This window comes from Lissotriton vulgaris, chromosome 1_1, assembly GCF_964263255.1.
Source record: "Lissotriton vulgaris chromosome 1_1, aLisVul1.2, whole genome shotgun sequence".
NCBI lineage: Eukaryota > Metazoa > Chordata > Amphibia > Caudata > Salamandridae > Lissotriton > Lissotriton vulgaris.
The window spans coordinates 1,038,650,166-1,038,722,254 of record NC_141685.1 but is presented as its reverse complement, the minus strand read 5'-3'; positions in this window follow the sequence as shown (position 1 = coordinate 1,038,722,254).

Genomic DNA, 72,089 nt, shown 5'->3' with positions numbered 1-72,089 from the left:
GCATGTGACATACTTAAACCCCCCCCTTGTCAATTGAGTGCGACAGAGGAGAGTCTTAAATGGAATTGGTTGCCTGGTGTCTTGTCAAGTAAATCTAAGATCAATTCCAAATCGTACTCTCATCTTTAGCACTGACTTAAAAATAATATCCTGGAATGTGGCCGGTATAAAGATTAGTCCAGAAAAATCACAATACCTGCACACACTAGAAGCTAATATGATTTGTCTCCCAGAGACCTGGTGTGATGTGAAATTTTTTGGGGGCAAGGATTACTATTCACTAGATGGTAGAGCCACTCCCTCTAGGAGAGGCCATGCTAAGGGTGGAGTGGCTTGCTTGTTATCTAACAAGATACAATGGAATTTTGCACATTATCTGGATCCTAGTAATCTCTTCCATGAAATAACACTGTGCAATGTCGTTAATGACAACCCATGTAAACTAATTATAGTGATAAATGTTTATATTCCTCCAGAAACTTGATATAATGTAGGCCTAAAGAAAGTGTTCTCCTATATAAACCTTCTCCCCATATAATTTTACTAGGGGATTTTAATTGTAAAATCTCTAATTGTAGTTTGGAGCTCTTTAGAAATGCGTTTAAGGAAGAATCTCTACAGATACCCAAGCCATCTTTCCGGGCAATATAAAAACTAATAGGAGAGGGAAATTATTTCTGGAAGAATTGTCAGAAGTAGATGGTATTATAGTTAATGGAAGAATGACCTCTGATACCCCAGCAAATTTTACTCATAAGTCCAATACTAGTGAATCCATCCTTGATTATGTGGTAGTGGGAAGTTCTTCTTTTTTCATCTTGAAAGACCTGTCGGTCTCCAATACCATATTTAGTGATCACAAGGTACTTACTATTACAGTAAATTTGAATCCACCGTTAACGGACCCGTGGTCATTAAACAGTGAATCGGTAAGCTTTGGAGATAAATCTGGAAGATGCTATTGGAATTTCAGGGCCATTAAGGGGTTGGCAAGTATCTTAGAGGCTACTGTGGAGAATTTGATTTATTGGAAGGGCTCTGAACTTATACGTTTTGCTGATTTTATGACTAGAGTAACTTCCATTGCAAAAAAATCATATCCCATAAGTAACATTAAAGCAACTCCCAGTTGTCTTCGGCATCTTAATATCGAAATAAATAAATTAGTAAGGGAACAATACTTGATCTATACTCCTGAAAGATACCACAGAATAGTTTTATTAAGAAGAAGGAGGAGCAGGGTGAAGGCCAAATTAAAACGGGAGAGTGAAGATTCCTTATGGGTTAAATTACGGGAAGCAGTTAGTAAGGGTTTAGCTAGGACATTTTGGTCACTTATTGGGGAAGGCTGTGGGAAAATATCTAGACCATTACCAATTCCAATCGAAGAACAAACCTGGGTTGGGTATATTGTGAATTTATATGCTAGCAATGGACTGGTGCTTGAATATGGTCGAACATATGTGGATAGCTCCAAATATGGTTGTTTTAAAGAACAGTGGTCCTAAGGATTTACAATATGACAAGAAAATAATAATATAGACTACAATCAGTGCTATATTTTTGAAAAAACGCCCAGCCGGACGTAAATTTATTAATGAGATAATGTAGAATCGTGTTGGCCCAAGGAGGGGCCAAGGTTAGTGGCAAGATAGGGTACAGTCCTGTACCTATCCCAGAAAGTTTAGAAGAGATAAACCAGGAGGAGGGAGATAGAACAAAGAAGAAGTTTTTCAGGCAAGCGAAAAAGTTTTAGAGCCAGAAGGTGACTTGTAGTTACAGTAAATGCAGTTACAACAAATTCACCCTGCAGTGTCAACAATTTCAAATATACATATTAAATCATATGCTACACTGCATATTGCGTCGACGTTTCGATCCCTAAGGGCTCTTAATACACTGGGATCATCATCAGGACAATTTTACAGTTAGTGCCTGCAGTAAATTAAGAAAGCCTGGCGCTACTGATAGCAGTCGCCTTGAGTTGGGGTAATTTCTTCTCACCGGAGGAAAGGTATTTCCATCCGGTTTGCCACAACAATTGCTGGACCACCATCTCAAAAGGACATTGAATTGGCTATTAAGGGCTTGTGTTCCTCTGGAGCAATGGGCCCGGATGAGCTTCCCAATTCAGTTATAAAACAGTGAGATGTGGAGCAAAATTCTCTTCCCAGTTTTTAACTTATGTTTTTCCTGTAAATTGGTTCTCCCCTCCTGGAGAGGGAGCATATTGGTTCCCCTTCCTAAGAAGGGAAAACGGGATGCTCCAAGCAATTACCGTCAAGTTGTCCTTTTGGATGCCATAGGTAAGGTTTTTGCAAAATGTCTGCTTGAGCTGATTAATGATTGGGTGGTTAAGGAGGAAATCTTGCCCCTTGAGCAAACGGGTTTTAGGCAAAGGCACGGCACCTTGGACAATTTGACGGCATTGCAGATCATAAGTGAAAAATATATCAAGGTCCGAGGAGGAAGAGTCTATGGAGCCTTCATAGACTTCTCCACAGCTTTTGACAAAGTAGATCGGTCTTTGCTGTGGAGGAAGCTATCGGATCTGGGTATGCCGTCTACCCTCTTGGAGTTAGTTCAGGCTCTCTACTCTAATACCTGGTGTAGAATCTTGCTAGGTGGAGAAAGAGGACTGTCCCAAGTAATCCCTTCTGCTAATGGCCTAAAACAAGGCTGTTTATTGGCCCCTTTATTATTTTCCCTTTATATATCCGATCTTCCTCATGTCTTGTCCACAAGTGAAGGAATTGCACCTACCCTGGGGTGTTCATCAATTGTTTGTCTGTTATATGCTCGGAAAAATTATTGTTGGTAATCTAAGTGAAAAGGCTCACATAGCAAATAACACCCGGAAAGCAATTGTTCAAGGAAAAAGCTTATTCTCCCTTTACAACTCTACAGGTAAAAGACACTTTGCTATTTTGTTAGAACTTTACCGCGCTAAAATCCCAGCATCGTTACTATATGGTATTGAACTATTGGATATAAGTAATTGGGGTTTTTTAAATACTACGGAAGGCAAAATTCTTAGGCATCTCAGGCATCTAATCACAGTTAATACATCATGCTCTACAGCTGCCCTTATTTTGGAATTTGGCCTGCGTAGTAGCTGGGTCCAGGGCCTAGCAGGGATAGTGCGTTGGGTCTTGAACCTTGCAAGGGGAGAAGCTGGCACATTAAGACACCTTATTCAATAAGAACAGTTAGGAACTTTCAAAGAGCATTCTTTAATTGTGAAAAATTTCAGAACTGCTGTTGATCTTTTACAACTTGATGAATCAGTTTTATTTACCTTGTCTGCATATCAACTGAAATCCACCTTGAAGCTGGCATCTTGGGTATTAAGCTTTAAGATGGATAGGGAAGTCCGTACTGTGAAGAAAGATGTCTCCATGATTATTGATACCTACCTAATAAAGAAAGCGCAACCTTATGTTACCTGGAATCTCCCCCATGGTGTACGCAGATTTCTATTTCTATTAAGGCAGGATATACTTCCTTTGAATATATTATTGTTCAGATGGTACGGCTCCTCAGCTAGGTGTAATCTCTGTAATGTTTCCACTCAGGATATCAACCATGTGCTCTTTGTATGCCCAGCTTTAATTTCTTATAGGCGTAAATGGCTGAGACCAATTTATCTTCAATTAGGTATTCTCACAGCCCCTGCCCTATTAGATTCCATCTATAATCCCCTTAATGAAATGTTCTGTTATAACATTTTTAACTTCTTTAAAAGATTTTTAAAAATATACTAGAGGGTTTTAAATGTTTATTCTCTTTTGTAATTTTTATATGTGATTGTATTGAAAATGTATTTGTTTCCGTTGCCTCTTTATGTGGATCTCATTTGAGTTCCAAATCATAAATAAATAAACTTGAAACTTAAACTTGACTGGGGAATTCCTCCGTAGTTAAATTTGATGAAGAAGACGAGGAAGGCAAAGAATAATTGTCTCTGTCCATGTAATAACCCACAGTTCCTAGGCGATACAAACGTGGTCGGTCAGCATTAAAAGATGATTGGCGTGCACGTGTAGGAATGTCCACAGTAAGCTCCATTGACGGGGAGTCATAGTTTTGAGGTGTAGCCGCCCATGATGAGAGCAAAACAGGCAGCACATCAATTGAGGTCTCCACTTCACTCTCCTGGTGGACGGTAATCATAGGAAGAGAAACCTCTCTCCGTGGTACTGATCTGGGCATACTATTCAGTATTGGCCAAATGGTGCAACTTGACATGTTAAATGGAAATGTAATGATTCTCCTTGCATCCAGGCAGTGGAGGCAAAATCACAGTTAGAGTGCCCTTTATTCCAAGAACAGGGACTGGCGCACGGTAAGTGGGACCAAATTCTTTATTGTTCTCTATCTTCTCCTGGACCAGATCTGCAACTTTACGAAGCCACCTAGTGACTGGGATCAGCACCGCTGTGACTTCGGACAAGTGCAACTCAGCTCTAGCAAGAGTGTCTTGAGTATTTTGTAGATCCTGTAACAATGCACAATGGTTATGTATGTCAAATGTTTCTGCAACCACCACAACGTCTAGACCATCAAGGTCTGGCACAAACATCTTGATGCCAAACAGCATTTCGTATGGGGTCCGCCCACCCAGAGATCTTCTTGGGAGATTATTTAGTGCATGTTAAACCTCACATAAATGAGTCAGCCAACCCCAGCCAGTACCTAAGACTGTAGCTGTCAAAGATTGCTTTAAGTCATGGTTCATTCGCTCCACTATTGAAATGTCCGCAGGCCTGTATGGAGACGAAAATTGCAATAGCACCCCCAGCGACCTCATCGCATCCTTGTAAGCCTTAGAGGGGTTGCCTGGAGGCGCTAAAACACTGCGGCTCCCTCGGTGGAGCGGGTTGCTGACTCACCGGTCTTTTTGTTGTCCTGTCGGGCGGGAGCCCTTTGCTGACTTGCTCAATCGCGCCGGGACCTGGTTGCTTTTCCCCCCCACCGCCGCTATTTACAATAAGCGGCCGCAGAGAGGGGGGACTACAAGCCCCACAATTCCTGCTGGTTCCTCCACGCCCACCCACGACGACTTCCGCGCCTGGAGGCGCTAAAACACAGCGGCTCCCTCGGTGGAGCGGGTTGCTGATTTACCGGTCTTTTTGTTGTCCTGTCGGCGGGAGCCCTTTGCTGACTTGCTCAATCGTGCCGGGACCTGGTTGCTTGTTCCCCCCCACCGCCGCTATTTACAACAAGCGGCCGCAGAGAGGGGGGACTACAAGCCCCACAATTCCTGCTGGTTCCTCCACGCCCACCCACGACGACTTCCGCGCCTGGAGGCGCTAAAACACTGCGGCTCCCTCCGCGTCGCGGGACGCGCGCGGGCGGCGCCGGGAGAAGCCCGGGACAAAGGCGGGGCCGTCTGCGGCCGTCAGAGGCCGGATGACGTTGGGCTGGGCCCCCCCTGTTTCAAGTGAGATTTGGACTTTTACGTTTCTTTGTTTGTTAACCAGGAGTTAGTTGTAGTTTCCTCACTTGACTTGTGATATTTGTTGAAGACCCACTGCTCGTAACGATCTTGTTTGTGCCTAAACTGTTAAAATGAACTTACGCTCTGGCAAAGATAGACTGGTACAGGTTTCCACTTCGAATGGAGTATTCACAGGCACTATCGACCATTTCTTCAAACGGACTACCTGTATTCTCGAGAAAGAGATAGCTGTCGCTGAAAAGCGTCTCTCCATTGACCTGGTTACTGGAAAACGGTCATCACTTGGGAAAATTGGACAGGTTGAATCCCCAGTTCCCCCAGTCACATTATCACATTTAGACCTTAGCGAAAACAATGTTATCACCATAGACACGGCGCTTGTAGATCAAGATCTAGAGTTAGAATGGTCTGCTAGACTCTCAGACACATTGTCAAGTAGCTCCCTTTACAACAATTTAGTGAATATTGATATTGAGGATAATGACACATCTGAACCTATACCTAGTCCGGGTTCTGTGGTGACCCTAGACCCCCATAAAACAGGTCCTAGCAAAAGGAAAAGGAAGGAGAAAACCCAGAAGGGGGGAATTGCGAAGGCGTCAGAAGGTAACTGTAACACAGCTTACACTGAAAATAAATCAGGACCCCGGCTACCTCACTATCAAGCATGACTAATCCTCTCCCGACAAATTATGCTGAGGATGGTCTTTTGGGCAAGATAGAATTTATGGTTAAATCTTTATTGTTACCAGTTCTTGAAAGGACTAGGCTGTGAAATGATAAAATGGATCAGATGGAGGCGTTATTGAGAGTAAATACGGAGATTGTGAAAAATCTAGCTAATTTCCCCACACTTACTAGTGTTGCAACTCTTGGCAGCCAAAGTCAACCCACAAACAATAACACAGGAGGGTTGGGGCATCTAGGCAAAGTTATTTCAACTTCAACATTATTGCCGCAACGAGTAGTGCAGCCTAAACAGGGGTTAAACATAAACAAGTCTAATCTAGTAAAAGAAAACCCCCCGAAGGAAGGCGCACCGACAAAGCCACAGCAAGCAGAAAGCAGGCCAGTTAAATCTATCCACCAAAAAGACCAAGACCACCATAGCAGGAAAAATGTCTATCGTAAGCGACCTTATGTCAATCTGCCACCAGAGTCCGCACCATATACCATCATTATGACAGGGGTGGTTCCTTTAGAGGAGGGGAAAGTAGAATCACACCGGGAGCTAAATAACAAAGTTAACTTCTGGCTAAATAAGAACAGACCACTCCCACCAATGTCCAAAACAGAGATCCTCAATGTAAGAAGAGTAGATTGGGTGGGGCATGGTCAACAAGATCTAGAAGGGGACTGCATCATCGTTAGTTTTAGGGACCCCTGGGTGGTAGACCTCATCCGCAGAAAACCAAGGTTTGGTAAAGTGGGGGATGTCCAAACGCTAACAATACATTACTTTTTTCCCCAACTAGGATTTATAAGGAACCCCCCCCCTTCATACACCATCAACACCATCACATCATAAAAATGATCCCAGAAGGAGACATCCCCGTGACCTGCCTATTTATCCCTTGTTCTACCCCCAACTCTCGAATAGGTATGCACCTCTCCGTGGTCTGGAAGGGGTAGATTGACTCTCCTGTAAACCTAAAATTATCCATAGAAAGTCAACTTCAGATAGTAGTTTGGAGGTTTTGAAATCTGGCAACATCCAAAGGGAATTTAACGGTACCCAAAAATTAAATTGCCAAGATACTGTAACTGAGGTAGGGCACAATACTTTAGGGCTCGAAAATGGGCTGCTGTCGGGTGAAAGAAGATGGGGGCAAATAGAGCCCCCTATAATTGTCCCCACCCACCAAGAAAACACTTTAAAGTTAGCCTCATGGAATACTGCTGGGCTCAAGGGGAAACTTGATGGTGCTGAATGGGGGGCTTTCATTGATCAGCATGACATTGTTCTTTTCCAAGAAAGTTGGGCTCTCGAGGCTATCTTCCGTATTGGATATCTTAACTACCACAAACCGGCAATTAAGGGAAAAAAGGGAAGACCATCAGGTGGGCTGGTTATATGGGTTAAACAATCCCTAGGTTACAGGATACAAGAACTGGTAGTCCATAATCATGACATCTTGGGACTCAAACTCCAGAGGGACAATCATCAGCCTTTGTTTTTAATTGACATATATGCCAGAGGCCTACCTGGAGGGAGTAGCCCAGAAATCATGGATGATTTAGACTGTTTAATGGAGCGTATTGGGAGGGATCAGTGTATTGTGGTTGCAGGAGACCTAAACAGTACTTTTGAACCCATACCTAGAGAGGGAGAAGACAGTTATGGGGAAATTGATCAATTATGGAATGTTCCAAACCTCACCATAAAACCTATCAAGAAGGTCACTGTGGCAGCTCTACAGTGGTTGGGTATGTGTCTGGAGTGGGGCTTAAGAGCTATAAATGGTCAAGCTAAGTCAGACAGGCTTGGACAAGCTACCTTTGATAATGTTTCAACCACAAGTAGAATTGATTATTTCCTAATCAAGTTGGAGTTTTGGTCAATGGTAGAGGACATGGAAATCATACAGAGGCCAGAGAGTGATCACAATCCCCTGGTGCTGACTTTGAAAGTGGAAGAGGGATCAGTTAATTCTAAAGTTACAAACTGTATCACAGCTGGCGCCTTTTTAACCAATGACTGTAGAAGGGTTCGTTGGTGTGGAATTTTGGATGACCCATCCACTCTGGATGAAATCTCCAAAGAAGTGTCAAGCTCGGTAAGACAGGCAAAAAGAGTAATAGGAGACACGGGCTCGGTTGAGCAGATCAGCTCTATACATCAGAGCCTGTTTGACAACATAAAATCCTTCTTTACAAAGCCGGGGAATCCAGTGAAAAGGGGTGGAGATCTTCCAGGTACCAAATGGTATGATAAAACTTGCAGCAAGGTTCATAGCTCTTTGATTAGTGCCATTAAAACCAGGAACACAACATTGATTAAAGCAGAGAGGTTGAACTACAAGAGGGTCCAAACTTTAACGAAACATCAATGGGATGATCGACGCTGGCAGGACCTTTATGAAGCCAGTTTGTCCTCAAACCAAATCAAATTTTGGCAGGTCGTGAAATGGGGAGGACCAAGGGACTCGCAAACACCTGCAAACCATGTCCTAGTTGAAGATTGGGTGGAGCACTATTCATCCCAGTTCTGTGGGCTGGACAGGGCACCGAATGAAGAGGAGTTAGTGGCACTCTCAATACCCAACCTCATAAGCATGCCCGTAGTGTTTCAAAACAGCGATGTAGAGAAGGCACTATCCTTGGTTCAAAGGGGTAAAGCTCCTGAGATGGACTGTATTCCAGTTGACCTTTTCAAACATGATCAACGTAATTGGGTTCCATACATAACGATCCTAGCAAATGCTATAGCTAATGGAGCAGTGATACCTGAGTCTTGGAAAGGGTCTGAAATACTACCCATATATAAAAAAGGGGATAAGTCAGTACCAGGGAATTATCGCCCGATCAGCCTCATAGATGCCATACAAAAAGTAATAGCAAGAATGGTCCTAGCTAGAATACAGGTCTGGATGAATGAGGAAAATATCCTTTCCCCGATGCAAGCTGGTTTTAGGACAAGCAGGAGCACAATCGACCAAGTATTCAGATTTGTTTTGATTTACTGGAAGATTGTGTATCTAGGGGAGGGGCACTATTTATGCAGCATTCGTGAACCTCAAATCTGCGTTCGACCTCGTTTCAAGAGAGAAGTTGTGGGTCGCCCTGAGAAATATGGGTATGCCACCAGAACTTTTAGAGCTCACTATTAGACTACATGAAAATAACTTTGCTAGGGTAAGATGGGGTAGGCAGGGACAGGTGACAGAACGATTTCCTGTGACTCGTGGGGTGAGGCAGGGCTGTGTCCTGGCGCCAGCCCTGTTCCTTTTGTTTATAAACCAAGTTGTACAGTTTTTAGGAGAAACCCCAACAGATGCACCTTCTTTGGGTGGGAGAAAGTTTCCCCTTCTAATATTTGTGGATGATACGTTGATATTGGCAAAAACCCAAGCGGGGTTTCAGACCGCAATCAATAAATTTGTGGATTTTTGTAATATCAATGATCTAGAGATCAATGTCTCCAAAACTAAATACATGGTTTTAACAAAAAATAACCCTAAACAGACTGACGTTAGTTTGAATGGTGCCAAACTAGAACAAGTTGAAGTCATGACATACCTAGGGGTGGTCATAGATTATCGAATAAGATGGAAGGCTCAGATCGAGGCTCTGTGTTTAAAATTTGCTAGACTATCGGGGTGTCTAATAAAGGAGCAACGCTGCTCGCAAACAAAAAGAGTCTTGCCAGCTTTAAAAATTTATAATGCTAAAATAAGCTCCGCCATCCTCTATGGTGCAGATTTATGGGGTTATGTAGACCTTGCACCCTTGGTAAAAATCCAAAACAAGTTTTTGCGCAGCCTGATTGGCCTACCACAATCAACCCCTACCCTACCCCTTTTGTTAGATATGAGCTGTCATTCCATTAGAGATCTAGCACCTTATAGGATGGTTGCCCAGTGGAGACGTATATGGTCCACCCCAGAATTGGCCCTATTTGCAAGCGAAATTATGGATCTAAGATCAATTATTGGGTCAGGAAACCTCCCCTGGTTTCGTGAAGTTAAGGCCATACTGTCAAATATGGGTTTAAACTCACAGTGGGCAGATCCAGAGAACAGTGTTCTTCCGTCAAAAAAAGAATTTAAATCTTTATATTGGGCGACGGTGAAAGAACAACGTATCCTGATTTCCCATCCTACAAATCTGACTGGTCTCTTTTTACTCCATAAGACAGAGGTCCATGTTGAGTCATACTGGGATATTATTACCAAAAGTTTAGATAGAAAACTCTATCACCAGTTCAGAGTTGGCACCCTGCCAGTAAGGGCATATACACACAAATGGCGCGGTCAACAACATAATGAGTGTTGCCCATGGTGCTCAGGGGAGAAGGAAACCATTAGTCACCTTTTCTTTGTATGCCCAGCATATTCTGCGCTGCGTCGCAAATGGATTAAGCCCATCTGTAGGAAGATCAATACGCGGGCGTGTAGGGAAGCCCTCTGGGTCTTACAATCGAATTCCTCCGAGTGTGTGTCTACTAGTGTGGCAAAGTTTCTGCGGTGGGCATGGATTCTAAGAGCCAGGCACACATAAACCCTCTAAAAAGTGGAATCCCCGAAAGCTTTTATTTTTATCATCGGAAAAATTGTATGAACGTCTTTGTGAATATATTTAATCCTGTTTTAAGGTTTTTTTAAATGTTTTAGCTTGTTAAATTATTAATTGTAATTGAGATGAATTTATTTTTTTTGTACTCCTTTTGTTTGGTGATGGAATTGATGTTATTGTGTAAAATCCTTTTAATTTGTCCAATTAATTATGTTACGAAATGGAATTTTATCTGCTGTCTTTTATGATATAACAATCGAAATAAAGACGTATGAAATCTGAAATCTTAGAGGCGAATGCAGTGCCTGGGTCCGAATGAAAGGGGCCACAAGCAAATGTTCAGTTAAAGACACTCAAATCTCAAATGAAAGTTCGAGCGTCAGCACTACGTTGTGGCCAAACCCAAAGAAATCTAGTGCACAAATCCACTGCAACCAAAATATATTTATAGGCAGTGTCTGATGTCAAAGGACCACAGTGATCAAGATAAATACATCCAAATGGTTGATTTGAAATGTATAGCTGAGTGTGAGGCCGACGTGCAACCGTGGATGGTTTCATCTGTTGACAAATGTCACAAAAAAGAACATAATGACGTGTCTGTATATATTGACCACACCACCAATAACGCTGCTGCAAAAGAGATACTGTCGCTGAAACTCCAGCATGTGCAGAAGACATGCCTTTGTGTGCAGCAATTATCAAAGGAAGCATGTGGTCCTCATTGGGAATCAGCCGATCCCCAACGGACGGAATAGAAGCAAATGGAACTTGTTCCGATGATAAATGATAAGAATACTTAGAAGGAAAACCTTGTGGGAATGCCGTCCCATCCCTTGTAAGAAACAAAAGTAGGGTGCCAGTGCTGATATGAATAATTTAAATAGACAAGTGACCAAACAGAACTTGAAAAATTATTCAAGAACGGGAGTTACTACTTAATAGTTTTTTATTTTTACATTTTTGGAAAAAGGAAAACTTATAATTTCAGTATATACGCATGCGCCGAGGGGTAGTGCCGACTAGAACGCGAGCGGTCCGACGGTCGTTTCAAATTCTGAACTTCATGCCACTGTTACTTGATAGACTGCTCCAATAACGTAAAAGTCTTCGTCCACATATAGGGCGGTATTTAAATGACGCATCCTTCCTCACCCGCCTCCATCATCTAAATTCAAATAAAAGCGATCCTAAATCATTTCCAGTTCCGTGGCATTCACTACTCCTCTGTTCTTCGGACCTATACCGACTTAGACGGCTGCTGTAAATGAATAACCCACCCCGCCCACCGCATTGATGCCGACTACCCTCTATGCTTGGTAGATTCCCACCGCCTCAGTCGTTTTCATTCATTGATGTCCCGCCTGGCTTCCATTTCAAAGATAATAATCTACACGATCTATTTATGAGATACAGACAACAGATATCGCCGTTTTTCCTCGATGTTTCCCAAAAAAACTGGCGTTCCCACTCAGTGATACTACATGAGGCCCTGAAGAGAATCCCAAGAGAATCAGTGGGATTCGAAACGCGTAGGCTCTTGCCACACAGTGTCTTCAAGAGCGACAGGATCATTAAACTAATTCCTCCCTGCCGCTCGTACATTACCGAGCTCCATTAGTTTAAAAAGTTTCCTTTGCAGATCTAATTTAAGATACAGGAATGTACATTATACAACTAATTCTTTTTTTACTATTGTAAAACTGTGGTCGCAGACTGTGGCTTCTTGTTTCTTTTGTAGTATAGACTGTACATATTTTAAGACTGTAGTATATGTTTTTGTAGTCCCTTTTCCCAAGTGCTTTGAATGAGTTTTGAATGCCTGTGATATGTCTGTAATACTGTATGACTGATGATTAGTAGCCAGTTCCCCTATTTTCATGTGTCCTTTTTGAATATGTTCTTCTGGATGATGTAAAAAATGTAAAAAATTATAAGTTTTCCTTTTTCCAAAAATGTCAAAATAAAAAACTATTAAGTAGTAACTCCCGTTCTTGAATAATTTTTCAAGTTCTGTTTGGTCACTTGTCTATTTAAATTATTCATATCAGCACTGGCACCGTACTTTTGTTTCTTGCTAATCTGGCTCAGCCTTGCTGATCAGAGCCACCCCGTAGTTGTTTTCTTGTCCCATCCCTTGTAGCAGCTATAGCTGTCGGAATTTCATTATAAATTTTAGTGATGGACCTTGTAACTGCTGCTACTGAACACGTGGCAACTGCAGATTTGGCTGCATCGTCAGTCGAAGGATTACCAACTGCATGTGCTCCCACACGCTGAATGCCAAGAGTATGAATAACATGTATGAAAGGCAGACTCTCCTTAAGAGCTGCCACTCGTACCCAAAGTGTTTTATGCTTTATTGCGCTACCTTTCGAGTCTCGATAATCGTTTTGAGGTCAAAAGAAGAGAGTGTCATACATCTGAGTGTAGGTACATCTGGATCAGCGAATTTGAGAGCCAACTGAGCTGTGCAGTCTCCAAGAGACTGTGTGTGGACTAAGGAAGACTTAAACACACCGTCAATCAATCAATCAGGAGTTTGTTAAAACGCGACTACTCACCCGTAAGGGTCTCAAGGTGCTAGGGGTGGGGGGGTTAATGTTCCATTCCATCAAGGAGGGGGTCTGTCGAAGAGCCAGGTTTTGAGGTTTCTTGCGAAGATGGGGAGCGATGTTGTCTGTCTGAGGTGGAGCGGAAGGGCGTTTCATTCTTTGGCCGCGAGGAAGGAGAAGGAGCGGCCTCCCAATCTGATCTTTCTGGTGCGGGGGACCACGGCGTAGGAAAGCTGGGCTGATCGTAGGGTCCTTTGTGGTGCGTGGAATGTGAGTCGGCTCAACTACTATAGAACCCGCCACAATAGCACAGGTGGCTGTGAAAGCTGCGCAGATCCGTTGGTATAACCTATACATTTGTATTGGTCAAGAGGAAGCAAAAACTGTGGCGTAGGATGAACCTGTTCGTACTGTGAAAAATTCCTGCGTCTGCAAGGATGGGTCAAAGATAAAAGTGACATCAGCGGATGTCAGAGAACTCGCCCACTGAATCCAACGCGGGTGTAAGGCTTTAGAATTTGGTAAGCTCGCCTTTGTGACCACTCCTAGAGTAGGCATAAGTGATACCATAAGAATGCATTTAACCTGAGCCAATGAGCGCTCCTTCAGGATCAGCATCTATACTGCTGTAAGCGATTTGTAGGCAATGGGGATCGTATCTCCCTCATTGAATGTCAGGTAAGTGAAAGCCATTGAACCCAGTACAATCCGTATGACTAAGTTAGTCGTGTTGTCACAAGTTAACAAGAAGTTGGTCGCAAGCAGATCAGACTGCAAGGACCGAAGAATTTCTGTATGTTCCGAAAGCCAGCTTGTGAGAAAGTACCATCTTTCTTGCCTTGGTATGCCCCCACTTTTTTCTGAACTGCTGATGTGCTTTGACTGAGTGTGCCCTGGGTTCCTGCCAACCAGGTACCCAGGGCCTGTGTTCCTTCCCTAAAACTGTGTTGAAACTAAAACCCGTTTGGCATCTCAGGCCACCTATCAGCCCCTAGTAAATAGTACCCTAGGCACCCAGGGCATGGTGACCAGAGAAGACCCCTGAGGGCTGCAGCACTTATTGTGCCACCCTCAGGGGCCCTGTACTCTGACACCCACACACTGCCTTTGCAGTCTGAGTTCCTAAGTAAAAGAACTAAACAGAGAGTCGACATGGCACACACCCCTGTGTGCCATGCCCACAGAACCCACTGCCCTGACATACTTCAGTCACCCCTCTAGCTGGGTGCCCTATGCCAGAGGTATGGGCACAGGTGCATGAGCCCTGTGCCCCTACGGTAACCAGGGCCATTCCTGGGCACTGTAAGTGCAGTGAGGCCATTAAGAGTATATGGTGCTGGGAGGTTGTGACTACGAACTCCACAGCACCATAATGGCTAAACTGAAGACTGACAAGTTTGGTACCAAACTACTCAGCACAATAAACCCATACTGATGCCAGTGTGGGATTTAATGTAAAGTGCACCAAAGGGCATCTTAGAGATGCCCCCTGAAAACCTAACCTACAATCCACGTCTGGGCTGAGTGGCTGCAGAGGCTGCCACACAGCCGACATGTTGCTGGACCCCTGGGTGGGGAGCCCCCTGATCTCCTGGGCCTGCAACAATGCACATCCTGGGCAAGGTGCTAGGTCTCCTCACCCAGGATGGGCAGGGGGAAGCTTCAAAGGCATGCCGCCTCTGTGAGCTTCTCCAGACCGCTTGCTGCCCCTAGCAACTGGCCCCCACCAGTTCTGACCTCACTCTGGAAGGAAGACTAGCAGGAAAAACTACGTCAGGAAGAGGGGGTGCCAGCCTATGCCAACCTCAACCCTCAGGTGGGGGAGACGAGGTGAAGCACGACCCCGGGCTCTGGCCATCTTGAAGATGGAGAGCCCTGCCCAATCACAACTAGGCTCCTGCCCCCCTCCCACAGGAGAGAAGCCACCCCAGGACAGAGACCTATTGGTCCCTATCCTTGCCCTACCTGTAACGCCCCTAAATTCAGTATTTAGGGACTCCCTGAACCTTACTTCCCCAGATCCCGATAAGAAAAGAAGAAAGAAGATCAAGAGGAAGAAGAACCGCCGTGCAGCTGCTAACAACAGGACGACAACAACTGACTTGGACCCAGAACCTGTTACTGCCTACTCCCGGTGACTCCCATCAGCAGAGGCTCTGCTGCAACAACATCCCTGGTGCCAGCTAGGAAGCTCCGGGCCAACCCACTCTGCACCCGCCAAGCCCGGCCCGTGCCCGAGTGATCCGGGACCACGAGGACGTCCCCCTGGCGACTGGGACCCGAAGTCCAGTACCCAAAGACCCTCTTTGATGACCCCAACGACGCCTGCAGCCTCAGGACAGAGGACCCCTCTGACCGCGGCCAGCAGAGGGTAAGATTTCCCGACCTCAAAAGACACCCCTGCACCCGGCACCCCACCCCCCCTATGCCCAACTCCTGGGTGCCTACCTATCCTCCAAGACCCCAACTTACCCCTCGAAGTGTTGGTCGCTCCAGAAGATCCTTCGTCCCTGAGCCTGCAGCCTTTGTTCCCTTTTCAAGTTCCTCATTCAATAACATTGAGCGCCCTACGGCTCAAAAGCACCCTGCGCCCAGCCGCCTGAGTGCCCCTGGCAGTGCAACCTGTATCCTAGCCTACTTCCCCATTAGCCCTGAGCAAGTGACCAGGAGCCCAGCTCCCACAGCCGCATGGCCTGCTAGCCAGCAGCCACCAACTGGAGGTCCCCTTTCTCTCATTGGATAACATTGGGCCTAACTACCTCTGTACCCCGCCGCCCCTGTGATGCTGGGGGTGAACCAACTGTACTTACCTGACCCTAGGGGGCCCCGGAGTCTATGCCCAGAACCCTAACTTCACCAGCCAAGTACTCACCTGGAAACCGATAACTCACTTACCTGCCATTGGATTACATTGACTGGTTTGACTCGAAAAATCTCTTAAGTGTAAATTTTTTGAAACTAAAAATATTCATATAAAATCACCCGAATTCCGAAGTACTCACCTGGGATCAGGGGAGAAGCCAGTACTGTACCTTGTAGCCCAGTACTGAACCGCAAAAGTAAACCTTACCGGGTTTACTAGTAACCTGTATTTTCACCCTAGGAATCCATTGTCTGCTTTTCTATGAAATTTCTTTCAAGTGTCTACTTTTGAAAACTAGAAATATTCTTTAAAAATCATACGAAATACTGAAACGTAATTACTTACCTATTTTGATTTGAGACCCAGTGCTGGCCCCAGGAGACCAGCACTGGATTACAAAAGCAACGAGATCGTACTTTACCTGCAACCTGAATTTTCTCCCATTGGATAACATTGCCAGATTCCTGTTGAAAAGTTTCTAAGTGTGAACTTTTAAAATAGCTTTTTATTCCTGAAAAATCAATACAATACCTAAAACGTTTTTTGCTAAACTGTTTTCAACTTAGACCCCAGGACTGAACCTAGGAGCCAGTCCTGGAATTACCAAAGTAATCTACAAAGTAATCAACTGTGTTTATTTAAGGAAATCCATTGAGCTCAATGCTAAATTGTGTGTAGAATTGTGTTGCCTACTGCAACCCCTGTACCTATTGTCTTTACAAAGTTTATTGTCTTTCTGCAAAGTACTCATCTGAGACCTCTCATATTGAGAACAGTATATTTTTTTATACCTGTTGGTTCTAGAAATAAAACAACAATATCTTTTGATATAAAAACAATTGGCCTGGAGTTCAGTCTTTGAGTGTGTGAAACCTTTTGCTGACTGAGTGTGTACAACAAATGCTTTACACTGTCCTCTGGTACTGCCTTACTGCTCGACCAAGCTACCACTTTGGAGAGTAAGGTCACACCTGGCTTTAACCTCTGTTATACCTCTGGGGTTTGTGGACTCTATACACACTGTACCTTATTCTGGTCCAGTATATATAGAGCCACTTTCTCACATTGGTGGATCAGCGGTGGGATACAAACTTGCATTTGTTGGACTACTTGGTTACCATCTGATCACACGACAGAACTCATAAATTGCCTTTAGAATTCTGAGATTGGGTTTTCCAAAATACTAAAAGTCTGATAGGGCCTTGATTAAGTCCCATTAGAATTCCAGAAAAATAAAAAATCACTATAGTTAGGGTAGAGCGTTAGAACTGTCAGTTTAGAATGTCTCAACAGAACCCAGCTGTTAGTGAAGATAACATGGACCTTGTTGAGGAGCTCGACCTCACACCTTACTTGCACTTGAATTTCAAGGAATCGAGGTCCCTATGTAAACTTAAAAATATAGTCATGGGCCTGCATCCAACCAAACAAGGGCTCCAGGAGCTCCTGGCTGAGTATGCAAAAGGCCACCACTCTGAACAGGGTGACGTCAGTTCAGAGGAAGAAGAGGAGGAGGGGGATCATACTGATCCACTCCCCCCATCTCTAAAAAAGTAAGGGTCTCTACACCCTTAACTCCAAGAGTCAGCTTCTGGGAGCCTCAGTACCACACAGGTAGACTAGGCCCCAGGGGACACATTGGGGATAACTCCAATGAAGAGGACAACTTTTTAGCAAAGTTGGCCAAGAGATTAGACCTAGAGTCCAGACCCCTGGCTCTAGAGAAAGAATGGAAACAGATGGGCTTAGCCCCCATCTCTGGTAGCAGCAATACCAATAAGAAGGATAAAGAGCAATCTTATGATCCTAAAATCCCAAAGGCATTGTCCCTAAGTTTGAGGAAGGTGATGATATCACCAAGTGGTTCACAGCCTTTGAGAGGGCTTGTGATATCAGAAGACTAAAGAAACCTGACTTGGGGGGGGGGGGCACTCCCGTGGGAACTGTTCTCTGGTAACTGCAGAGACAGGCTTCTGACCCTCTCTGAGCCAGATGCAGGGTCTTATGACCTCATGAAGAAAACTCTGATTGAGGGATTTGGACTTACTACTGAGGAGTACAGAATTAGGTTCAGAGGGGCTCACAAAACCCAGACCCAACCCTGGATAGATTTTGTAGACTATTCAATAAAGACATTGGATGGTTGGTTAACTGGACACAATGTGCATGATTTTACTGGACTTTATAATTTGTTTATGAAGGAACACATTTTGAGTAATTGCACAAATGAAAAGTTGCATCAGCATTTGGTGGACCTAGGTCTAATTTCTCCCCAAGAATTGGGAAAGAAGGCAGACCATTGGGTCAAGACTAGGGTGACAAGGACAGCCACTGGGGGTGACCAAAAGAAGGTGGTTACAAAACCTCCCCAGGGGAAGGTGGTGAGAATCCCCAAGTTAAAAAGTCTGAGTCTTCCAAAGAGCCCCAAAAACCTGTCTAGGTGGGTGGGTCCCAAACTACTCTCTATGTGCCTCAGCCCTATAGGGGGAAGAACGTTGATCCTAACACGGCCTATTGTAACAACTGTAAAAACTTGGGACCTTTTAACTGTAGACAAAAGCTGCCCCTACAATAAAGCCCCTAAGGCACCCAATACAGCTACTCCAGGGACAGTAAATCTACAGATGGGATCAGAGGAGTGTCCAGTGCAAATCTGAGAATATAATCAAGCTAGTCTAGTCTCCTTGGGGGAAATGGAGGTTGCCAATGTAGCTGGTTGGCCACCCAAATGTAACAAGTATCTGCAATACCCCTCCATTAATGGAACTAGAGTAGAAGCCCTGAGGGATACAGGTGCCAACATCATTATGGTAAAGGAAAAGCTGATTTCCCCAGAGCAATAATTGGTTGGGAAAACTTACCCAGTCACCAATGCTGACAGCATTACCACCCAGCACCCTCTGGCTATGGTGACAGTAGGTTGGGGGGAGGTTACTGGCCTGAAACTGGTAGTGGTCACTCCACAATTACCAGCTGACTGTCTGCTTGGAAATGACCTGGAAACCTCAGCCTGGGCTGAAGTTGAGCAAGTAACCCATGCAGCCATGCTGGGCATCCCTAGACTGGTGTGTGTGCAAACCAGAGCACAGAGCAAAAAGAAGGGTGAACAAGTAGGTTTGGAGCCTGAAGTATGGCCCAACCAACCAAGAGAAAAATCAAGAAGACTGGGGAACCAGCTTCTACAGAGCAAGCCTCTCAGGACCCCTCTACCCAGGGAGAGGACTTGGAAACCCTAGAGGGAACTGAGCCCATGGAGCTTGAGCCTTACCAGGCTGGACTCCTGGGCCCAGGGGGACCCACTAGGGAAGAGCTGTGCCAGGGTCAGCGAGACTGCCCCACTCTTGAAAGCCTGAGGCAGCAAGCTGCTGCAGAAGCAAAGGGAGATTTATTTATTTATTTATTTAGAATTTTGTAGAGCGCACAGCTACCTCCGACGAGGTGTCCCGGCGCTGAAGACATAGTCTCAAGAGGGTCGAGAAGGAGATGGCAGTGGCACCCACAGAGCTTATTGGGAAGAGGGATTACTGTATGCTGAGGCAAGAAACCCCAATCTTGGAGCTACCAGGAGGGTGGTAGTACCACAGAAGTACAGGGAGTTCCTCCTAACTTTAGCTCATGAAATCCCCCCTAGCTGGACACCCGGGGCAAACCGAAACTTGGAGAAGGCTAGTTAGCCACTTCTACTGGCCCCAGCTGAAACAAAAGGTGAAGGAATTTGTGAGCTCCTGTGTTACCTGTCAGGCCAGTGGCAAGACAGGTGGCAAACCAAATGATACCACTGCCAGTGGTGGGGGTACTCTTTGAAAGGGTAGGTGTGGACATTGTGGGTCCACTTGAGCCTCACATAACCTCAGGGAACAGTTTCATTCTAGTAGTAGTGGATCATGCTACTAGGTACCCTGAAGCAATTCCCCTTAGGGTTACTACAGCTCCTGCAGTAGCCAAGGCCCTCCTGGGTGTCTTCACCAGGGTAGGGTTTCCTAAGGAGGTGGTTTCAGACAGAGGTACCAACTTCAATGTCTGCTTACCTGAAACACATGTGGAAGGAGTGTGGGGTGCAGTATAAGTTTACTACCCCATACCACCCACAAACCAATGGTCTTGTGGAAAGGTTCAACAAGAAATTGAAAGGTATGATCATGGGATTCCCTGAAAAACTCAAAAGGAGATGGGATGTCCTGTTGCCATGCCTGCTTTTCGCTTATAGGGAAGTGCCACAGAAGGGAGTGGGGTTTTCATCCTTGGAACTTCCTGTAAGGGGACCACTTTGTCTGGTGAAAGAGGGTTGGGAGAGCCCTCTTCAAGAACCCAAGCAAGACATTATGGACTATGTGCTTGGCCTAAGGTCCAGAATGGCTGAGTACATGGACAAGGCATCCAAGAATCTTGAGGCCAGCCAGGAGCTGCAGAAGCACTGGTATGACGAAAAAGCTGCCATGGTTGAATTTCAACCTGGACAACAGGTGTGGGTTTTTGGAGCCAGTGGCCCCAATGGCTCTCCAAGACAGATGGAGTGGCCCTTACCCTATCCTGGAGAAAAAGAGTGAGGTCATTTACTTAGTGGACCTAGGCACCAACAGGACACCCAAAAGGGTTATCCATGTGAACCACCTGAAACTCTACAATGACAGGGCTGACCTTACCATGCTGATGGTGACCGATGAGGAACAGGAAGCAGAGAGTGAACCTCTCCCTGATCTCCTCTGTTCCAGCCCAAAAGATGGGTCAGTGGATGGAGTGGTCTTTTCAGACACCCTCTCTCCCCAACAGCAGACTGCCTGTAAGCAAGTCTTGCAACAGTTTGCTAGCATATTTTCCTTGACCCCTGGTCTGACCAGCTGGTGTACCCATGATGTGGACACTGGTGACAGTAACCCTGCCAAAAACAAAATCTATCGACAATCAGACCAAGTCAATGAAAGCATCAAAGCTGAAGTCAGCAAGATGCTGGAGCTAGGGGTAATTGAACCCTCTGAGAGCCCCTGGGCTAGTCCAGTGGTTTTGGTCCCCAAATCTCATCAACAGGGTGGAAAGAGAGAGATGAGGTTCTGTGTGGACTATAGAGGGCTCAACTCTGTCACCAAGACAGATGCTCACCACATTCCAAGAGCAGATGAGTTGATAGACAAACTAGGGGCAGCCAAATTCCTCAGCACCTTTGACTTAACTGCAGGGTACTGGCAGATTGGCATGGCCCCAGGAGCCAAAGAAAAGACAGCATTCTCCACCCCTGATGATTCACTGTAATGCCTTTTGGGTTAAAGAATACCCCTGCCACCTTCCAGAGGTTGGTGAATCAAGTCCTGACTGGATTGGAGTCCTTTAGTGCAGCTTATCTTGATGATATTGCTGTCTTTAGCTCCACCTGGCAGGATCACCTGAACCACCATGGGAATGTTCTACAAGCCCTGCAATCTGCAGGACTGACTATCAAGGCATCCAAATGCCAGATAGGGCAGGGCACTGTGGTGTACTTGGGCCACCTTGTTGGTGGAGGCCAGGTCCAACCCTTACAGCCCAAGATCCAGAGCATCATGGGCTGGGCGGCTCCAACCACCCAGACCCAAGTCAGGGAATTCCTTGGCTTGACTGGATACTACCGGAAGGTTGTGAAGGGATATGACCCCATTGTGGCTCCCCTCACAGAACTCACATCCAATAAAATGCCCAAGAAAGTAAACTGGACTGTTAGCTGCCAAAAGGCCTTTGACACCCTGAAAGAAGCAATGTGCTCAGTACCCTATTCTAAAAGCACCAGACTACTCCAAGCAGTTCATAGTGCAGGCTGATGCCTCAGAGCTGGGGATAGGAGCAGACCTCTCCCAGTTCAATGAGGAAGGCCAAGACCAACCTGTTGCTTTTATAAGCAGGAGACTACTCCCCAGAGAGCAGCGTTGGAGTGTCATTGAGAGGGAGGCCTTTGCTGTGGTTTGGTCCCTGAAGAAGTTAAGGCCCTACTTGATTGGAACTCACTTCCTGGTTCAAACTGACCACAGACCTCTCAGATGGCTAATGCAGATGAGAGGGGAAAATCCCAAACTATTGAAATGGTCCATCTCCCTACAGGGTATGGACTTTGAAGTGGAACACCGACCAGGGACTGCCCATGCCAATGCAGATGGACTTTCCAGGTTCTTCCACTCAGACAATGAAGACTCCCTAGGGCAAGGTTAGTCTCATCACCTTTCGTTTGGGTGGGGGGTCGTGTGAGAAAGTACCATCTTTCTTGCTTTGGTATGCCCCCACTTTTTTCTGAACTGCTGATGTGCTTTGACTGAGTGTGCCCTGGGTTCCTGCCAACCAGGTACCCAGGGCCTATGTTCCTTCCCTAAAACTGTGTTGAAACTAAAACCCAATTGGCATCTCTGGCCACCTATCAGCCCCTAGTAAATGGTACCCTAGGCACCCAGGGCATGATGACCAGAGAATACCCCTGAGGGCTGCAGCACTTATTGTGCCACCCTCAGGGGCCCTGTACTCTGACACCCAGGCACTGCCTTTACAGGCTGAGTTCCTAAGTAACAGAACTAAACAGAGAGTCGACATGGCACACACCTCTGTGTGCCATGCCCACAGAACCCACTGCCCTGACATACTTCAGTCACCCCTCTAGCTGAGTGCCCTATGCCAGAGGTGTGGGCACAGGTGCATGAGCCCTGTGCCCCTACGGTACCCAGGGCCATTCCTAGGCACTGTAAGTGCAGTGAAGCCATTAAGAGTATATGGTGCTGGGAGGTTGTGGCTACGAACTCCATAGCACCATAATGGATACACTGAAGACTGACAAGTTTGGTACCAAACTTTTCAGCACATTAACCCCCACTGATGCCAGTGTGGGATTTAATGTAAAGTGCACCAGAGGGCATCTTAGAGATGCCCCCTGAAAACCTAACCTACAATCCACGTCTGGGCTGAGTGGCTGCAGAGGCTGCCACACAGCAGACATGTTGCTGGACCCCTGGGTGGGGAGCCCCCGCTCTCCTGGGCCTGAAATAATGCACATCCTGGGTGAGGTGCTAGGTCTCCTCCCCCAGGATGGGCAGGGGGAAGCTTCAAAGGCATGCCGCCTCTGTGAGCTTCTCCAGACCATTTGCTGCCCCAGCAACTGCCCGCCACCAGTTCTGACCCCCACTCTGGCGGGAAGACTGGCTGGAAAAACTACGTCAGGAAGGGGGGGTGCCAGCCTATGCCAACCTCAACCCTCAGGTGGGGGAGACGAGGTGAAGCACGACCCTGGGCTCTGGCCATCTTGAAGATGGGCCGCCCTGCCGAATCACAACTAGGCTCCTGCCCCCCTCCCATAAGAGAGGAGCAGACTAGGGGGTGTACCCACCCCAGGACAGGGACCTATTGGTCCCTATCCTTGCCCTACCTGTAACGCCCCAAAATTCAGTATTTAGGGGCTCCCTGAACCTTCCTTCCACAGATCCCGGTAAGAAAAGAAGAAGGAAGATCATGAGGAAGAAGACCCACCGTGCAGCTGCTAACAACAGGACAACAAAAACTGACTTGGCCCCAGCCCTACCGGCCTGTCGATCCTGGAACCTGCTCCTGCCTACTCCCGGCAACTCCTGCGGACAGCAACCTCGGGACACCCAGAGGACCTGCCTGCCTTGACCCTCTTAAAGCCTGGGACTCCCATCAGCAGAGGCTCTGCTGCAACAACACCCCTGGTGCCAGCCAGGAAGCTCCGGACCAACCCACTCTGCCCCCGCCGAGCCCAGCCCGTGCCCGAGTGATCCAGGACCACGAGGACATCCCCCCGGCGACTGGGACTCGAAGTCCAGTGCCCAAAGACCCTCCTCGACGACCCCTATGAACCCTGTGATGCAGCGCTACTCCGGAAATGTTTTCTAAAACCATATCACCTTTCCCTGAAGTACCAAATCATACATTACTCATCAGTTGGGCTCATAACCCTGTGAGTTACTCACAAAACACTTTCATCCTTCTTCATGGATCGGTGTGATTCAAAGGAGAGCTGCTGGATCTTAGCGGAGTGTCTAAATCAAAACTAAATATTTATACTCATTTCGTCTGTTTTGCTAAACAAAGTGATAGAATTTTCAATCATACAAGTATTCCGTATTTCCAGTAGACAGAGCTTACCTCTTCTCCACCACAGAATTTTACACTCGCCGATAAAGTAGCGCTTACCTCTACCTTTACCCTTCTCACAAGCTCGGGTTAAGCTCTATTACTCTCCCAGCAGTAAGTTTTAAATCAGGATACGCAATGATCCCTGTACTTGAAAGCTAAGATTTTATAGACTGTCCTCGCTATGCATTTATCCTTTCATATGTAAAGGTCCCTAAACTTGTGATGTACGATGACACCACTGTGATATACGACGACACCACTGTAATATACGACAATATTACCTTTTGAAACAGACTATGCGATGAGCGACTTCACTTGTCACACTTCCTCTGCCTGCAGACAGAGGCATCAGCTTCACGCAATCCTCGGAAGCCTTTTCAGGACTACATATAAGGTAGTACGAACTCAACAGATGTTAGTCATGATTCTGTACACCAAAACCCTTATATAACACTTTATACATAATCCTAGCTAATTCTATAGCAACCAATGCTCTGCTACCAAGTTAATTACTGATGCAGCGCTACTCCGGAAATGTTTTCTAAAACCATATCACCTTTCTCTGAAGTACCAAATCATACATTACTCATCAGTGGGGCCCATAACACTGTGATGCTACAAAACACTTTCATCCTACTTCATGGATCGGTGTGATTCAAAGGAGAGCTGGTGGATCATAGCGGAGTGTCTAAATCAAAACTAAATATATATACTATATACACCTGCAGTTTAAAGGAATTTTACCATGGTTTTATTAACAAGACATTTTATTCAGACACACCACCATTATGGTCAATGGATCTGCTAGTAAAAATTAGGCTAAGGAAAATACAAGACCAGCTTAATTCTCAATTTATCTAATTTTTATTCAAAGCAAAGTTTAGCATGTATAACAGTTTATTCGCTTTATTTATTTCTTTATTCAAAAATAACTTCAAAAGAGTAAAAGTTTTATCTCAAACAGTTATATTAATTTATTTCAGAGATTCAGAAATAGACATTATTATTTAGGTTTCAGGACACAAATATTAGCAAAAGACAGACAGTTCCCAAGTTCATTTTCTCCTAGCTTCCCTAACTAAAACTCAACTAAAACTCAGTTCTCATTCAAAGAAATAAAACATTTATTCAAAAATCTTACATCTCAGGAAAATCAGCATACCAACAGCACCTCAGGAGGAAATCGAAAGAGAGTTTTTTCTTAAGAAAAGTCACAACTTTTTATACCCTTTTTCACTAACTTTATCTATCTAAAAAAGTAACTGTCAGTACAAACTCAAGTCCAGATTGGACGATTTGAGGGTGGATGAGCATCACTTCATCATCCTAATATTCATTTTCTGTAATATCAGCTCAATTTTAAAGAGTCCTTTGTTTGAGAAAGTCTTTGGTCTAGTCACATCCTCAATTCGTTCCTTTCCCACGATCAGTAACTCAAATGTTCATTCTGTTGGCAGTCATCAGGACTTTCAGGGCAAGTCGTCCTTTAACTGCTTTCGTTCAGGCACAGGCAGCTTACATTCAGTCTTGTCTTGGGCTGCGCATGCTCAGTTTATCTTCCATTCACAGTTAATAATGCAGCCATCTTTTAACTAGGCCTCATGGGCCAGAACGGGAACTATCATAGAAACAAACACAAATAAACGTTAATTATTGAAATATTGCCCTTCTGTTTACCTCCCCCCATACTAAGGTTTTCCCTGTTAGTTGTTACCTAGCAAATAAGCAACACATATGCATGATATACTCACCTAACTCCATGTTTTAGCCACAAAATACATAAACAGAAGGCACATTTATACCGCTTTTGATCAATTTAAAGCTTTGCATTAATAAACAACATGACGACATTACTAAATTAGTCAGTTATAGTTTTCCATGCAAGCAGATTAATATTCCCACGTGTATTTGTGTGTGCATTCTATACTACGTTGATTAGTTTTTCAAACCAGACAATTAATAAAGGTTACAGTTATGAGGAAATGACTTCACGGGGGTATACAAAATTTTGTTTCTTCACCTCACTCCATCAACTCCCTCCTTTGGTGATCCTGTCACCAAATATCTCTAAAAAAATGTGCACATTTTATCCAAACATGTTTCAAGTTCTTCAGATTAGTACAGTTTATACTCTAGTATCTTCTTCTCTGGTTTCTTTAACAACCTTTTCTCGAAATTCCTCCATTTCTATTTCACAGTTTTCTCTTTCTCTTTTTCGTTTTTCTTGAATTGCTTTCTTTATTGACTTTCTAACATTTCTTCTTTTTCTATATATGCAACATAATATTAACATCAAAATCACTAATACTATTATTGTTACTGGGATTAGTATCTTACCTATGATTGAACTACTTATTTCTTGGAACCAATGCATAACTGCTGAAAAACTTTTACCAAGTCGTTCAAAAACAACATCAACCTCCAGTGGTTCAATTTCCTTATGCAATTCTGTAATGTTTGTAATTTACTTTTCGATATTTTGACTTTTGTCTGGAATGTAGGTACAACAGTGCTGTACCTTCAAAATTCCACAAACTCCTCCTTCTTTTGCCAATATTATTTCAAGAGCATGACGATTTTGCATCGCCATAGCTCTCATAGCAACCATTTCAGTGTTTACCATTAAAAATCCTCCCGCTGTGTCTGTTGACAAACGATCTACTATCGTTGATAATTTTCAAATTCGAATTGCATTAAAAGATATTCCCACTGCTGGTATCAGTGCTCCAAAAATATCACCTATTATTTCAATTACACTCTCTCTTTTTCTACGACTTAAAGGTTTACCTATCTCATGTATGCCATTAGTACCTCTATCTACATGAAAGATTGTGGGAAAGACCAGACCTACATAACATGTCCCATACCAATGGTCTGGTAATCTATAATAAGCTTTGTTCCCACATCTAAAGTCAGAGGCGCAACTAGAGCCAAATTTCGGGGGGGTAAGAAAAAATTTCGGGGAGGGGGCTGAACCTTTAATCAGTAGGCAGAGTGGAGCTGCAGGGGCTCTTAGAAGGGGTGAAACAACTGCAAGGCCTAATTAACATTCAAATGGTCTTTTAAAGACCTGTGAAACGTTCAGGTGCGGCTCTATGTGTGCCCGGGATCTGTCTCATCCCGGGCTTCCACACACGACGGGGGGGGGGGGTGAAGCCCGGTTAGCCCAATGGGTGTTGCGCGCCTGTCTAAAGTATATGCCAGGAAAAACTGGATCTTTACCTCCTTTAATTCCCCAACCCCCTATTATTCAATAAGTGTCTTTACATTGACTTGCTCCCACAAAATAATTGTCATACACATTGTTGTCTCGACTTATACAAAATGTCCCTAACAATGGAGTGTCTATACTTATGGCCACATTCACATTTCTATCATCAAGATTTGAATCTTCAAATGCCCAATATTTGGATTTCTCATGTTTCACTTTTTCACTACATTTATAAGCACTTCTTCTCTCTTCAACCGTATCCAAAAATGCTTTTTCCTCACTTCTCATTTTACAAGTCAAATTATTCTTGAAGGCATATTCGTGGCTCAATTCGTCCATTTCCAAAAATAATTCCCCCATTACTTTAGCTGGCTTTACTTTATTCATGGCATTAATTACTTTCAATTTTGCAAATACATCATCTGAATTTGAATAATAATACTCTAATTTCCCTGTTTGGTAAAACAAACTTGCAATTACACTACACGTGACACCATATGCAAGTGGAAGGTGATGATACGTCACCCCTTCTGAAACAGATGCAGGTAATTTCATGCAGACATAGCAGTCACTAGCATCCATGGTCCTAACATATTCAGACAACAATCTTGAAAACGTGTTTTGGTGTAGTCACTGATTGACCTATCTTGATGCATTTCTGGCCTCTATACATGCTGTTTGTTAGTCTTTAATTCAACATTTTGTTCATTTGAGCTCACATTATGTTTTAACTTCACTAAGTTATCCTGGAAAGGAATGACAATAGCTAAAATTATCCATATCAATATTAATAGTCCAGTACAAATTAAACACATTCTACACCATTTTATAAAAATAGAACATTTCAAATATGCTCATTGTTAGCCATTTTTTTTAACAATCTGCTTTTACAATTCTCTTAAACCTTTTGTCATCTATAGGTTTTTTACCTTTCACTTACAATGTTCTCTTTATGTCAGGATTTCAGGTTTTGTCTTTACCTTGTACCTTTTGATCAATTATCACTTTTCTCTGTGATTCAGTTCTTTACTCACTTGTCCCAATTGACTTTGGGCAGTATAAGTTCTCTTGGCTACCGTTTACTTCTTCAATCGGAGGCAAAATAATGTATGACCATTCAGGTGACTTGTATTTCTGGGTTGGTCTTCTCACTTTTTTTGGCCTTTGAACAACTTCTATTCTTTTTCCCAATGACTCCTCTTGACTGGTTATTTCATTTACTTGATCTTCTGGTTTTCTTGCTTTATTAACCAGTTTAAATCTCAGTCCACAATTCCCTTTAGGCCAATTATCTCTGTTACAAACTCTTTTTGTCTTAGGCTCCGTGGTGTTATGTTCCACTCTCCAAGCCCTTTTTCCTGAACTTTTTCTCAATGGAGTTTCATCTGCACTGTCGTCAGTTTCACTTTCAGTCTCTTCGACAGTTTCATTTATGACAAACTTTATAATGTCTTTTTCTTTTTCAAAATCAGTTTTCTCTTCTGACAGTTCTTTCACTCTGTTAGGAACATTTCCATGGCTGGTACTTGGAATCTCAACCTTATCGTGAGTTATTTCCTCTTTTCCAGTGTCAAGATTTTGGTTCCTGCTTTCAGAGCTTTCAGGCTGTTCTTCAGTATTTTCTTAATCACCAGTTTTATCTCCACATTGCTCAGTGTCCTTACTGGTGTCAATCTCAAATCTCGATTTTCAGATTGATCTTCAGAATTTGGTATTTCGATAATTTCTCCTTCTCCTTCAGACGCAGAGCTAGCATCTGATACTTCCAGATGTCTACGTTCTTGTCGAGCTTCAGTATCTGGATTTCTCTCTGGTTCACCTTCAGAATCAGAATCAGTTGTGCTTTCACCTTCTTCGTTTGGATTCTCAGGTCCGGCACACCACGGATGGTGTGGCTTGCATGCACCCATCTTTTTACTCCGGCACATTTAACTGCAGTGGAGCTGACCAGGATAACTTGTCTTGGTCTCAGCGAGGCACCAAACAGTTTCTTCTGCAATGTACCTTTATCCGAACCCAATCTCCAGGAACTAGATCATGAGCTGGATGTTTCTCTTTCATGTTTGATTCAGTTCCCACCTGATGCAACACAGAAGTCACCACGTCAGACAGATTTTTGCAGTAATCCAGTATGATGTCATCATTAATAGTTAACAGTTTATCAATTGGTACAAATGCTTGTCTCATCACTCTGCCCATTAAAATCTCATGTGAACTCAATCCAGTCTTTTTGTCAGGGATACTCCTTAAGGTCATCAAAACAAGGGGTAAGGTGTCTGGCCACTTCAGTCCTGTTGCCAAACACATTTTTGCAATCCTGTTTTTTATTGTTCCATTCACTTGTTCAACTACCCCTGAAGCCTCAGGTCTGTAAGCACAATGCAATTTCTGCCGAATGTCCAGTGCTTCACAAATCATCTGTAGTAGTTCGTTCTGAAAGTGACTGCCTCTGTCAGTTTCAATCGTTACTGGAAATCCATACCTTGGAATGATTTCACGTAAAAGCAACTTTGCAACAGTTAGTCCATCATTTCTCCTCGTGGGGAAAGCCTCCACCCACCGAGAGAACAGACAAATGATCACCAAAACATACCTGAGCCTGTTACAAGGTGGAAGTTCTATGAAATCCAATTGCATTCGTGTTTATGGACCTCCCTCCCATCCTATGGTTCCCAGACTCACAATTGTTTTTCTGTTTGGATTAAACTGCTGACACACCAGGCATCTCTGGCACAAACTTTCAGCAATCATCCTGAACTTAGGATTATACCACGTTTGTCTGAATAGACGAAGCATGGCATCCCTTCCAACATGAGCTTGACCATGATACATTCGGGCCATATTTGAGATCATGCTATCGGGCATTACTGGTCTTTCATCTTTGTAAACCCAAATTTCATCTTCTTCTCTTTGCCTACATCCTGCCTTTAACCAGACATTTTTCTCTTCCTCATCAGCTTCTTCCTGCATTTGCCTCACTTCCTGCCAAGTCTCAACTACTGTGGTTAGCATTAAAGGACTTGAAACATGTTCTTTGCTCCTGTCCCGATTTATGGATTCAGGATTTCTGGCACAATATTTTGCAATTGAATCTACATACCTGTTACCTCGGGTGATATAATCATCCCGCTTTTTGTGTACAGCATATTTAACTACTGCTATTTTATCAGGCAATTGTATGGCATCGAACAACATCTTCACGAATTCAGCATTGCGAATAGGAGATCCTGCAGAAGTTAAATAACCTCTTTGGGACTACAGTTGTCCGTAGTCATGGACAACTCCGAATCCATACTGACTGTCAGTCACTATGGTAACCTTTATTTCCTTTCCCAATTCACATGCTCAAATCAAAGCAATCAATTCTGCTATTTGATCAGAACGAATTCCTTTCAGACAAGATGCTTCCAGTACATCTGCCACTGTGCAAACTGCATATGCAGCACTCAAAACATCTTCATTTGTTCTCAGACACGAACCATCAACAAACATTACGTAATCTGATTCAGGCAATGGCTCATCTCCAATGTCGGGTCTTGGTTTGGTACAGTATTCAAGAACATCTAGGCATTTATGATCAACCTCATTTCTTACTTCAGTTTCCATGGTATCAGGTAACAACGTAGAAGCATTGATATTTACTCATCTAGACATTGTCACATTTTCTGCTCCCAGAATTACCTTCTCGTATTTGGTCATCCTATTGTTGGTGAGATACTGGGTCTTTGTCTTATTAAGGAGAATCTCCACAGAATGAGGTACATACACCCTCACAGGAAATCCCATCACTATTCCTTCACTTTGTTATAGACGTACGCTTGTAGCTGCTACTGCTTTCAGACAACCTGGCAACGCCTTTGCAACTGGGTCCAAAACAGCTGAGAAATATGCAATTGGTTTTCTCAATTTTCCATGTCTTTGAATTAGCACTGACAATGCATATCCTTCTCGTGCAACAACACCCCTGGTGCCAGCCAGGAAGCTCCGGACCAACCCACTCTGCCCCCGCCGAGCCCAGCCCGTGCCCGAGTGATCCAGGACCACGAGGACATCCCCCCGGCGACTGGGACTCGAAGTCCAGTGCCCAAAGACCCTCCTCGACGACCCCTACGAACCCTGTGATGCAGCGCTACTCCGGAAATGTTTTCTAAAACCATATCACCTTTCCCTGAAGTACCAAATCATACATTACTCATCAGTTGGGCTCATAACCCTGTGAGTTACTCACAAAACACTTTCATCCTTCTTCATGGATCGGTGTGATTCAAAGGAGAGCTGCTGGATCTTAGCGGAGTGTCTAAATCAAAACTAAATATTTATACTCATTTCGTCTGTTTTGCTAAACAAAGTGATAGAATTTTCAATCATACAAGTATTCCGTATTTCCAGTAGACAGAGCTTACCTCTTCTCCACCACAGAATTTTACACTCGCCGATAAAGTAGCGCTTACCTCTACCTTTACCCTTCTCACAAGCTCGGGTTAAGCTCTATTACTCTCCCAGCAGTAAGTTTTAAATCAGGATACGCAATGATCCCTGTACTTGAAAGCTAAGATTTTATAGACTGTCCTCGCTATGCATTTATCCTTTCATATGTAAAGGTCCCTAAACTTGTGATGTACGATGACACCACTGTGATATACGACGACACCACTGTAATATACGACAATATTACCTTTTGAAACAGACTATGCGATGAGCGACTTCACTTGTCACACTTCCTCTGCCTGCAGACAGAGGCATCAGCTTCACGCAATCCTCGGAAGCCTTTTCAGGACTACATATAAGGTAGTACGAACTCAACAGATGTTAGTCATGATTCTGTACACCAAAACCCTTATATAACACTTTATACATAATCCTAGCTAATTCTATAGCAACCAATGCTCTGCTACCAAGTTAATTACTGATGCAGCGCTACTCCGGAAATGTTTTCTAAAACCATATCACCTTTCTCTGAAGTACCAAATCATACATTACTCATCAGTGGGGCCCATAACACTGTGATGCTACAAAACACTTTCATCCTACTTCATGGATCGGTGTGATTCAAAGGAGAGCTGGTGGATCATAGCGGAGTGTCTAAATCAAAACTAAATATATATACTATATACACCTGCAGTTTAAAGGAATTTTACCATGGTTTTATTAACAAGACATTTTATTCAGACACACCACCATTATGGTCAATGGATCTGCTAGTAAAAATTAGGCTAAGGAAAATACAAGACCAGCTTAATTCTCAATTTATCTAATTTTTATTCAAAGCAAAGTTTAGCATGTATAACAGTTTATTCGCTTTATTTATTTCTTTATTCAAAAATAACTTCAAAAGAGTAAAAGTTTTATCTCAAACAGTTATATTAATTTATTTCAGAGATTCAGAAATAGACATTATTATTTAGGTTTCAGGACACAAATATTAGCAAAAGACAGACAGTTCCCAAGTTCATTTTCTCCTAGCTTCCCTAACTAAAACTCAACTAAAACTCAGTTCTCATTCAAAGAAATAAAACATTTATTCAAAAATCTTACATCTCAGGAAAATCAGCATACCAACAGCACCTCAGGAGGAAATCGAAAGAGAGTTTTTTCTTAAGAAAAGTCACAACTTTTTATACCCTTTTTCACTAACTTTATCTATCTAAAAAAGTAACTGTCAGTACAAACTCAAGTCCAGATTGGACGATTTGAGGGTGGATGAGCATCACTTCATCATCCTAATATTCATTTTCTGTAATATCAGCTCAATTTTAAAGAGTCCTTTGTTTGAGAAAGTCTTTGGTCTAGTCACATCCTCAATTCGTTCCTTTCCCACGATCAGTAACTCAAATGTTCATTCTGTTGGCAGTCATCAGGACTTTCAGGGCAAGTCGTCCTTTAACTGCTTTCGTTCAGGCACAGGCAGCTTACATTCAGTCTTGTCTTGGGCTGCGCATGCTCAGTTTATCTTCCATTCACAGTTAATAATGCAGCCATCTTTTAACTAGGCCTCATGGGCCAGAACGGGAACTATCATAGAAACAAACACAAATAAACGTTAATTATTGAAATATTGCCCTTCTGTTTACCTCCCCCCATACTAAGGTTTTCCCTGTTAGTTGTTACCTAGCAAATAAGCAACACATATGCATGATATACTCACCTAACTCCATGTTTTAGCCACAAAATACATAAACAGAAAGCACATTTATACCGCTTTTGATCAATTTAAAGCTTTGCATTAATAAACAACATGACGACATTACTAAATTAGTCAGTTATAGTTTTCCATGCAAGCAGATTAATATTCCCACGTGTATTTGTGTGTGCATTCTATACTACGTTGATTAGTTTTTCAAACCAGACAATTAATAAAGGTTACAGTTATGAGGAAATGACTTCACGGGGGTATACAAAATTTTGTTTCTTCACCTCACTCCATCAACTCCCTCCTTTGGTGATCCTGTCACCAAATATCTCTAAAAAAATGTGCACATTTTATCCAAACATGTTTCAAGTTCTTCAGATTAGTACAGTTTATACTCTAGTATCTTCTTCTCTGGTTTCTTTAACAACCTTTTCTCGAAATTCCTCCATTTCTATTTCACAGTTTTCTCTTTCTCTTTTTCGTTTTTCTTGAATTGCTTTCTTTATTGACTTTCTAACATTTCTTCTTTTTCTATATATGCAACATAATATTAACATCAAAATCACTAATACTATTATTGTTACTGGGATTAGTATCTTACCTATGATTGAACTACTTATTTCTTGGAACCAATGCATAACTGCTGAAAAACTTTTACCAAGTCGTTCAAAAACAACATCAACCTCCAGTGGTTCAATTTCCTTATGCAATTCTGTAATGTTTGTAATTTACTTTTCGATATTTTGACTTTTGTCTGGAATGTAGGTACAACAGTGCTGTACCTTCAAAATTCCACAAACTCCTCCTTCTTTTGCCAATATTATTTCAAGAGCATGACGATTTTGCATCGCCATAGCTCTCATAGCAACCATTTCAGTGTTTACCATTAAAAATCCTCCCGCTGTGTCTGTTGACAAACGATCTACTATCGTTGATAATTTTCAAATTCGAATTGCATTAAAAGATATTCCCACTGCTGGTATCAGTGCTCCAAAAATATCACCTATTATTTCAATTACACTCTCTCTTTTTCTACGACTTAAAGGTTTACCTATCTCATGTATGCCATTAGTACCTCTATCTACATGAAAGATTGTGGGAAAGACCAGACCTACATAACATGTCCCATACCAATGGTCTGGTAATCTATAATAAGCTTTGTTCCCACATCTAAAGTCAGAGGCGCAACTAGAGCCAAATTTCGGGGGGGTAAGAAAAAATTTCGGGGAGGGGGCTGAACCTTTAATCAGTAGGCAGAGTGGAGCTGCAGGGGCTCTTAGAAGGGGTGAAACAACTGCAAGGCCTAATTAACATTCAAATGGTCTTTTAAAGACCTGTGAAACGTTCAGGTGCGGCTCTATGTGTGCCCGGGATCTGTCTCATCCCGGGCTTCCACACACGACGGGGGGGGGGGGGTGAAGCCCGGTTAGTCCAATGGGTGTTGCGCGCCTGTCTAAAGTATATGCCAGGAAAAACTGGATCTTTACCTCCTTTAATTCCCCAACCCCCTATTATTCAATAAGTGTCTTTACATTGACTTGCTCCCACAAAATAATTGTCATACACATTGTTGTCTCGACTTATACAAAATGTCCCTAACAATGGAGTGTCTATACTTATGGCCACATTCACATTTCTATCATCAAGATTTGAATCTTCAAATGCCCAATATTTGGATTTCTCATGTTTCACTTTTTCACTACATTTATAAGCACTTCTTCCCTCTTCAACCGTATCCAAAAATGCTTTTTCCTCACTTCTCATTTTACAAGTCAAATTATTCTTGAAGGCATATTCGTGGCTCAATTCGTCCATTTCCAAAAATAATTCCCCCATTACTTTAGCTGGCTTTACTTTATTCATGGCATTAATTACTTTCAATTTTGCAAATACATCATCTGAATTTGAATAATAATACTCTAATTTCCCTGTTTGGTAAAACAAACTTGCAATTACACTACACGTGACACCATATGCAAGTGGAAGGTGATGATACGTCACCCCTTCTGAAACAGATGCAGGTAATTTCATGCAGACATAGCAGTCACTAGCATCCATGGTCCTAACATATTCAGACAACAATCTTGAAAACGTGTTTTGGTGTAGTCACTGATTGACCTATCTTGATGCATTTCTGGCCTCTATACATGCTGTTTGTTAGTCTTTAATTCAACATTTTGTTCATTTGAGCTCACATTATGTTTTAACTTCACTAAGTTATCCTGGAAAGGAATGACAATAGCTAAAATTATCCATATCAATATTAATAGTCCAGTACAAATTAAACACATTCTACACCATTTTATAAAAATAGAACATTTCAAATATGCTCATTGTTAGCCATTTTTTTTTAACAATCTGCTTTTACAATTCTCTTAAACCTTTTGTCATCTATAGGTTTTTTACCTTTCACTTACAATGTTCTCTTTATGTCAGGATTTCAGGTTTTGTCTTTACCTTGTACCTTTTGATCAATTATCACTTTTCTCTGTGATTCAGTTCTTTACTCACTTGTCCCAATTGACTTTGGGCAGTATAAGTTCTCTTGGCTACCGTTTACTTCTTCAATCGGAGGCAAAATAATGTATGACCATTCAGGTGACTTGTATTTCTGGGTTGGTCTTCTCACTCTTTTTGGCCTTTGAACAACTTCTATTCTTTTTCCCAATGACTCCTCTTGACTGGTTATTTCATTTACTTGATCTTCTGGTTTTCTTGCTTTATTAACCAGTTTAAATCTCAGTCCACAATTCCCTTTAGGCCAATTATCTCTGTTACAAACTCTTTTTGTCTTAGGCTCCGTGGTGTTATGTTCCACTCTCCAAGCCCTTTTTCCTGAACTTTTTCTCAATGGAGTTTCATCTGCACTGTCGTCAGTTTCACTTTCAGTCTCTTCGACAGTTTCATTTATGACAAACTTTATAATGTCTTTTTCTTTTTCAAAATCAGTTTTCTCTTCTGACAGTTCTTTCACTCTGTTAGGAACATTTCCATGGCTGGTACTTGGAATCTCAACCTTATCGTGAGTTATTTCCTCTTTTCCAGTGTCAAGATTTTGGTTCCTGCTTTCAGAGCTTTCAGGCTGTTCTTCAGTATTTTCTTAATCACCAGTTTTATCTCCACATTGCTCAGTGTCCTTACTGGTGTCAATCTCAAATCTCGATTTTCAGATTGATCTTCAGAATTTGGTATTTCGATAATTTCTCCTTCTCCTTCAGACGCAGAGCTAGCATCTGATACTTCCAGATGTCTACGTTCTTGTCGAGCTTCAGTATCTGGATTTCTCTCTGGTTCACCTTCAGAATCAGAATCAGTTGTGCTTTCACCTTCTTCGTTTGGATTCTCAGGTCCGGCACACCACGGATGGTGTGGCTTGCATGCACCCATCTTTTTACTCCGGCACATTTAACTGCAGTGGAGCTGACCAGGATAACTTGTCTTGGTCTCAGCGAGGCACCAAACAGTTTCTTCTGCGATGTACCTTTATCCGAACCCAATCTCCAGGAACTAGATCATGAGCTGGATGTTTCTCTTTCATGTTTGATTCAGTTCCCACCTGATGCAACACAGAAGTCACCACGTCAGACAGATTTTTGCAGTAATCCAGTATGATGTCATCATTAATAGTTAACAGTTTATCAATTGGTACAAATGCTTGTCTCATCACTCTGCCCATTAAAATCTCATGTGAACTCAATCCAGTCTTTTTGTCAGGGATACTCCTTAAGGTCATCAAAACAAGGGGTAAGGTGTCTGGCCACTTCAGTCCTGTTGCCAAACACATTTTTGCAATCCTGTTTTTTATTGTTCCATTCACTTGTTCAACTACCCCTGAAGCCTCAGGTCTGTAAGCACAATGCAATTTCTGCCGAATGTCCAGTGCTTCACAAATCATCTGTAGTAGTTCGTTCTGAAAGTGACTGCCTCTGTCAGTTTCAATCGTTACTGGAAATCCATACCTTGGAATGATTTCACGTAAAAGCAACTTTGCAACAGTTAGTCCATCATTTCTCCTCGTGGGGAAAGCCTCCACCCACCGAGAGAACAGACAAATGATCACCAAAACATACCTGAGCCTGTTACAAGGTGGAAGTTCTATGAAATCCAATTGCATTCGTGTTTATGGACCTCCCTCCCATCCTATGGTGTCCAGACTCACAATTGTTTTTCTGTTTGGATTAAACTGCTGACACACCAGGCATCTCTGGCACAAACTTTCAGCAATCATCCTGAACTTAGGATTATACCACGTTTGTCTGAATAGACGAAGCATGGCATCCCTTCCAACATGAGCTTGACCATGATACATTCGGGCCATATTTGAGATCATGCTATCGGGCATTACTGGTCTTTCATCTTTGTAAACCCAAATTTCATCTTCTTCTCTTTGCCTACATCCTGCCTTTAACCAGACATTTTTCTCTTCCTCATCAGCTTCTTCCTGCATTTGCCTCACTTCCTGCCAAGTCTCAACTACTGTGGTTAGCATTAAAGGACTTGAAACATGTTCTTTGCTCCTGTCCCGATTTATGGATTCAGGATTTCTGGCACAATATTTTGCAATTGAATCTACATACCTGTTACCTCGGGTGATATAATCATCCCGCTTTTTGTGTACAGCATATTTAACTACTGCTATTTTATCAGGCAATTGTATGGCATCGAACAACATCTTCACGAATTCAGCATTGCGAATAGGAGATCCTGCAGAAGTTAAATAACCTCTTTGGGACTACAGTTGTCCGTAGTCATGGACAACTCCGAATCCATACTGACTGTCAGTCACTATGGTAACCTTTATTTCCTTTCCCAATTCACATGCTCAAATCAAAGCAATCAATTCTGCTATTTGATCAGAACGAATTCCTTTCAGACAAGATGCTTCCAGTACATCTGCCACTGTGCAAACTGCATATGCAGCACTCAAAACATCTTCATTTGTTCTCAGACACGAACCATCAACAAACATTACGTAATCTGATTCAGGCAATGGCTCATCTCCAATGTCTGGTCTTGGTTTGGTACAGTATTCAAGAACATCTAGGCATTTATGATCAACCTCATTTCTTACTTCAGTTTCCATGGTATCAGGTAACAACGTAGAAGCATTGATATTTACTCATCTAGACATTGTCACATTTTCTGCTCCCAGAATTACCTTCTCGTATTTGGTCATCCTATTGTTGGTGAGATACTGGGTCTTTGTCTTATTAAGGAGAATCTCCACAGAATGAGGTACATACACCCTCACAGGAAATCCCATCACTATTCCTTCACTTTGTTATAGACGTACGCTTGTAGCTGCTACTGCTTTCAGACAACCTGGCAACGCCTTTGCAACTGGGTCCAAAACAGCTGAGAAATATGCAATTGGTTTTCTCAATTTTCCATGTCTTTGAATTAGCACTGACAATGCATATCCTTCTCGTTCACTGCAATACAGTTCAAACTCCTTTTCATAGTCAGGCATCCCTAAAACTGGTGCTTCACGTAAGCTCGTTTTTAGCTGTTCAAATGCTTCCATCTCAGTCTTGGTCAATACTATAGGGTCTCTGATATCTGCTCTGGTTAACCTCTGTAATGGTTTTGCAATCAGTGAAAATCCACTAATCCATTGTCTACAATAACCTACCATTCCCAGGAACATTCTTACATGCCTTTGGGGTTTTGGTGGCTGCATTCCTTATATCATTTTGATTCTTTCTGCAGTGACTTGTCTGATTCCTTTGGCAATCTTATGATCTAAGTATTGCACTTCTTTCTGGCAGAGTTGTAATTTTGATGGAGATACTTTATGTCCCTCCTCTGCCAAATGATTCAACAATGCAACGGTATCTGTTACACATGCATCTTTTGTCCTTGATGCCACTAGGAGATCGTCAATGTACTGAACCAATACAGACTCTCAATGCCCAGACTTTCTAGTGATTCCATTAGCAACTGATTAAAGATAGATGGACTCTCAGTATACCCCTGAGGAATTCGGCACCATGCCAAAATATGATCTCCGAACCGGAACGCAAATATTGGCTGACTTTCTGGGTGCAATGGAACAGTAAAGAACGCATTACACAGATCAATCACAGTGTACCATTCTGCATCATGGGGAATTTGATATAAAATCACTGCTGGATTTGGTACAATTGGACATCATGGGACAACTATTTTATTAACCTTTCTAAGGTCTTGTACAATCCTAAATGTTCCGTTTGGCTTTTTCAATCCCATTATCGGTGAATTACAAGGACTACTTTCTATCTCCTTCAGTATGCCTTGATCAATCATTTTGTTTATTACTGGAGTTATTCCTTCAATTATCTCTGCTGTCATTTTGTATTGGGGAACGTTCGGGTAACTCACACCTTCTTTTATAGAAACTTTTACAGTATCTACGTCTTTCATTAATCCAATATCTTCTCCTGTGAAATCCCACACATTCTCTTTCACTGCCTTTTTCAATTCACCGGGTATCTTTTCTCGATCAAACACAGAAAACAACTTATTTTTCTCTGCCTCAATCAGTAGCATGGTCATTTTATGCAAGATATCTTCATCTGGGGTTTGCAGTTCTATGCCATCCGGTGAACAATATATGGCACAGTTCATCTTACACAAAATGTCTTGTCTTAACAGATTTACGGGGCTACTATCACACACCACAAATCGGTGCATGTCTTTGAAATTTCCAATTTCTACTTCAACTGGTTGTGTTAAAGAGGTTTTAATCTGTTTATTAGCTACACCTACAACTTGGATGTGGTCTCCCAAGAGAGGAAGATTTTGGACTTCCACTGACCTAACAGTAGAACGGGTAGCACCAGTGTCCACTAGGAAAGTTATTTCTACATCATTCACCTTTCCGTTCACAAATGGACCAGACTGATCTACCTCAAGAGTGGCTCCAAGCACACATTCTTCTCCCTTCTTCAGGCACCATCAGACACTTTCATCCGACTCACTCCCGCCTTCCTCTTGTAACCAATACTGTGACTCACATTCACTCTGGGCGATTGGTTTACCTGCTCGCTTCCGCTAAATCCTGTCTCTGCACTGTATCTCAGTAGATTTACATTGTGTGGAAGTGACGGTTGTGGCACCTGACTTTGCTGATCTGTAACTATCTGCTGCTGTTGCGGTGGCTGTTGAATTACCTCATGCTGCACCTGTGGATTCAATGATGTATTTTCGGGATTAACTCTTGGTGGATACTTACACTCTTTCTTCCAATGCCCCATTCTGCCGCAATTATGACAAGGAAACTTTTTTCAAGGGCTTCTATATTTCCTACCAATTTTGTTTTGTTAAAATTTCCCTTAAATTTTCCTTGACTTGCATCTGTATTTTTATTCTACAATTGTGCTACTTGGTGTTCTGTTACCTTCACTTGTGCCCCCATAGCTTTCTCCTTTAATTTCTTTTGTTTAGCTTCAATTTCATCACTACAATATTTAGCTTGTCTCAATAACTAATCCACTGTACTTGATTGCCATCCTATTAAACTGTGTCTAATCATATCTCCAATTTCTGGTCTTAAACCATATACAAATCGATATACAAAATGACTCATGTCTTTTTCGCTCAGTTCCTCATATCCACTGTATTGTTTAAACACCAACAACAGTCTTTCATAAAATGCATGTACAGATTCTTTCGATTCCTGTATAGTTCTGTCTATTTTAACCCAATCTGTTTCTTTTGGTGGAATTTTATTCTTCAAAAACACTATTACTTGTTCGTACTTTCGCATTATTTCAGGTGACGGAACACCCGTTACTTTGTCTCGAGGATATTCCACCTTCGGCCAATTTACAGTTATCTTGCACTCAGTCCACAGATCTGCTGGTACAACTATGTCAAACAATCCATCCAGATCCACCCATAGTACTTTTGAAACTTTCACAAATCGATCTACCTGTCGATACCATTCTACTAGCTTTTCTATCAATCTGGGGAAATCATTTGTAAATGATAATATATCCTGTCTACTCCAAGGAACATGTACATAACTTCGTCCAGGTATTTCTCTCATAGGGAACTCATTTGCAACTGTTTCCTTTTCTCTCACAGGGAACGCTACTGTAGATTTATCACTGGCCTCTTCTTTCTTCTTTGCCCATTTTATTCTCAACTTATTCACATCTCCCCATCTCCTTAGTAATACAATTAATTCTTTTATCTGGGTTAACCTTCCTGCAGTATTCATATTTTTAGTGTCTTTTTCTGAAAAGTCTACTCTGTAGGATTTCTGTAATGTTTTATTCTTTGTGAATTCTACTTCAAATTCATTCGCTAACCCTTCTAATTGATCATGTATGGACTTCACTTTCCATGTTATACTTTTACACATGAACATGAGTTCATCATCTTGGTACATTTTTAATCTGTCCGATCCAAATGTTCCGATAATTGATTCTTCCATATCGATTTTTAATCTTGCCACATCTAATACTTTAGGTTCATGTTCTTTTAATTTCAAAGTTTTAAGCCAATCACTTAATTCTTGTTCTGATGGTCCTATAGGAGTCTGTGTTAAATCTATTTTCTCTATGCTCTTTTCAGATGTAGCAGAATCAGATTCTGCTCCAGTTGCATACTTATAGGGTAAACTCTGATTAAAAGTTAAGTCAGGTGGATTTACATTACTTGTTTGCCAAATTTCGGACAAATCTGGATAAATATTTTCTTCTACCTTTTGCAAACTTTGCTGTAAAGGGATTGTCAAACTTGGCTCCTTTATTCTTTGGTTTTCAAACACTGGGATTACAGGCCCTATCGTTACTGGGTCTGTTACTGCTTCTATGTTTTTGGTAAGCTCTTGTATCTTTTCTGTCAATTCATTTGTAGATCCTATATATTCAGAAGCACTTGTTTGTTCTTCATCTCGTTTTTCTACTCTATTTACACTTCCTCTTTCGTTATTTTGCTTAGGAGTACCGGTAAGTCTTGTTTCTGTCATTCAGGCATTTGAGCTATATCTCATTTCTACTCTTTCTGGTATATCTCTAAAATTAGAAAATTGTCTTGGGGTTTCATTAATTCTATCTTCTACTGGTGGAGCATTAGGCATTGTCCATAAAGAACCGGGTTGATATGGTGGCAGTCTTCTATTTAATATTTCTTCCAGCACGGTATTCTCTGAATCACTATCACCATAACCTTCTTTCCCTGTCTCCACATTATTTCTCTTCTCTGTACATTTTCGTCCTTCGTATTCATTCACTAATCTAACTGGGTACATGCCATCACACATGTCAGCATTTCTCCATCTGCGCATTCTACTCTCATGTGTCTCTCCCCAAAATCTGCGCAATCTACTTCTTGGTTTGAGATGTCTTTCTGACCTCTCTCTCTCCATTTCATGCATCTCATCCTCCCATTCAACTAGGGCTTCAAATTGAGTCGGTCTAGGTCTTGGCTCAAGCTTCATCATCCTCTCTCTCAAGTTTCGCAAAACTGCTAAATTAAAAGATCCGACCTCTGGAAAAGCTAACGCACCATCATTCCTGGTATACCTTGCCCAATTCTCTAACCAAACACATGTATGGTAACCATATTTTAACAACATATAGGAAGCAGGCATTTTCGGCGGAGGAAGTATTTTTCCCTCTCTTGTTACTATCGCCTTGTCCTTTACAAACACATTTTTCAATTTCCTAAACCATGAAGGTTTCTCCTTTTCTTCTCCGTAATAGTAATCAATTTTTCTGTAAATTCCGTCTTTCAAAAGATTGCGTACTCCTCTGTCGCTGTTCCGTAACACCAACCTATCACAGCGCAGTTTACACTAGCGTACCAATTAGAACAAGATGCGTCTCCTTGTCGTAATTTGACAATGGCTGGGTTAGCGCTTAGCTTTGCTACACGTTATTTCCCTTAACTTGGCCTTATTCGAAAACGCCATTTTGTATGTTACGGCGGCCATTTTAGGGAATGAGCGGCCTCGTGGTCAGCATGCCCTTTTGTCCTTTGTCCGTGCCGCTGACCACTCGAGTTTGCCCAGCAACAGGCTATTTTTAGTAACGGTCAAGCCTGTACATGCGCAGTTCCAACTGACCAGTCACCCCTCAGGAATGTTCCGCCAAAACTGACTAGTGGAGTTGTAACCCCTCCCATGAGTTGGCTGTGCTCCAAAAATGACCATACATGTACCTAAACTTTGTAACCTTGTACCGCCTACCTTTTTATTGCTTGTAAATTGTATAAAAGAAGGACTCGCACCAACGTTCGGTGTGATACTTCTTGCATTGCCGAAGGGTGCTGTAGGAATGTACCACCACCCCATGGGGTCTTAATAAACTTGTCTTTTGTACTTTTCAGTTTCCGTGCCAACAGTTCTTTTGGTGTAAGTGGGTATTTCTGCGGAGCATGTAGGCCTTGGGAACCCAATACCACAAATTGGCGACCACGAAGGGACTCATCGGCGACTCGGATGCCCGAAGGAGAGGTCGTGACGAAGGATTGGAAACTCGCCATGGACGCGTACGCTGCCACTGAGTGACCCGAGTCTTGGCACCCACGGTGTTTTCTTCCCTTCCTTCTGATCTGACCTTCCAGGTGGCGCCGGTCTCCGACTGAGATCCTGATCGTCTGCGTTGCTGTACAGTGCCCGTTTGGCTGATTCGATTAAAGACCTTGGCAGTTGGAATCTGGATATTTGAGATTGGGTAAGATTTGTGATTGGTAAGGTAGTCTATGGACGCTTACTGAAGTTCTATGATTGTGACTATGATTTGAGTTAGCTAACATTTTGACTTTGTGAACTTTGAATATATATATGTGTAGTGCACTTCACATAGGCAGGCATGTAGAGATGTTTCTCTAATTTTGTTTGTACTCTGAGCGGCACATTTGTGTGAAGTACTGTAAGTGCCATTTTTTTAATGGTATCACGCTTTCGTGGTACTTTTTGAACATGCCTGTTTTAAGCACACTCCGAGGGTTGTGCTGTCTTGGAAATGGTACCACATATAGGTTAGCGGAATCTCAGCCGGCTCCCCCAGAGGGAACTCCCAATCGTGAGATGTATGTGAAATTCGGCCTTCCCCCTATACTGTACAGTAAATTATGGCATAAATACACTAGAACCGATCCCGAGTTGCAATGGCCACTACATGGGTCATTTGATTTGCGAAAGGTCCAGTTTGTGGAGCAATGTTTGTTTCAGCGCAGGTCTAGACAGGATATGTTCGATTGTGTGCGAATGTGGGAGAAAGCGGTGCATGAACGTATGAAGCGTGAGGTTGCCTTGGCGGACAAAGAGCAGCGCAAGGCTGCTCGAGATAAAGCTTTACAGCTTGAGGAAAAGGAGGCGCAAGAGAAGAAAGAGAGGGAGGCACGGGAACGTAATTTGCAAACGACCGGTCAATTTCCTATTCGACGACCACTTTATCCTGTCCTTAATAATGAAATCGATGATTTTTTTGTTATTAGATCGATTTCCGCCTCCGTATGTTCAGCCTACGGCTCCGACCGAAGATTCTGGTGATGAAGAACGGGATAAGACGGATAAGACGGATAAGTCGAGTGTCAGGTTATCTGCGCAGAGAGCCGCGGATCTGCGAGTTTTGCTAGAAAGCTAAATTTGAATCAGATAACTGTGTCAGAAGTTGTAGCTGAAAAGAATAAGTGGACAGAACGAGAATTGATGTGTTTTTTGAATACTTTTGCAGAAGAAGTTATTACTCGATTTCGTAAACATTCAGAGACTTTAGAACCTAAGGATATGTCAGTCCATCGTGAGAATCTGGATAAAGGTGTATTTGTTCTTACAGATGCAGATGACTTTTTCACGCGACTGCTCCAGCTACGGGATGAGGCGTCCAGATTGCGGGAAGAAAGGAAAAAAGCTAAGGAGTCCGTGCCGGGGTCGACGGAGCAGTCCAAAGAGTGTTCTCTCCGGGGCTCAGATAAGAATTCTAAAGTGCATGTTATGCCTATGCGTGAAGCTGCACCTCTGTATGTTCCACCTAAAGGGGACGGTACAGATGAAGATAAAACGTCGGCGAATTCAAAGGGGTATTTTGTATATAATTGGGTGTATACGCCTTGGAATAGAGCCGATGTTATGGCATTGAAAAACGCTTTACCTGATATTCGTAAGAATCCGTCCGCTTTCTATGAAGGGGTGGAGGGGGCAATTTCTTCTTGTGTTATGACTCTTGTTGATATTGATCTTTTCTTTGGGTTAATTCTTCCGCCTGATATGTGGAGGTCGATTCGTAAGACTAATGATCAAGCAATGTTTGGGGCAACTTGGAAAGAGATAAGCCAGGCTGACTTAGACAGGGAACCTGCATGCAAACCATGTGACTTGATTTTAGAACTCCCAGCGGCTATTTTGAACAAACTTAAAACGCTTGTTCCTTTTAAAAAGATCAATTGGACTATGCTAGCTTCGTGCAAACAAAAGCCAGACGAATCGGTATCAGATTTCTTTACACTTTTCGAAGAAGCGTTTCATGATTACAGTGGTCAATCGTTAACAGATGATACGGGTAGGCATTTGTTTGTCGATAAGTATGTGGCTAATCTCCTACCGGAGATTGCAAAGCGGTTAAAAACAAGTGAAAGTTCCTGGACCACGGCGACCCCTGCGTCTTTGTTAACTATGGCTCAGTATTACGAGCGGCAGGAATTAGAGGCTAAAGAAAGTGTTGATAAGAAAACGAAGGAATTGAAAACGAAGGTGATGTTGGCGCAGGTTCGCGGTGCGCAAACTAGAGGGAATGATAGAGGCAGGTGAGGAGGGGGTAATGCGTCGTACGGTCGTACTGACATTGCTGAGGACCAATGTGCATATTGTAAAGAGTTTGGGCATTGGGCTGAAGATTGTCCGGTGCTTCATGAACAACGTAGCCAGCGTGGTCAAGGAGGTGGAAGGTCGAGGAATAATTATTCAGGAGCGAGAGGTGGTGTAAGTGATCGTGGTAGGTTTGAAGCGAGGGGCCGTGGTCAGGATGAACGAAATACTTTTGATCGACGAAATCAATATCAGATATCGGAGGGTGAGAATGTGGAGCATCAGGATTATGTGCATGCATAGGATTGCGTAGGATGGGGTACGGAATCAGTTGAAGTGCCAGTAGATCAAAGAGGTCCATATGTATCAGCGGGCATTTTGGGTTCTACTGATCAGTTTTTAGTTGACACAGGAGCTACTCGTAGTGCTTTGTCCAAAAACTTGGTTCCAAGGGCTCCCCTGTCTGGCAAAATGATAACATGTATAGGGTTTGATGGCACACCCTCTCCTAGCCCATTATCACAACCTCTTGCACTTTGCATTGACAAATTTTTCAGCTTTTGTCCATTTTTGTTGTCACCTCACACTCCAGATAATATTATGGGCATTGATTTGCTCAAATACTTTCGAGCAACGATACGCTGCGCTCCTGAAGGAGTGCGGGTTATTTTGAATGACAATTACCCAGATTCAGACAGATTTTGTACAATGAAGGAAATTGAAGCATTGGCCTCTCTCCCACATACGTTGTGGGCGACCTCAGATACGGATGTGGGACAGATGCTTATTCCACCTATTCGAATTACTGTCAAGGAGGGAGTACTTTTGCCACGTGTACCACAGTATAAGATCTCTAGGGAAGGTGAAATTGCTCTGACGCACATTGTTCAGGATTTGATCATTGCAGGAGTAGTGAAGGAAGTTTCTTACAATGTCTGTAATAGCCCTATTCTTCCGATCCTTAAGAAAGACACTGACGACAAAGTCTATCGATTTATTATTGATTTGAGAGAAATTAACAAAATTGTCATTCCCCAATACCCGGTGGTATCTGATATCACGACATTGCTTACATTGGTCCCTCCAACAGCAACGACCTTTTCTGTCATTGACCTTAAGAACGCATTCTTTTCCATTCCCATTCATCCCGACAGCAGATACCTATTTGGCTTCACGTTAAATAATAAATCATATAGATTTTGTCGTGTTCCTCAAGGTTACACAGAGAGTCCTAGCATCTATAGCCAGGCTTTAAAAAGACAGCTTGACTCTTTTGAATTACAATCCGGAGTAGCCCTTATACACTATGTTGATGATCTCCTGTTGGCTGCAGACACCTATGCTCAATGTGAGGAGAGTACGCTTGCTTTGCTTTCCTTTTTGGCTCAGAACAACCATAAAGTCTCTAAGAAGAAGCTACAATATTGTAGACCCAAGGTGACCTACCTCGGTCATCTTTTGTCTAAGGAGGGGCGTGCATTAACATCAGATCGAATTCAAGCGATTTTAGATACACCATTCCCCTGCGCTCAGAGAGATGTACGCGCCTTCATAGGACTAACGTCCTTTTGTAGACAGTGGATCATGGGGTTTTCGCACATTATAAAACCATTGTTAGCGTTACTGTCCAAAACTACACCAATGCCCCTTGAATGGACAGATGAATGTCAAAATGCTTTTGAACAATTGAGACAGGCCCTTTGCTCTGCACCCGTGTTAGGTACACCAGATTACACAAAGATTTTCACATTGTACGTGCATGAGAAAGATGGGTGCGCGTTATCAGTGTTAGTGCAGACACACGGGGATAAGCAGAGGCCATGTGCGTACTTCTCAGCCATTCTTGATCCTGTAGCACGAGGGTTACCTGGGTGCTTTCGAGCAGTTGCAGCAACAGCAGTAGCTATACGGCAGAGTGAGGGAATAGTTTTATCGCACAAACTGTTGGTGCTAGTTCCCCATGCAGTAGATGCCCTGTTAAATCAAACAAAGACTCAATATCTTACGAGCGCACGTCTAACAGGATATGAGCTCACACTCCTGGCGCCACATATCACACTGAAAAGATGTGCAACCCTGAACCCTGCCACTTTATTGCCTTATCCGGTTGAAGAGGGCCAGGAGGAAAAACACCATGATTGTGTTTTCCTGACCGAGGAACAAACAAAGGGTCGTGTCGACTTACAGGATATGCCACTTCCAGATGTGGATGGGGAACTGTGGGTTGATGGATCGTGTTTGAGGCTGCCAGATGGCACGACTTCTGCAGCATATGTGATCACGACACTTAAGACGGTGGTAGAAACAGCACGAATACCCCAGAAATCGGCCCAAGCAGCGGAGCTGATAGCTTTGACAAGAGCCTGCGAATTGAGTGCTGGCTTATGTGTGAACATCTACACAGACAGCCGGTACGCCTTCGGAGTAGCGCATGACTTCGGCCTATTCTGGAGAGAGCGTGGGTTTTTGACTTCTCATGGAGTACACATTATGCACGGAGAACTAGTGCGTGATCTCCTAAACGCGTTGCTTTGTCCAAAGAAAGTAGCGATAATCAAATGCAGTGCGCACAAAAAGGTCACTGACAAAGTGGGACAAGGCAATGCCTTTGCAGACAGTATAGCAAAACAAACAGCTATGTCCCGAAATGACTCCCCCATGTATATAGTGAAGTCGCAGGCCGAGCGATGGCATGATGCTCGGGCAGAGATACTAGACATCCAAAAATCAGCGACTGAAGCAGAACTTGTGGCATGGGCAGCAGAAGGGGTGTTGGATGATGAGGGTTGCTGGAGGAGCAAGGACATGGAACGATGGAAATTGCCTGCAGCTTACTTGCAGGCGATGGTCCAGATGACACATGGGTTGGCACATGTGGGGGCTCTTGCAATCACTCGATTGTTAACACGAGTTTGGGAGCATCCTGAGATTGCCAATACTGCTAAGAGAGTAGTGCAGACCTGTTTGATATGTTTACAGCACAATCCTGCAAAAGGGACACATACTCCGAAAGGAGGGTTTGTTCCACCTTCTGCACCATTCGAGGTACTTCAAATGGATTACATCCAGCTTGAGCGTTGCAATAACCTTAAGTATGTCTTAGTGGTGGTGTGTGCTTTTAGCAAATGGGTTGAGGCCTTCCCCACGAAAGATAATACAGCTTTGACAACAGCTAAGGTTCTGCTCAAAGAGTACTTCCCTCGATTTGGAGTCTGCAAATTTTTGTGGAGCGATAATGGTCCTCATTTTGTTGCGAAAATTGTGGAGTATGTGTTAAAGGGACTGGGGATCCAGCAGAAGTTTCATGCTGTGTTCCACCCTCAGTCAGCAGGTCTTGTCGAGCGGTATAATGCTACGTTGAAATTAAAACTGGCTAAGATTGTGGCGTCCACGTCATTGAAGTGGCCGGATGCCTTGCCGCTAGCATTACTCTCTATTAGATCAGTGCCCCACTCTCGAACTGGCCTTACACCGTATGAAGTGGTGTTCGGAAGGCCTATGAATATATGGGGAGTTCCTAAGCCGCGATTGTTACATGATGTGCCTTGTATAATGATGAACGATTATTTGGCACGATTAACAAATGATTTGCTTTCTATTCACCAACAGGTTCGAGAAGCGCTCCCTGACAATTCCATTGGAGAGGCTCACAATCTTCATCCTGGTGATTATGTAATGATTAAGTCGTTTGAGAGAGCGAACAGCTTGGAACCGAGGTGGCGTGGCCCCGAGCAAGTTCCACTGGCGACTCGAACGGCTGTGCGAGTGACCAACAGGAAGCGGTGGGTGCATTCAACTCACTGCCGTCGCGTCTCTCCGGACCTGGTGAATCCTACTGTGTTGTCCGACTACAGAGATATCTTGGACGAGGAAAAGAGCCCAGCTGTGACGTCGATCGAATCTGAGGGAGCCTTCCCGGACCACACTGTTTCTGGACGACAGCGCTACGATCTGCGACCAAGATAGGAAGAAGATTTTTTTTTGTGCAAGACTGGTTGGTTACCGCTCTGGGGTTTGTGAAACGGAAGCCGGGAATCTCAAGGGGGGGGGATCAGTTCTGCCAAGAGTAGCGACACCCGTCTTGACCCCGGAGAAGAAAACAACGGCTACCTCGGAGCTCAGCACTAACGTTTTTATTTTTTGTAGTTGTGTACTTGAGACATTGTGAACTCTTTGAACTATGGCGTCTTCTGCATCACGAGACAAGAGAATTCTTGGTGCTATCTTGTTCGTACTGACAATTGTGGTGATAGCAGTGATAGCCTGGGTAGTCGAACTTGTGGTGCCTGTACGAGAACATTTGCTGCCGACTACCCCGGCTCCATCTGAACATTTTCATTTCACCTTACCCTATCATGAAGAACGGCACCGACAGACTTACTTGAACAATAGCTTCATTCAAATCTTGCATCATACTCACAATATGACGAACACTTCTAACTGTTGGGTGTGTGGGATGTTGCCTGGGCAGCAGAAGAAAGGGGGCACACCGCTCATCCCACTCCCGTTTTCCCATAATGGTTCCTGCAATGCTTGGTATACTCTTTTATTCACTTTGCGATGGCCAACAAAAGGGGGGGTGCTGTTCCGTTTAAATAAAATATGCTACCATGACCGGGATGGTTATCCACAGGCTGAAGGTACTCGGTTTGAATGGGAGGAGTACCGCCCGATAACGTATCTACACCACGGGTTTACAGTAACCAAAGGAACATTAATATGTCCAGTTCTCATGTCATAAATGTCATTGATACTAAGGCGGATCTGTGTATACGAAATAAAGGTACTATCCCGGTTGGAAAAAGTGAATGTAACACCACACTTGCATTTGACAGTCCGAATGGCATATCATTTGTGGCATCCCGAAATACATACTTCATTTGTGGTAATAAAGGCTATCATCAGCTCCCGTTAGGATGGCTAGATACATGTTATATCTCTTTTGTATTGCCCCCTGTATTCATTGCTCCACCAATGTACCATAATGATTATATACTGTACCATGACTTTGTGTTAAATAGAGTTAGACGTGCTGTAGTCCTGGATGATATTGATCAGACCGATACTGCCCTACAACAATATGTAGATTTCAATTTGGGATTGTTTTCCTTTGTGGGGGCTGCTCTGAATAGTCGGAAAATACGACGACTGACCCGTGTTGTTGAGGCTGTAGCTAATGATACCGCTTTTGCATTGGGGAATATAACGGAAGAACTTCAAATATCTAGAATTGTTACGCTCCAGAACCGAATGGTTCTTGATGTGGTTCTAGCTGATCGAGGAGGGGCATGTAGAATTATCGGAAGTAGCTGCTGTGTTTACGTGCCTGACAACTCACCATCTGTATATGATGCTATATCAAAACTCCCCAAAATTGCTGCTGAAATACACCCGGACAATGGTACATGGACCCTTTCGGGGTGGTTCTGGTCAATGCTTAGTACTTGGGGCTGGAAGCTACTGACGATTTTATGTATCATAGTTGGGATATTATTCTTCGTGTGTTTATGTATACAATGTGGCCCTGTATTATGTTCTATGTGTTTATCAGCCTGTATTCCATCTAGACGAGCTCTTGCCCAAAAAGAATTGATGCTTCATAAAGAAGTAGCTCAAATTATGTCAATTGATATCGAAGATGAGTATCCCGACTATGTCCACTATGAGGTAGCTTCAGCTAAACGCTAAAAGGGTCGTCTGTCGTAATTTGACAATGGCTGGGTTAGCGCTTAGCTTTGCTACACGTTATTTCCCTTAACTTGGCCTTATTCGAAAACGCCATTTTGTATGTTACGGCGGCCATTTTAGGGAATGAGCGGCCTCGTGGCAGCATGCCCTTTTGTCCTTTGTCCGTGCCGCTGACCACTCGAGTTTGCCCAGCAACAGGCTATTTTTAGTAACGGTCAAGCCTGTACATGCGCAGTTCCTACTGACCAGTCACCCCTCAGGAATGTTCCGCCAAAACTGACTAGTGGAGTTGTAACCCCTCCCATGAGTTGGCTGTGCTCCAAAAATGACCATACATGTACCTAAACTTTGTAACCTTGTACCGCCTACCTTTTTATTGCTTGTAAATTGTATAAAAGAAGGACTCGCACCAACGTTCGGTGTGATACTTCTTGCATTGCCGAAGGGTGCTGTAGGAATGTACCACCACCCCATGGGGTCTTAATAAACTTGTCTTTTGTACTTTTCAGTTTCCGTGCCAACAGTTCTTTTGGTGTAAGTGGGTATTTCTGCGGAGCATGTAGGCCTTGGGAACCCAATACCACATCCTTAGTGCTTAACCAATAGTTTCGCTGCTTTTCGTGATGCACCAATGAGCCCTTACTCGGTCTTGGTCACGAGGACCAATCCCTGCGCGACACTTTTGACGTCAGCTTCTGCTCCAGCTTTTGCAGCTTCGACTGACCCCTCCTTTACAAGGTTTATTGAGAAGCTGTATTTACAAGATATACAACTGAAACGGTTAGTAACTTACACAAAACAACTCATTTCGTCTGTTTTGCTAAACAAAGTGATAGAATTTTCAATCATACAAGTATTCCGTATTTCCAGTAGACAGAGCTTACCGCTTCTCTACCACAGAATTTTACACTCGCCGATAAAGTAGCGCTTACCTCTACCTTTACCCTTCTCACAAGCTCGGGTTAAGCTCTATTACTCTCCCAGCAGTAAGTTTTAAATCAGGATACGCAATGATCCCTGTACTTGAAAGCTAAGATTTTATAGACTGTCCTCGCTATGCATTTATCCTTTCACATGTAAAGGTCCCTAAACTTGTGATGTACGACGACACCACTGTGATATACGACGATACCACTGTAATATACGACGATATTGCCTTTTGAAACAGACTATGCGATGAGCGACTTCACTTGTCACACTTCCTCTGCCTGCAGACAGAGGCACCAGCTTCACGCAAGCCTCGGAAGCCTTTTCAGGACTACATATAAGGTAGTACGAACTCAACAGATGTTAGTCATGATTCTGTACATCAAAACCCTTATATAACACTTTATACATAATCCTAGCTAATTCTATAGCAACCAATGCTCTGCTACCAAGTTAATTACTGATGCAGCGCTACTCCGGAAATGTTTTCTAAAACCATATCACCTTTCCCTGAAGTACCAAATCATACATTACTCATCAGTGGGGCCCATAACACTGTGATGCTACAAAACACTTTCATCCTACTTCATGGATCGGTGTGATTCAAAGGAGAGCTGGTGGATCATAGCGGAGTGTCTAAATCAAAACTAAGTATTTATACTATATAAACCTGCAGTTTAAAGGAATTTTACCATGGTTTTATTAACAAGACATTTTATTCAGACACACCACCATTATGGTCATTGGATCTGCTAGTAAAAATTAGGCTAAGGAAAATACAAGACCAGCTTAATTCTCAATTTATCTAATTTTTATTCAAAGCAAAGTTTAGCATGTCTAACAGTTTATTCACTTTATTTATTTCTTTATTCAAAAATAACTTCAAAAGAGTAAAAGTTTTATCTCAAACAGTTATATTAATTTATTTCAGAGATTCAGAAATAGACATTATTATTTAGGTTTCAGGACACAAATATTAGCAAAAGACAGATAGTTCCCAAGTTCATTTTCTCCTTGCTTCCCTAACTAAAACTCAGTTCTCATTCAAAGAAATAACACATTTATTCAAAAATCCTACATCTCAGGAAAATCAGCATACCGACAGAATCTCAGGAGGAAATCGAAAGAGAGCTTTTTCTTAAGAAAAGTCACAACTTTTTATACCCTTTTTCACTTACTTTATCTATCTAAAAAAGTAACTGTCAGTACAAACTCAAGTCCTGAATGGACGATTTGAGGGTGGATGAGCATCACCTCATCATCCTAATATTCATTTTCTGTAATATCAGCTGCATTTTCAAGAGTCCTTTGTTTGAGAAAGTCTTTGGCCTAGTCACATCTTCAATTCGTTATTACAAGTTCCTTTCCCACGATCAGTAACTCAAATGTTCATTCTGTTGGCAGTCATCAGGACTTTCAGGGCAAGTCGTCCTTGAACTGCTTTCGTTCAGGTACAGGCAGCTTACATTCAGTCTTGTCTTGGGCTGCGCATGCTCAGTTTATCTTCCATTCACAGTTAATAAAGCAGCCATCTTTTTACTAGGCCTCACGGGCCAGAACAGTAACTATCATACAAACAAACACAAATAAACGTTAATTATTGAAATATATGGACCTGAGGCCCCGGCTTGGGGCCTAGACCGAGTACTCAACGCATGAGGGGGCCTATCGGCCGGAAGGCCTGCTGCCTGTTCGGCGCCCGGGCTGTGGCCCAGAAGACCATCCGGCGGGCCCTGGGGCCCTGCTAAGCGGGGGCGTGCCGGTTCCCCCGGGGGCATCGAGAGCCCAGAGAAGTGCGCAACGCGACGGTGGAGCGCCATTTTGCCGCGGCTCCTCAGGGGCTGAGGCCGGAGGTGCGGAGCTGGATCGCGTGCCCAGTGGGGCCCAACGGTCAGTGCGAGCGTCCCAGGGGCGAGTGTGGGGCTCGAAGCTTTGGCAGAGGACAGTTGTGCAACCCGCGGCAGTGGTGAGGGCCGAAGTACAGCCTTAGGCCGCAGCGAGTGGCCTCCGCGGAGGTGCCCCGGGAGGACAGAGCCTCGGCATCGTGGAACCCGGAAGGGCGGGCCCCGGGCCCAGCATACGCAGCAGGAGGTGAGGTGAGCGGGCCCGGCGGGGTGCTGGACTGTTCCAGGCTAGGAACCCGGAACCCAGGAGGAGCGAGAGGCCCAGAGGAGAGCAGGTAGCGAGTGAGTGCGGTGCGTGGGAGGCCTCCCTGCTGAGGGAGGGGCCAGTCCTTTCAGAGTGGCGGCAAACACACGAGTGACCTACACACCCCGTCCAACAGGCCTGCAGATCCTAGCAGTCAGGTGGTGGGCCACAGGAGTGACAACTCTTTCAACATGAGGCCTAAAGGAGGAGCCAACACCCAGACCAACAAGTAGGACAAATATGCAGTGCCACTAGGGCAGGGACAGGCAGGTGCAGCGACTGAAGACCAGACGGGCCAGAAGAAGCCGTCCCTGACTTCCATTATGGCTGCGATCCAGACGCTAGGTACGAACCTAGAGACAAAAATGGACAAGATCTCCATTGAGGTGAACCTACTACGAACGGATCTGGGTAAGACCACAGAGAGATCCAAAGCCAACGCAACGGACATCACAGCATTGCAAGCCTCGGAAAAAAAGCTTGAAAGTCGGATTAATGACCTTGTGCACCAGCACCACCAAATGGCCCTGCGGCTCTAGGATCAGGAAGGGAAGGCCTGGAGAAGTAACATTCGAGTGATAGTTGTGCCGGAGGGAACGGAAGGGCACAGCGTGAAACTGTTCCCAGAGGACCTGATACTCACCCATCTGAAGCCGAAACGGTTGTCCAAGATCTTCACAATTGAGCAGGCTCACCGCGCACCGGTCCCTAGACCCAAGCCGGGGGCGCCGCCCAGGACCATCATTGCTAAACTCCTGAACTACAGGGACCGCGACGCTATCCTCCAGGCGGCAAGGCAAAAGGGCGACCTACAGCATGAAGGAGCCACAGTCCGGTTTTTCCCTGACTTCACACTGCAAGTCCAGCAGGAACGGCGATCCTTCTTGGGCTTAAAGGCGGCACTCCGAGATAGAGGCATAAAATACATGATGTTCTTTCCATCCAAGCTGAAGGTCATCGCGGGGGGCAAGTCCCTGTTCTTCACCATGCCAGCGGAGGTCCAAAACTGGCTTGACACAGCAGCTCCTGCCGAACAGGCACAGCAAGAACGTGGCTCATGGAGGGAGCATCGGGCCGCATTCCCTGGGTCCGCGACGGACAGATCGGAAGTGGACGAGCAGAGCCAGCGTTCGTGGCATTCTAGATCGGCCATCCCCCGGTGGGACTCTATCCGTGACACAGCTGCACACTGATGACGACAACTACGAGACCAGACCCTGCTGAACTGTAATGCATATTGTACTGGTGATGATTGCAAACCTTTGACTCGGTTTGGGGCTGGCGCACACATTTGCCCAGTGACTATACGACTTTGCTGCTATGCTATGGGTGCTCCACGGCTGAGGGGACCTTAATAGCATGGGGGCAGTGCCGGTGCGGCGGCTGGAGTTGGGGCCTGCACACGTTTCCCCTAAAAGAGTTTCTTCGGGAGGGGGGCGGTTTTCCTCACTCCCGGGCTGGGGTTGGGCGAAAGGCGCTCTGCTAATTGGGGTAGTGGGTAGTTTGAAACCTATGGAGCAGGGAGCAGGGTGGGGGGGACTGTTGGGGGGGGTGATGAGTCCCGTGGATCTAGGGAGGGACATCGAGGATTCGTTGTTTGGGGTTGAGGAGAGGTGGGGGTGGGAGTGGATGGAGGGTTGGGGCAGGGGGGCAGGATTGGATCGGATACACCGAAAATGTTTGACTGTTTCTATGCATGTTCTGTGGGGGGGTGGGGGGTTGGAGGAGGTTCTGGGAGGGGGAGAACTGTTTTTCTTGTTGCACTTGAGTGGTTCGAAGAGGGTCGAGGGGCGCGCCGGAGTTCAAGGGACAGTGTCAGCAGTGAAACGTGGATATGGCTAAAAAAATGGGACAAGAGCTTCAAGATACTGAGCTGGAATGTCAATGGGCTGGGGGACAAGCTCAAACGAACTTTGGTACTGCAGTTCGTAAAGCGCCACCTCCCTGACGCAGTATTACTACAGGAAACGCACTTATTAAGCAACACTTGCCACGCCCTAAATCGGTGTGGTTACTCTTTGGCAGTGCACTCTGGTTTCACTTCGGGGTCCCGGGGAGTGGGAATCCTTCTCTGGCTTACCTTCCCCTTCCTTCTAGACCACACTGAAACAGATCCGCAGGGTCGCTTTGCGGCAATCTCGGGGAGGTGGGAGGGGCGCAGGTTGACTCTAGTCTCTATCTATATCCCGCCGGGTCTCCAGACTCAGGCTTGCGCTGACCTGTGTAAACTTCTCCTTTCACTCCCAGATGGGCAGCTACTCGTGGGGGGTGATTTCAACGCTGTAGTTTCTGGAACTCTGGATAGCACCCTCCCAGGGACATACCTCGGGCAGAGATCGCTCAGGGACTTCCTCAAGACATTTGGCCTCACAGATGTCTGGCGTCTGGCACACCCAACGGACACACAGTATACCTTCTTTTCGGGGCCGCATCACTCTTTCTCCCAACTGGACTACATCCTCACCCCCTTACACCGTGACACTGAGGTACGTAACATCACACATCTGGCGAGGGGCATTTCTGACCCCTCACTGGTTTTAGCTCACCTCACCATCGGGAAAAGGCGGGAAGGGTGCACCGCGCCTATCAATGCTTGGTATCTATGAAATGAGGACCTCCGTAAGGCGCTTACCCTCTCGATAGACAGCTATTTCGAAAGTAACGACGGGTCGGTGGAATCTGCTGTGACACTATGGGAGGCCTTTAAAACGGTCCTCTGAGGAGAGACCCTCTCATCGATTACCGGCCGGCGCAAAGACAGAGAGGCGCAGATGGCAACTGTTGAGACCGACCTCAAGATGCTAGAGGAGGTGGCGCGCAGAGATGAAACGCCAGGGGCGCACCATCGGCTGCTCCTCAAGACCGCAGAGTACCAGGTCCTTGTGACAGAGGCAGCTAAAAAGATGGCCAGCACTATGGAGGGCAGGATATACGATCAGGGAGATAAAGCGGGTAAGCTCCTTGCCTGGCTTGACAAAAAGCAACAAACCAACAAGGTTGTGGCCGAGCTCCAGACAGCAGCAGGCATTACGGTCACGGAACCCCATGACATTGTCACTGAATTTGCTTTCCATTTCCAAACAGTGTATAGCAGGGGTCTGACCGCCCGGAGGAAGACTCAGTTGCATTACTAGCTGACCGTAGGATGCCGGCTCTCTCCGACGTAAGTAAGTAAGTAAGTAAGTAATTTTTATTTGCACAGTTAATTAAAACCAATGCAATACAATACAAAATATGAATTGAAGTAAAACACAATATAAAAACACATATGTTTTAAAACCATCATGGTGTGAACATTGCTGTTCTGCTCATCCTAAATATAAAATCGTATTGGCCTTTCATTTGTCGCACAGTATTTAGACAGTAGACATAGTTTATATTATAAAACAGATTAAGATCAAGAATCAAGTCCTGGCATTTTTTCCTCCACAGCCTTTAAAAATTTTACAAGGCTGCAGTTCAGTTGAGGGTCCTGAGATGAGAAGCAGGTAAGGACTGCACTCCTTCGGGTACGTGTCCCGTGTCAAATAAAATGGTGTCTCAAAAGTTTCCTCTCCTCTTGCATTTTCTCACAAGAGCATAGCAGGTGAAGCATATCTTCTTGCATGTTACCACATAGCCGACATAGCGTACCTGCTTTCTTTTTTAGCCAGTGTGGGAGATGCTGATGCAGGGCAACAGACCTAGCCTGTATCTTAAAAAGCACATTTTGGTCTTTTTGGCATAGCCCAGTCCAAAATAGTTCTGGGGAGCTTTTGCCGAATATGAGTTCAAAATCATCCAAGCGTGCGTTCTTTTTGAGAAATCTGCTTTATCTTGTACCCACGACTGTTGTTCAATCGACTTCTTTACCAATTTATTAAACGTTTTGTGATCTGAGGCGGAAGCCCAGAGCTGTTCCAGCCCGGTGTTTACAAGACTTTTTGCTAAATATTTAGCTGCTCGCGAGGTCGGAGTCTGCTCTATCTCCCTCTACAGATATTCGTTCAGTGTTCCTTGTGCAGATTTCCTCACTTTGTCCCATACACAGATGTAGGCCCCCTGACGTGCCAGAAGCTGTTGTTGGATGCCAAACTCCAGCCTAATCTGTGGTGGGGAGGTTCATTTAGGAAGGCTAAAAATGATTCGATATGCGGCTATTATTGTGCTGTCGAGTATTGTTGCATCTCTGCCTCGTAGGACCTCACTTCCATAAGTTATTGTAGGCAGTAATTTGGCTCGGATAACTTGTACCAAAGGTGTTAAAGATGGGCCAGATAGCTTGTTATTCAGTGTTTTTAAAGCGATTGCCAGAGCAAGTCCTTTGCCTCTAATGCTAGACCTTTGCACACTGAATTGACCGCCGTTATCAATCTTCACGCCTAGATATTTATATGTTGGCGTGTCTTTGATGTGACAGTTGTTCCAAAACCACGAGAAGATTTTTCTTTTTCTTTTGCTAATAGTCATAGTTTGGGTTTTCTCGAGGTTTACTATTAGGTCATTTGCCTTGGAATAGCTCTGTGTGGTGTTCAGGAGGTTTTGAAGCCCTACTTTAGTGTGGCTTATTAAAACAATATCGTCCGCATATAAGAGGCATGGTAGAGTAAGCCCTCCTAGTTTAGGAGCATGTGAATTGCAGTTGTTCAAAATTGGAGCCAGGTCGCCCAAAAACAGATTAAGCAGTGTTGGGGCCAAGACACAGCCCTGCTTGAGGCCCTTGTTGGTCTGTATGCGCCTCGAAAGCAGTGAGCCGTCCCCCACCTTTATCTGTATCCAAGTCTCCGTGTGCAAGTTTATTAACAGGTCCAACAGTGGTTTTGAGATCCCCCAGCCGTTTAATTTTGACCATAGAAGATTCCGGTTAATGTTGTCAAAAGCCGCTTTATAGTCTATGTAGCAGAGATGTAGGGGCAATTTTTTTGTCTCTGCCTTGTCTATTAGTAGACCCATAGTTAGTATATTTGTCGTCGTGCCCACTGATTTAACAAAGCCTGTTGATAAACCGGTATCAGAGATTTCTTTGTGGCCCATGCCTGTAGTTCCTCCAGCAGTAGGCCTGCGAAGTACTTCGCCTCATTGTCGATAAGGGCCACTAGTCGATAGTTTTGAGGGAGATCCCTATCCCCTGCTTTGTATATTGGGGTAATGATAGAGCCCTTCCAGGACCCTGGCAAGATGTTCGAGCTCCTGATTTCCAAAAAAAAGGGTTCAAGAGCTGCTGCCCAGTAACCCACATCTTGCTTGAAGAGGATTGGCGGGATCCTGTTTGGTCCCGGAGCTCCTTCCCTTCTGCCGTTTTTGATTTGGCATTTGATGTTGTGTTGCAGTTTTGAGGGGTTAGTTAATTCACATCTGTCTTTAGTGTTTGTGCACAGTTGTGTTTGTTGTGCATTGTCAACTTTGTGGTCAATTCTGATATTGGAGTTAGATAAGTCCCGGTTGTTGGGTGGGTCTTGATTGAAGTGCTTACCAAGATAGAGTGCCCATGTTTCCTCTGTGATATTAGATGAAACCCCCAAGTTTGCTGGACATGTTAGGGAAGTTAATGGTTTTCCAAAACCTTGCCCCATCATTCTGTTTAATATCTAAGTGGAGTTTTGCCCACAAGCTGTCCTCCATTGAATTGGTTGCCTCCCATTTTAGCTTTTTTAGTTTGGATTTCAATGTCCGAAGATGGTTTTGCTTTACTTTTTCATTGGGATCCAACTGTATTTCCCTCATTGAACAGTAAACCATGTTTTTTGTTTCCTTAATTTTTTCTCTATACTCTCGAGATAGGTTGTCCATATTGCTGAGCTTTGCAAATGCTTTGGGCTTCGTTGCATAGTTCGACATGATGGTTGTAAATTGTTCCCATTTTATGGTTTCATTTGATCCAGTGCGCTCCATAAAATGTTGTTGTGCCCTTCTTATTAAAGTTTCGCCCATCGCTACCGAGTACTTTTTTTTTTTTAAATTAAGAGTATGGATAGTCTCTTTTGGGGCATTTGATCGCTCGAATATAGGTCTCGCAATATCCAAGGCAATTTCCTGAGGGCAGTGGTCACTGTCAGCTTTTTTTCCTATCCGGAACGAGGTTATGTAATGAAAGAGGGGTAGTGAGATAAAGGTGTAATCTAATATACTATTTGCCCTTGTTGAATGATAAGTTGGGGCTGGCGGGCTATCTCCCACAAATCTGCCATTTAGGGCTCTGATATTGAAGTGTTCCAGTTCTTCAAGTGTCTGCGCTCCCAATTTTGTTTGTTTGGCCTTTTGTAGTTTCTCTTGCAATGGAAGGTCCCAAGTTATGTTTTGAGCTAAAATTACCTCTTCTTGTGGCGTACCTGTAGTATTCTGGTTACTGTTTCGAGGTTCTGTATGTATGACATGTTCACTGGATTCTAGATTGTGGAATCCAGAGAACATGTCAGAGGGGAAGTCAGAAGACAACTGTTGTTGAAGGAGGAAGGACCCTATATGCCTAGGGGTTGTATTATCTAATAAACATACTTAATTGGAAACAACTACTGACTGATCGTAACTTAACAGTGGCCACGAGGATGGGATCATATTAATGGAAACTTGATGAAGCTTTTGAACAACGCGAACGACGCAAATGAAAGCGTACCCATGAGGTTAAGGTTGAAGTCCCCTGTAAGCACAATGTTAATTGTTGATCTCGCCCGTAATTCACTCCTCCAAGAAGATGTATAGTTCCTTTGCTGCTTTTTTTCCCTGTAGGATGGATATAAGCGTTAATCAGAATGCAGCCAGTATTGGCTTTGCCTGAACCTGGTGGTGCTAGGGTCAGCTTAATTGCAAGAGTAGCTGCCGAAGAAGGTCCAATTTCTTCTATCTTGACAAAACTGGTGGTTGCTACGTATGTTGCTAGGCCGCCTTTAAGGTGCCCGTACTTAGCTGTCCTTTTGGCACCTGTGAAAAAACGTAAATACCCCTTGAGATGTGGAGGTTCTGCGAGCCATGTTTCCTGTAAGGCCACCATGTCGAAGGATCTTATGTAAGCTACGAATTCTGGATCCAGCATTTTGGTGGCTAAACCATTGATATTCCAGGAGCATATGCACAGTTGGTTTTGCATATGCTCCCATGAGTTCTGGCCGATTTGTCAGTTGTTATTTTTTATGGTTCTCACAATCCATCTTTGATCTTTCAGCTCGGTTGGAGCTACCCTATCTGCTCCTTTCCAGCAGGTAATTTCAGTGTGCTCATTACTGCCTATTCCACATGGCCCTGCCGCGCCTCTAGGAACCGAGGTTCTGAAGCTGCCAGCATTATCCCTAGACTCCAGCTTTACTCCTGGGTATAGTATGTCCGGGTATCTTGGCTTTATATGTGGTTTTATCGTGATGCCCCAGTTTTTGAATACCTCGGCTTCAGATAGAATTTTCTGTGATATTGCTCCCGAGGCCCAAGTCGCCTTCGTCGCTTCCCTTCCTGTGCCTTCTAAGTCTATAAATTCAATCGACAACAAATCTGTGCTTGACAAGTTTGCCAGTGAAGGGATATGGGATAGTAGCCGTAATATGTTGCTTCTGTTGAGGGTGTCATGTCTTCCTTTTGAGATGTAATCTGGGTTAAACAATGTAGCGTCTGGGGTATTCCCTTGATCGTTTATACACCGCCCTCCATTGTAGATGTTTGTTGATGTTTTCAGGTCCGCACATTCTGTTGGTCTTGCTTGTACCAGATAGGTGTCAATTTTGGACGCTCCGCCTGAGGCTTGGTCATTGGCGCATTGGTGAGGTGCGAGAGTTTCAGGTTCTTTATGTCTCCCCCCTCCACATAGCCAGTGCGCGTTGCCTGTCAGATTTCCAGGTGCCGGTTCTGTTGTTGTGCGGTCTCCCCGTATATGTGATATCACAGTTGCTTGGTTGATAGCGTATAGTTGACTATCCGTCAATCCTATGCCTTGAATTTCTACTCTTTTGTCTGTTCTATCCAGAGTAAGTCCTTGTTTTATGTTTCGCGTGGGATTGGGGCAGGTCTTTATGTTATTTTTTAGCGCGTTTGGCAGGCCAGAATCAGTAGGCGTTGTGCTATTCCTAGATAATTGGGCAGATACTAATTGGCCGTGTTGAGAGTGGGCTTTTTGTTCGTCTGATCCGGTGTTAGCTGGGTTTTCCAAGTTATCAGTTGTGTAGCTCATTTCATTGGGGTTTTGACTTAAAGTTTTTTCTTCTTCCCCAGGTTGTAATTTGCTTTGCTCGGTAATGGTAGATCGGCCAAAGAGTTGCGTAAATCCTTCGTGTTTTGAGCAGAGCTTGTGTTTCCTGCCTTGCGTTTTTTAGCACGCCTCTGTTTCGCGTAGAATTTTAGATCGATGTTATCTTCATTTATGGTGTCCATCGGTAGAGGGCTCATTAGTCCCATGTCATTGCCCGCTATGCTTTCGGTTAGGTCATTCCTTTTAGCTTGTGCTTGTGCGCCTGTGCTCATCAGTTCAATCTTTCTTACGACTTCTGGATCTTCACCAGTTTTTCCTTTTTCAATCACTTCTGTTTGTGTAGAGAGAGCAATTTTGGTGTCTTTTGTTTTTGGGTGACCCTGTATCTCACTGCCCAGCGTGGTGTTTTGCTGGGCAGGACTTTTGAGCTGTGTGCACAGGTCTGTCAATAGTGTTGGGAGGATGGATAGCTTATCAATGATTGGCCGCATCTGCACCCACTGCTGGTACTCCTGTTTGCGTCTTGTAGATGATCCAATTTGCTCTGGAGAAGCGTGTTTAACGTACCCAGCTTCCCGTCTATGGCGACCACAAACACGGCTAAAGTGTCTAATAACGTTAGTTGGGCGTCCATTTTCTCCGATTGGTAGTGTAGCGCTTCCACCAAGAGTTGTACTGTGTTTAGGAGGCTAGGCCAAGCGCTTTCCTGTCCAGAATGTTTTAGAATGTTTTCTTGGCTTCTGGGTGGCCCCTTACAGTTTACTACTCCTTCTGATGTGCCTGTTTCCGCTTGATTTTCCTGCGTGCCTTCAGTTCTCATGGGCCATATATCTGAAGCCGACCTGCTTCTGTTATGGTCTTGAGGATATGCAGCTATAAGTTCTTCCCATTCCTCCTTCCCCAAATAAGAGGATATTTCTATCACCTCTGATGCTGGGCTCACTTGCCTTTCTACATTGCTATGAGTCCTTTCCGTCTTCTTATCTTCTGCCTCTTGTTTTTTTGTAAGAAGTGTCCAGGACTATCAGGGATAAATCCTTCTCTTCCTCACGATCAATTCCAGCATCCTCCTTATTTTTGAGTTCCCCGATGCAGCTTATGGCCTCTGGGATTGTTCTGTTCCTCATACTATTGCCCTCGGCGTTGTCTCTGATGCTGAATCTGCTATCGTCTGGTGTTCTTGGTGACCTATCCTTTGCACTGTCTCTCTCCAACGTAGAGCGCGAACTCCTGGAGGCGCCGCTCACCACAGCAGAGTTGGAGCGGGCTATTAGAGATCTCCGCCCCGGTAAGGCGCTCGGGCCCAATGGCCTTCCGATTGAGCTCTACAAGCTCAAACCTGATGGCATTAGCCCCAATCTTAGCGTATGTTCGACGAAAGCAAATCCAAGGGGATACTGCCCCGCGATCAATGCCTGGCCACAATCGTAGCCATCCCGAAAGAGGGGAAACCCATAGAGTTTTGTGCCTCATATAGGCCTATCTCCCTGTTAAATGCAGAACCCAAGATAATGGCAAAAGTCTTGGCCAACAGGCTCCAGCCGGTCCTCACCACACTGGTCCATCCGGACCAATCGGGCTTTATGCCCCACCGGAACACAGCACTCAATCTCCGTCGACTCAATGGTGTGATGAGGAGATGCCACACGATACGTGAAGATGCTGTAGTGGTATCGCTTGATGCCACTATGGCTTTTGATACCCTTGAATGGCCATACATGATGGCGGTCCTTCGCAAAATGGGCTTTGGCCCAAGTTTTATTTCTTGGGTGAGGCTCCTTTACTCGGAGCCTCTGGCCCAGGTGGTCGTAAACAACAAAGTCTCAGAGGCCTTCACCCTTGAGAGGGGGACACGTCAGGGATGCCCGCTCTCACCCCTTTTGTTTGCCCTATCCCTGGAGCCATTGGCCATCTAGATTAGACAGGACGTTTCTAAGCATGGGCAGAAAACCCGTTCAGCTCGCGGATTTCGTGGATTTTCGGTAAATTCGCAATCCGCGAGATTCGTGAATTTCCCGCAAAATCCGCAATCGGAAATCCGCGAACGGGGTTTGGGTCAAAAGTTCAAGCTGACTTTTGTAACTCTTTTAGAATGGCGCCAGCAAGCTGCCAGAGCCATTCTAAAATAGTTACAAAAGTCAGCTTCAACAGGAAGCTCTAATAGATAAAGTAAAGCAGGTGCTGCTCAAATTCAGTTACACAATCATTAATCACCCCCAAACTTGGAGTGATTAATGATTGTGTAACTTAATTTGACCTTCAACTGGAGCACCTGCTTTACAATATCTATTAGTGCTTCCTGTTGAAGCTATTTCTAGCTATTCTAAGTGGGGCTGAGGGCAGAAGGGCACAAAAGTGGGACAGAGGGCAGAAGGGGACAAAAAATGAGTGGGGCAGAGGGCAGAAGGGCACAGAAACAAGTGGTAAAGAGGGCAGATGGGCATAAAAAACAAGAGGGTGGCAGTGATTAGGCAGGCAAAAAAAACCCCCCCGCGAAATTGCAAAGCGCCTCGCGAACACCCGCGAACACGCAAAGCGCCTCGCGAACACCAGAAAACACGCAAAAACAAAACAATCCGCGAATTCGCGAGAATTCACGAATTTTGCGGATTGCCAATTCGCAAATCCGCAAATTCGCGAATCTCCAATTCGCAAAATTCGCCCATGCTTAGATGTTTCCCTAAAGGGGCTTCGGTGGGCAGACTGCTGGGAGGACAGGATCTCGTTGTACCCCAACAACATCCTCCTTTACCTCTCACGGCCCCAGAGGTCACTAATTGTAGCGCTTGACATCTTTACTAATTTTGGTAAGAACTCCGGGTACAGCATCAACTGGAGTAAATCACTCCTTTACGTCCTCCATGGTAGCCCCCCGGTGCTTCCTCGCGATTGCCCCATTAAGGTGGTCACTGAGGGCTTCACATACCTGGGCGTTTTTATCTCCAAGAACAAGGCCGTGTTGTACAACAGGAACCTCTTCCCGCCCCTTCAGAGGCTCAAACGTGACTCGGCTACTTGGCAAAGGCTTCCAGTGTCCCTGCTGGGCCGGGCGGCACTTTTTAAAATGATGGCGCTGCCCAGATTCCTCTATGCCCTGCAAAACTACCCCGATCTTGTACCATCATCATACTTTGCAGCCGTTGAGGCGGCGCAAAGAAACCTCTTGTGGTCTGGTACTCCCCGGATAGCCCTGCAGAAACTAACACTTGGGTGGTACAATGGGGGGATTGCTCTCCCCGACATCCGCAGGTTTTACTGGGCCGCACACCTCTCAGCTATCAATCAAGGTACGTACTGCGACGGCAATGATCCTGGGTATGGAATGGATAGGTGGCTCCTCCCAGGTGGGAACTTTGAAGTGGCACTTTACTCAAGGCCCGCTAGACACGATCTCACGGGGCCGACTCATCACTCGATGCAACTTTGGCACATGGTCCAACGTAAGATGGGCTGGCTTAACACTCTCACTATGGCCACCTAACTCTGGGCCTCCGAGCGGCTGGGCCTCCTACGTCGCACTAAGGGGTTCCGAAACTGGGACCTTATCGGTATTTCTCAGGTCAAAGATCTCTGGTACTCTGGCGGGGTTAAATCCTTCGCATCCTTACAAGACACATTTGACCTCGCACAAATGGAGTATTTCAGATACCTGCAGGTCAGACACTCCCTCCAAAAGAACATCCCACATGGTACGATGCCCCCACAAGCCTGCCCCCTGGAGGATAGGCTGCTAGATGGTCACATGCAGGAACACGCAATCTCTTTCACTTATAAAAAACTGATAAACAACCTCCCTGACTTACTCCTGGGCCTTAAAGGGAGGAGGGAGGCGGACTGTTTGGAGATCGATGAGGAGGAGTGGAAGTGTGCGCTGGCCGCCCCTAAGGAGGAGGTTATCTCGTCCAGATTGCGGCTCATCCAACTCAAAATATTACACAGAGTGTATATTATTTATATTTCATGCACCAGGCTGAAAAGGATGGGTAGGAGCGAGGAGGATTGTTGTAAGAGGGGATGCAGGATGGTTGGTTCCTTCTTTCACATGATGTGGGAATGCCCGATACTGTAGAATTATTGGAAAAAAGTGATACGCTGCATGCAGGATGTTTGGGGGTAGAGTTGTGCCTTGAGGCGAAACGTTGCATATTGAACATTTGGGAGCCAACAGACCTACCAGCGAGGGGGAGGCTCTGGGTAACGCTTGGTCAAGTTGTAGCGAAGCGCAACATTGCAAGACATTGGAGGGCAGTTCTGCCTCCACGACTCACCGAATGGAAATGGGACATGGACTGGTGCATGCTCCAAGCAAAAACAGTGTATACGGCACGGGGGTGCCCCAAAAAATGGGGGGAGGTATGGGATAAATGGAATGAATACAGAGGCAAAATTTTTGAGCCCCCTCAGCCTCGACAGACAGTATTTGAGGTAGATGTATAAGTGATTGATCGTTTTACTGTCTCTCTGCCATGACACTGATGTAATGCTGTAAATCCTGTATGATCCCTGGTGCGTCTTTGTGACGCTTATGTGCGACTATGATGGCCGCTGTTTGGTCTGCAACCTCGATAAAAAGATTTTATAATAAAAAATGCAAAAAAAATTGAAATATAGCCCTTCAGTTTACCTCCCCCTTACTAAGGTTTTCCCTGTTAGTTGTTACCTAGCAAATAAGCAACACATATGCATGATATACTCACCTAACTCCATGTTTTTGCCACAAAATACATAAACAGAAAGCACATTTATACCGCTTTTGATTAGTTTAAAGCTTTGCATTAATAAACAACATGACAATATTACTAAATTAGTCAGTTATAGTTTTCCATGTAAGCAGATTGATATTAATTAATGATGAAGCATGTCACATACTTCGGTATGTGAGTGAGGGCAGTTTTTCCAAACTGGGGAATTTTCCACTGTGGTAGTTGTGTACTCTATATACCCCCTGCGTGTGATTAACTGGTTTCCTTAGGGGGCCTGGGATATTGGAGTTTAAACTATTGGGGCCCTCTCCCCTTTTGTGTGTAGATCAGCAGATTGATATTCCCACGTGTATTTGTGTGTGCGTTCTATACTACGTTGATTAGTTTTTCAAACCACACAATTAATAAAGGTTACAGTTATGAGGAAATGACTTCACGAGTGGTAAACAAAATGTTGTTTTTTCACCTCACTCCATCACCTGCAGTCTCAGGACAGAGGACCCCTCCGACGGTAACCAGCAGGAGGTAAGATTTCCTGACCTCAAAAGACACCCCTGCACCCGGCGCCCCACGGCCCCCTGTGCCCAACTCCTGGGTGCCTCCAAGACCCCAACTTACCCCTCGAAGTGTTGGTCGCTCCAGAAGGTCCTTCGTCCCTGAGCCTGCAGCCTTTGTTCCCTTTTCAAGTTCCTCATTCAATAACAATGAGCACCCAACGGCTCAAAAGCACCCTGCACCCAGCCGCCCGAGTGCCCCTGGCAGTGCTACCTGTACCCTATCCTACTTCCTCATTTGCCCTGAGCAAATGACCAGGAGCCCAGCTCCCACAGCCGCGTGGCCTGCTAGCCAGCAGCCACCAACCGGAGGCCCCCTTTCCCTCTTTGGATAACATTGGGCTTAACTACCTCTGCACCCGGCCGCTTCTGTGACGCTGGGGGTGAACCGACTGTACTTACCTGACCCTGGGGGACCCTGGAGTCTATGCCCAGAACCCTAACTTCACCAGTCAAGTACTCACCTGGAAACCGATAACTCACTTACCTGCCATTGGATAGCATTGACTGGTTTGACTCAAAAAATCTTCCAAGTGTGAAGTTTTGGAAACTAAAAATATTCATATAAAATCACCCGAATTCCGAATTCCGAAGTACCTAACTGTGATCAGGGGAGAAGCCAGTACTGTACCTTGCAGCCCAATACTGAACCGCAAAGGTAATCCTTGCCGGGTTTACTAGTAACTTGTATTTTCTCCATAGGAATCCATTGTCTGCTTTTCTATGAAATTTCTTTCAAGTGTCTACTTTTGAAAACTAGAAATATTCTTTAAAAATCATATGAAATTCTGAAACGTAATTACTTACCTGTTTTGAATTGAGACCCCAGTGCTGGCCCCAGGAGACCAGGATTACAAAAGTAACGAGATCGTACTTTACCTGCAACCTGAATTTTCTCCCATTGGATAACATTGTCAGATTCCTGTTGAAAAGTTTCTAAGTGTGAACTTTTAAAATAGCTTTTTATTCCTGAAAAATCACTACAATAACTAAAATGTTTTTGCTAAACTGTGTTCAGCTTAGACCCCAGGACTGAACCTAGGAGCCAGGCTTGGAATTACCAAAGTAATCTGCAAAGTAATCAACTGTGTTTATATAAGGAAATCCATTGAGCTCAATGCTAAATTGTGTGTAGAATTGTGTTGCCTACTGCAACCCTTGTACCTCTTGTCTTTACAAAGTTTATTGCCTTTCTGCAAAGTACTCATCTGAGACCTCTCATATTGAGAACAGTATATTTTTTGATACCTGTTGGTTCTAGAAATAAAACAACTATATCTTTTGATATAAAAACAATTGGCCTGGAGTTCAGTCTTTGAGTGTGTGAAACCTTTTGCTGACTGAGTGTGTACAACAAATGCTTTACACTGTCCTCTGGTACTGCCTTACTGCTCGACCAAGCTACCACTTTAGAGAGTAAGGTCACACCTGGCTTTAACATCTGTTACACCTCTGGGGTTTGTGGACTCTATACACACTGTACCTTATTCTGGTCCAATGTATATAGAGCCACTTTCTCACACAGCTGGAAGACGAAAAAGTTGGTTGTATCAACGCATAAAGCAGTTTGATACGCTGGGCATAATCAGGAATGTATGTCCTCCCGAAATTCCAAAAATCAGCAGAGATTATAACTTCTTAAGAGTGGATGGAGACTGTAATTGAGCACATTTTTCAAGAAAGTGAGGGGGCTAACGCCCTCCCTTCAATGTTGAGTTTGTAACTCAAAAAGAGAACCGCAAACTAGGCAATGTGCAAATTAGCAAAATTAGATGTGTATTCTAAGTCTGCAAAGGATAAGATGATGTGTTCAATACACACCAGAGGCGGTATGGATTGGTCATCAGTCAAATAAATGTTGTTGACGTAACAGAAAGCATCAGGATCTATGTTGGGTAAAAGTGACACAACACGTGCAGCAAATGCACCGGGGCTATTGTTATAGACCATAGGCAATCTTTTAACTCTATTTTGATTGCCGACTGCAGTAAATGCGGTTCAGTCATGACTCTCAGGAGCCACATTGGGCCAGATGTATCAAGGCTTTTGCGACTCGCAAAGGCCGAAATTCGCAGAATTTCGGCCTTTGCGACTCGCAAACGGCCTTTTTGCATTTTTTCCTATGTATGAAAAAATCGCAATTTAAGGAATCGCAATAATTTGCGATTCCTTATTTTGCCATAGCATTTAAGGAATCGCAAATTTTGCGATTCCTGAAATGATATGTATGAAACATTTTGAAATTGCGATTTTGTGTTAAGAAATCGCAAATTACCACCAACTTGTAGTTGGTGGTAATTTGCGATTTCTTTTAAAAATGCCCTATTTGGCATTTGTGAGGGTGGCATGTGACACACATACATGCCCATAGGGCATGTATGTGTGCCACATGCACACACATGTAAATTTCAGGGGTGCAGCAGGGTGTCTTTGAGACACCCCTGCACCCTTGAAATAATTCTCAAATTGCGATTAGCAAATTGCGAATTCGCAATTTGAGAATTATTGCACTATCATTCCTATGGGCCTCCTGGCCCATAGGAATGCATTGGAAATTATTCTTAATTTGCGAATTCGCAAAATGCGAATTCGCAAATAAAGAATAATAAGGAATCGCTAAAAAATAGCGATTTTGTACATACATTCCGTTTTGCGAATTCTAAATAGCGATTCGCAAAAAATCGCAATTTAGGATTCGCAAAACGGAATCTTGATACATCTGGCCCATTGTGACTGTAAAAGCCATTAGAAATGTCCATAGTTGTTTTATACTTTTTACAGACAATATTGTTTATTAACGCAGAGCTGTGGGTGTTTGTAGGGCAAACATCCAAACATGACTGTTCAAATTCTTTAATCCAAAACTATGTGATATGTACCGTCCGGTTTAGATATCGGAAAGAGAGGATTATTCATTAATGAGACACAGGGTTCAATTACAACCTGATATTCTAACTGGGCCAAAATGTCACTAACGGACACTTTCACCTTGCGTTTGATAGGATATTGCGCCTGAGGCTGCAGCATTGATCGCAAAGGAATCTCATGTGCCGGTGAATCTCTATCACGTTCTCACCTCGGGAAGAAGCTAAAACAAATGGAGGCGGCCAATCCGCTTCCTTCAACAAAATGTCATAAGATGAGGTAAGGTTATCCCAAAAGATACCTTAAATTGTACATTGTGTATCCCCTTTCAATTTTGAGGATTATCTCATAAAGTCTATTAGGGGGTGCAACTCGTGTATGAGCTGTTTCCACTGTAATGAATGTATCAGTTGCTCTCGCTTTCAGACAAGGATGGAGAACCTCTCGTACTATTGTAAGTTCTGCTGCGCTGTCGAGGAGGGTCACAGCCCATCTACATTCGAGGAGCAGGGTTCTCACCCTCTGAGGCATACTTCCCTGTTAAAGCGGCAACTTTTTTCTTTTGAAACGGGGCACGATATGGCAGCTGTCCCTCCGGTTTGCCCTGTACGTCAAATTGGCGAGGCGGTTCAGGACGTTGATGCGTAGTCTCGCCTTTTCTACAACTGTTGATCCGATGAGTCCTGCAATGAACGAGGAGAACGGGGATCAGGGACCTGAAACCTCTCGGGCGTCTTAAGCTTAGAGCGGTCACGCAAATC